The sequence below is a fragment of the Rhinoraja longicauda genome, chromosome 25, assembly GCF_053455715.1.
Source record: "Rhinoraja longicauda isolate Sanriku21f chromosome 25, sRhiLon1.1, whole genome shotgun sequence".
NCBI classification, from domain to species: domain Eukaryota; kingdom Metazoa; phylum Chordata; class Chondrichthyes; order Rajiformes; family Arhynchobatidae; genus Rhinoraja; species Rhinoraja longicauda.
Genome location: NC_135977.1, coordinates 31,884,595 through 31,956,683, shown reverse-complemented (window position 1 = coordinate 31,956,683; position 72,089 = coordinate 31,884,595). Strand labels below are relative to the sequence as shown.

The following is a 72,089-nucleotide window of genomic DNA, read 5'->3' as shown; positions in this document are numbered from 1 at the left end:
CTCGTCTCTGTTACTGCCGTACGTCTTTGGAGTGTAGGAGGAAACTGGAGCTCCTGGCGAAAGCCCACGCAGGTCACAGGGAGAACGTACAAACTCTGTAGCAACAAGTCAGGATGGAACCCGGGTCTCTGGCGCTGTAAGGCAGCAACTCTACCACTGCACCACCTGAGTGTTGAGTGTTTCCAACGTTTCCAGATGTTCACTTCCTATCTCACAGAGCCAACACTGGCTCAGGGAGACAGCCAACAATGAGTTAACACCCTGATCTGACCTAGACTTCCCCTTAGCTTCCACTGAGCCAGTGTCTCAAGGAGCTGCCTGGATATCAAGCTGACAAAATGTAAATCAGTTGCCCGCTGGATAAGATTCAAGAGATTCAAGATTCAAGATAGCTTTATTTGTCATCCAATATTGGACGAAATTCAGTCACCCACAGTCCAACAATAAAAGCATTAAATAAGCATTCAAATTACACAACCCCAAAACCCCCAAAAACACAGTCCAACAATAAAAGCATTAAATAGGCATTCAAATTACCCAACCCCAAAAACACACAAAAAAAGAATCATCCATCAAAGAAACATCCATCACAGTGAGTCTCCTCCAGTCCTCTCCTCACTGTGATGGAAGGCCACAATGTCTTTCCCTTCTCCTGCTGTCCTCTCCCGCGGACAGGTTGTTGTGGTTGCAGGCCGCGCCGGACGGTCCACAGCGGGCCAAGCCCAAGGCGAGTCGCAGCCGCTCCCGCAGCCTCCGAAGACGGCCGGCTCCACCGATGATAAGTCCGATCCGGGGGCGGGCGAACACGCTGTTGCTGCCGCTGTTGTTGCACGTCGGGGCGGTCGTGGTTCCCGACATTGAAGCCCCCGCCCAGCAGAGAAATATCCCGCGGCATATCTTAGGCCGCGCCGGACGGTGAAATGTCCGCGACCCAAGCCCCGCGATCCGGGGCGGGTGAACACACTGCCGCTGCCGGAGCTCCCGATGTCGGCATCCACGCGGCCCGAGCCTAAGGCGAGTCGCAGCCGCACCCGCAGCCTCCGAAGACGGCCGGCTCCGGTGATGGTAAGTCCGATCCGCGGGCTCTGCGAACCAGAGCCCTTGAGGCCGCCAGCTCCAGGAGTTGGGCCGATGGGAGGCCGCCAGCTCCAGGAGTTGGGCCGATGGTAGGCCGCAGCAGGAACGGAGACACGGCCCAGAAAACAAAGGTCGGGTCTCCATTCGGAAGGGACACATATTTACAATGTTACAGTTCCCCCCCTCCCCCCCACATACACACATAGTACACAAACACAAAAACACCACATCACAACTACAATTAAGACAAAAAAAACAACAAAAACACAAAGACAAATGGACCGCAGGTGAGCCGCAGCTGCTAGGGCAGCGCCGCCATTTTGGTCATTAACCACCCACTTATCACTGACATTGTAATCAATGAACATCTATTTACTTGTTTTCATTTATTTTTACCTCTTTTCTTCAAATCAGCCATGCAAAGAGAATCCTGGGAATGAGCAGTTAAATAGCCGGCCTTAAGATTTGAAATATGTGTTAAACGGTGAAAATAAATAAGCTATGAAAATTAAAAATTTAGTATCCATTCACTTTAATGTACTGCAATAAATGCATAATTCATTGTCAGGGAAATAAAATCTCTACACTCAGTCATACAAGATAGATCCAATGGATTCTTTCTGCAAATGACAGACTCCAGACCATGAGGTAATGTCAAAACTCATTTTACAAACTGTAAACCTGGGATATCTCTAATGTACAGTTGCTAACAGTTTCCAAGATTTTTCTAATTTGTTAATGCCATACAACCATGGAATGAATTACATGGGATTTTGTGAGTTCAGGGCTGCAATGGCAACTGGAGTGCCCACTTTGCCAAATGTTAAAGTGCTTTAGTCCTCATCAGACTGGATCAGAGAAGGCAGAGTGGGAGCGTTATGGCAATCTGCATTTGTTGGAACACAGTCAGGTTTCTCACTCAGCTCAAGGCTTTGAGTACAACTAGAAAATGTGCTGCTTAACATGTGTTTATGCCTCTACACAGGCAGGGCACTTGTAAAGTCATCATCAAATGGACCAGGTCAGGCCAAGTGTAACATCATTGGGAAGGAGTTGGCTGCGCCTAACGGCTGCGGCTCTCTGGCAGTCTGTTTGTATTTTTTGTTTGTTTGTGTCGGTGTTGGGATGGTTTTTGTTTCTGTTTTTGGCTGTGTATGTGTGGTGGGGGGTGGGTGTGTTGGGAGGGGGGGTGGGGCGGGGCGGGGGAAACCTTTCTTTTGTTGGGGTCTCTTCCCCGGGGCGCAGCTCGCCCGCGGGGCCTTCCATCGCCCGGCGCGGCTCGGCCGCTGGACTTAACATCGCCGGGTGCGGCTCGGCTGCGGGACGTTTCAGTGCCCGGTGCGGCTCGGCTGCGGGACTTAACATCGCTGGTGCGGCTCGGCTGCGGGACGTTTCAGTGCCCGGTGCGGCTCGGCTGCGGGACTTAACATCGCCGGCGCGGCTTGGCTGCGGGACGTTTCGGTGCCCGGTGCGGCTCGGCCGCTGGACTTAACATCGCCCGGTGCGGCTTGGCTGCGGGACGTTTCGGTGCCCGGGGCGGCTCGGCCGGGGGGCCTTCCATCCCCTTGCGGGGGCTGTGCGTGTCGTTTGCCTCGGTAGGGGTCGAGCTGCCTGTCCGTGGGTGCGGGGGGAGGAGAGGGGAAGTTTTGTTGCCTCCATCACAGTGAGGGGGTGTTTGGAGTCACTGTGATGGATGTTTGTGTTGGGGTCGGGTGTCCTGTGTTCTTTTCTGTGACTGCTGAAATTTCGTTCGGTGTTGTGCCGAGTGACAATAAAGTTTTGTTATGTTATGTTATTGCAAAAATGAAAACATTGTAGGGCTTTTGATGACTTGGCTGTAATTAAATCTGTCAAAGAGTTTCGCAAGGGTCCTGTCGAACAAAAAGTGGGAACATCGCATCAAACCCCATCTTCTGATATCCTCCAGCTCTTCCTCAAACCCGATCCACTGAACCCCATCAGTCCCACCCACTGACCCCCTCATTCAACCCCCCTGACCCCCTCATCACCACCCCTGACACCCCCTCATCACCACCCACTCAACCCCCTCATTCCCCATCCACTGACACCCCCTCAGTCCCAACCCACTGACACCCCCTCATCACCACCCACTGACACCCCCTCATTCATCACCCACTGACACCCCCTCATTCAACCCCCTGACTCCCCTAATCTACATCCACTAAATCCTCTCAATACCTCAATTCCCACCCAGTGAACCTCTAACCCCCACCTACTCAACCCCTTCAGTCCCCATCAACTAAACATTCTCAAAGGTTATCCACAGTTTCCGGGTCTCTGGCGCTGCCAGTGCTATAAGGCAGCAACACTACTGCTGCGCCACCGTGCCGCTCTAGTTTGATAATGAGTTGACAGTGAAACGAGAAGGGCAGATGAATCAGAAGCGGATGGGGAGGTGAGCTCTTGGATGAAATGTGTGGGTAGTAGGCCAATGGAACCAAGAGAAGATGGGGGTAAGGGGAGGGGGGGCAGGGGGTGGGGGTGGGGTGGGGAGAGGCTAGAAGGGGGGGTGAGAAAAGGTACAAAAATCGAGGATCAGTGTGGGATTGGATGGACAGAGAGGAGGAGGGGGGGGGGGGTGAGGAGGAGGAGGGGGGGGGTGAGGAGGAGGAGGGGGGGGGGGTGAGGAGGAGGAGGGGGGGGTGAGGAGGAGGAGGGGGGGGGTGAGGAGGAGGAGGGGGGGGTGAGGAGGGGGGGGGGTGAGGAGGAGGAGGGGGGGGTGAGGAGGAGGAAGGGGGGGGGTGAGGAGGAGGAGGGGGGGGTGAGGAGGAGGAGGGGGGGGTGAGGAGGAGGAGGGGAGGGGGGGTGAGGAGGAGGAGGGGGGGGGTGAGGAGGAGGAGGGGGGGGTGAGGAGGAGGAGGGGGGGGAGTGAGGAGGAGGAGGGGGGGGGTGAGGAGGAGGAGGGGGGGGGTGAGGAGGAGGAGGGGGGGGTGAGGAGGAGGAGGGGGGGGGTGAGGAGGAGGAGGGGGGGGTGAGGAGGAGGAGGGGCGGGGGGTGAGGAGGAGGAGGAGGGGGGGGGGTGAGGAGGAGGAGGGGGGGGGGAGGAGGAGGAGGGGGGGGGTGAGGAGGAGGAGGGGGGGGTGAGGAGGAGGGGGGGGGGTGAGAAAAGGTACAAAAATAGAGGATCAGTGTGGGATTGGATGGACAGAGAGGAGGAGGGGGGGGGGGTGAGGAGGAGGAGGGGGGGGTGAGGAGGAGGAGGGGGGGGGGTGAGGAGGAGGAGGGGGGGGGTGAGGAGGAGGAGGGGGGGGGGTGAGGAGGAGGAGGGGGGGTGAGGAGGAGGAGGGGGGGGGTGAGGAGGAGGAGGGGGGGGTGAGGAGGAGGAGGGGGGGGGGTGAGGAGGAGGGGGGGGGTGAGGAGGAGGAGGGGGGGGGTGAGGAGGAGGAGGGGGGGGTGAGGAGGAGGAGGGGGGGGGGTGAGGAGGAGGTGGGGGGGGTGAGGAGGAGGAGGGGGGGGTGAGGAGGAGGAGGGGGGGGTGAGGAGGAGGAGGGGGGGGGGGTGAGGAGGAGGAGGGGGGGGGTGAGGAGGAGGAGGGGGGGGTGAGGAGGAGGAGGGGGGGGGGGGAGGAGGAGGGGGGGTGAGGAGGAGGAGGGGGGGGGGTGAGGAGGAGGAGGGGGGGGGGTGAGGAGGAGGAGGGGGGGGTGAGGAGGAGGAGGGGGGGGGGGTGAGGAGGAGGAGGGGGGGGGGGGGTGAGGAGGTAAGGATCATCAATGATCAGAATATCATCATCTTTAAAGCACAAAAATGAATGAATGAATGTACTCTCCTGGGCCTGGACAGAGTGGATGTGGAGAGTCCAGGACCACACTGGAGATAAGGATTACTTAAAATTGAAAAAGTTAATGCTGATACCATTGTTGTCCCAGACTACCCAGGCAGACTATCAGCTGTTGTTTCTCCAGTTTTATTTAGGAGTTGCGTATTAAATTGGTTCTGACCCCTCGCACATGTTACTGGATATTTTTACACTCATATTTTCTAACCGCACAATTTGTGAATGTTTCACCTTCACGTGTTGCTCTGACAGGTACTTTCAAGCCACAAAGATGTTTTATTGATTCTGTTACTCCTCTATCGGCCCTGCTCTCCAAAACCATTCTAACTCACTGACTTCACAGGTTACGTAAGAAAATAACTGCAGATGCTGGTACAAATCGAAGGTATTTATTCACAAAATGCTGGAGTAACTCAACAGGTCAGGCAGCATCTCAGGAGAGAAGGAATGAGTGATGTTTCGGGTCAAGACCCTTCTTCAGGTTAGGTATCCGCCTGCTGGAGTCTTTTGTTTATTAATCAACAGCCCATTTAACAAGAGGAGGACATTTTGTTTGTTATTTTTGTCTCAATTTTGTGTGGATTTTATTTTATCTCATTTTATCTCAAATCAATGGATTAGCAAAATGTGAGAAATTGGACTAAATAATCTTTAAATTGAAGTTTATGCTTTTAAAACTGTTTGTCAAAGATATTTTGGATGACCTTCAATGGCATCGTGAGGATCGAAGTCAGTACAAATGCAGTTCATAAGTTCATGAGTGATAGGGGCAGAATCAGGCCATTTGGCCCATCAAGTCTACTCTGCCATTCAATCATGGCTGATCTATCTTTCCCTCTCAACCCCATTTTCCTGCCTTCTCCCCATAACCCCCTGACAACAGAACTAATCAAGAATCTATCTATCTCCCCTAAAAATATCCATTGACTTTGCCTCCACATCCTCTGTGGCAATAAATTCCACAGATTCACCACCCTCTGACTAAAGAAATTCCACCTCATCTCCTTCCTAAAGAAACGCCCTTTAGTTCTGAGGCTATGACCTCTGGTCCTTGACTCTCCCACTAGTGGAAACATCCTCTCCACATCCACTGTCCAAGCCCAGGAGAGTACATTCATTCACTTCCCTACTATCCATTCTTCCATGTTTATTTTTGTGCTTTAAAGATGATGATATTCTGATCTTTGATGTTTTTGTGGGCATGTGTCCCTTGAGTAGATTAATTGGAATAGACTTGGGGATATTTCCAAACTGATTTCTGGAGACGTCGCTAGGAAATAACTTTTCCAAGTAAACTGGTCGACCATGACCTGGGAAATCTATTTCACGTTATCCCACTGAATTTTGATTTGCTGATGTGAAGCAATGATCGAGCTTCAGTCGACAGCCAGCCAAGCGAGGGATTTACTGCAGCACAGTTGTCACTTCGTGTTCAGCGGCTGTTTTCAAGTAAAGATTATTGGAGAAAACATTCAAGGCAGATTTTGGTTCAGCCACAAAGGTCACCACACATGGCACTAGCAGAAAATCAGTTTGTCAAAACTGCAGCCGACTTTCTCCAAAATACCTTAACATCAATATTTTCTGCAAAGGTTCTGGGGAATAACTGTGGTTCAGTCTGCTCGCTCTTTAAAGTTCACGAGATGAGTCAATTGGCAGAATGTTTAGGTCTGAAAAACACATGGCAAATATGACTTAGTTGCCATCATCAGAAAACTACAAATGCTAAAACGCTATTTCCATTCATATTTAATGCTTTTAAGATTAATTTAAAATGTCCTTTTCCAATTTCATTTCATAGTAGTCTGGAAAATCATATTCAAGGCTTAATTTGTTGTTCAGTAAAATCAGACAGCAAAGAACAAATATATGGATAACCACTCATCAGTGAGAGATCTTTCTGCCATGGATTGTTATGAATACTGTTGAAATACAAAATGATGGGGTCTGATGTTTTTTTTTGTTTAACTGCAGTTGGAATTATATTTCACAAGCCATGATCCTGATACTGAAAAATTGCAACAACTCAAATCTGAGTTTGTCAATCGTACATAGACCAAGCAAACCATCACAGTGGCCACAGAGAGTCAACAACAACCATTACCACCACCTCCATCTAATCAGTGGTATCCTGAAAACACAACGAATTGTGGACGCAGCCCAGACTATCACGCAAAGCAACTTGATTCCTTCCAACTTGACTTCCTTGACTCCATTTATACCTCACGCTGCCTCGGCAAGGCCAGCAGCATAATCGAGGATGAGCCACACACCCCGGCCACTCCCTCTTCTCCCCCTCTCCCATCGGGCAAAAAGTACAGAAGGCATAGAAGAAAACACACACCACCAGATTCAGGGGCAGTTTCTTGTCAGCTGTTATCAGGCAACTGAATCATCCCTACCACAACCAAAGGGCAGTGCTGAACTACTATCTGCCCTTTTTGGTGACCCTCGGACTATCATTGATTGGACTTTGTTGGCTTCACCTTACACTGAACCTTATTCCCTTATTATGTCTCCTCTTAATGATAGCGGAGTCAGGGGGTATGGGGGAGAAGGCAGGAACGGGGGTACTGATTGTGAACGATCAGCCATGATCACATTGAATGGCGGTGCTGGCTCAAAGGACCAAAAGGCCTACTCCTGCACCTATTGTCTATTGTCGATGTATCTGTATTACACTGTAAATGGCTCGATTGTAATCATGTGTTGTCATTCTGCTGACTGGTTAGCACGCAACAAAAGCTTTTCACTGTACTTCAGTACACGTGACAATAAACTAAACTGAACTGAATAGTGCGTGAAAATCAGCACAGTTGCTTGCATTAAAGTGCAGGTGCAACAGGACATTCTGTTGGTCAGCTCAATTAAATATTGGCCCAGAATATGCAATGAGAAATAAATTTGATGCATCCTTATAATGGGGGAAGCAGAGAGAGGCACATTCACTTATGGCTATGTGTGCAACATGTGGACTGGTTCAAGGTCAAACTAAATTCAGGGGAAAGTGTCTGTTTTGGGAGTCTGGTGCAAAAAAAAATTGGTCGTGCATAAGAGTGACAGTGAGGCAGATGTGGTCAGGGAAACATTGTCACACGTGTCCTACCAGTGGATATGGAGTATTTTGGCGAGACGGCACCTCTCTGATGCTTTGAAATGCCTGCTGTAAATTCTCCGTTTCTCCGAAGCCTGCAGATATGGGATCAATGCTGCCCAATAGATCACAATAATTGCACTGTGTGGGAGTGGGTGGTGGAGAACGTTATCATTGATAGCTGTCTACCATGAGACATGGCTCCCCAGGATACGGATAATATTGAAAGTCTTTGCAGGATTTCGCTGTGGGCCTTTATTCAGCCACTAAAGATAAAGGCATTTAAGATGTGTAGGAAGGAACAGCAGGTGTTGGTTTACCACCGAAGATGGGACACAAAATGCTGGAGTAACTCAGCGGGACAGGCAGTGGGGGTGACATCAATGCAGCTTTTTTTTTCCTAAAATGTTTTCCTGTCTTACTGCTCTGCCCTTCCTCCCCCCCATCTAGAAAACAAAAAGCAGGTCTTATAGAAACAATTATTACGGGATTGAACACGCTAGATGCAGGAAACATGTCCCTGATGTTGGGGGAGTCCAGAACCAGGGGCCACAGTTTAAGAATAAGGGGTAGGCCATTTACAACTGAGATGAGGAAAACTTTTTCACACAGAGAGTTGTGAATTTGTGAAATTCTCTGCCTCAGAAGGCAGTGGAGGCCGATTCACTGGATGTTTTCAAGAGAGAGTAAGATTTAGCTCTCAGGGCTAGCGGAATCAAGGGTATGGGGAGAAGGCAGGAACGGGGTACTGATTGTAGATGACCAGCCATGATCACATTGAATGGCGGTGCGTACAGGCTCGAAGGCTCAAATTGCCTCCTCCTGCACCTATTGTCAATGTATCTATGCATCTCTGGAGAGAAGGAATGGACGACGTTTCAGGTCGAGACCCTTCTTCAGACCTAAGGCATTTAAGATAGCAGGTTTGATAGCAACTTTCTTGTTGCTATCAAGTAATTTCCTGTCCCATTCCCACTATTATTTACTGAAGTGCTATCCATTTAATTTTTTGGATTGATTGACATTGTTCTCACTGTCCCTAATTGCCTTGAATTCCAGATCCTATCTATTCTCTTGAATATTCTTGCTTCATACACCACTGTTCCTTTTTCTCAATATTTATCAATTGTGCCCCCAACATCCCTTGAAGCATTCATTAACAGGAACAATTCCCCTCCATCTGCTTTATTGAAACTTTCACAATCTTGTGCACCATTATCACATCTATCAGAGTTCATCACTGGCATCTTCCAGCAAGGAGGAAGGATAGTCATGAGAGGAATAGATCGGGTACATGCACAGAGACTCTTGCCCAGAGTAGGTGAATCGAGGACCAGAGGACATAGGTTTAAGGTGAAGGTGTAATAGGAATCTGATGGGTAACTTTTTCACACAAAAGGATGGTGGGTATATGGAACAAGCTGTCAGAGGAGGTAGTTGAGGAAGGGACTATCCCAACTTTTGAGAAACAGATAGACAGGTACATGGATAGGACAGGTTTGGAGGGATATGGACCAAACACGGGCAGGTGGGACTAGTGTAGCTGGGATAAATTGGCCGTCGTGGGTAAATTGGGCTGATGGTCTGTTCCCCACATTGTATCACTCTATGACTCTAGAAGGAAAGCAAAGGAATCTTGGATGACCAAAGAGGCTGTCAATTTGGTCAAAACAAAAAAGGAAGTATATGTAAGGTTTAGACAGAATAAATCGGACAGAAACTTTGTGGAATATAAAGCAAGCAAGAAAGAACACAAGCGGGCAAATAAAAGATCCAAAAGAGGCCAGGAAATATAATTGGTGAATCAGATTAAAGAAAATCCCAATGCTTTATTTACTACATTAAAACCAAGCGGGTAATCAGGTAGAAGATTGAACTGCTCAGGGGTAAAGGAGGGAAGTTATGCTTGGAGTCTGAGGATGCAGGCGGGATACTAAAAGTGTACTTTGTAGGCGTATTTACCAATGAGAAGGACCTGGATGACTATGGGATCACTCTAGGAAATAGGGAACGTTAGTAAGCTGAGGCAGTGTAAGATCAAGTAGGAGGTGGTGTCGAAGCTCCTGGAGAGTATTAAGTTGGATAAACCCCCACGATCTAACCCAGGAGAAGCAAGCGATGAGATTGCAGGGGCTTTGAAGATCTTTGTACCTTCTCTTGTGACAGCAGAGGACCGGAGAATAGCTAATGTTGCTTCTTTGTTTAAAAAGGGAAGCTAACTAATCCAGGAAACTATAGGGGGTGAGCCTTGCATCAGTGGTTGGGAAGCTATTGGAAATAACTCTTCAGGATAGGATTTACTCTCGTTTGGAAGAAAATAGGCTAATTAGGGACAGGCTTTGTCTATGGCAGGTCATGTCTTACGAACTTGATTGAGTTTTTTGAGGAGGTGACAAAGGTGATAGATGAGAGTAGATGTTGTCCACATGCACTCAGGTAAGGCATTTGATAAAGTTCCTCATGGTAGGCTGATTCAGAAGATCAAGATACATGGGATTCACCATGACTTGGTTGTTTGGATTCTGAACTAGCTTACTCACAGAAGGCAGAGGGTTGTGATGAAGGGATGTTATTCTGGCTGGAGTTCCCGCCCCCTCCCCTGACATCAGTCTGAAGAAGGGTCTCGACCCAAAACGTCACCGATTCCTTCTCTCCCGAGATGCTGCCTGTCCTGCTGAGTTACTCCAGCATTTTGTGTTATACCTTCAACCTATGACCTGCCAGGCTCTGTCCTACCTCTCTCATCTTCCAGCTTTATTTCCGACCCTCCTACACAGTCCGACCCAAGATGTCACCTATCCCTATTCTCCAGAGTTATTGCCTGACCCATTGAGTTACTCCAACACCTTGTGTCTTGCCAAGATCACAATGTTTGGTTTAGGCAAAGAAACAGTGCTTCATTTTATATCCTTTAACAACTTGGTGCACAGTACAACTTTGTCTTGAGCGTGCTCCTCCTGCAAGTTCTTCCTACCACCATTTTGGAAGCTGAAGAGATCCTTCAACATATGAGTTGTGATTGTGGTGCAATATTGTTTCCAAGTCATTCATCTTGAAGCAATTACATATTGGAATATTAGTTTGCACTGTATACTGTTCTGTTCTGGCAACTTGCTGGTGTCCTATATTTTCATCCAACTTTCTCCATTCACAGTTAAAAAAATGAAGTATATATTATTTAAATCAAGAAACATTTGTTGACATATATACACGTATTAGAGCGTGTCATGTTGGTGGTGCTGTGGTAGAGTTGCTGCCTTACAGCGCCAGAGTCCTGGGTTCGATCCTGACTACAGGTGCTGTCTGTACGGAGTTTGTACGTTCTTCCCATGACCTGCGTGGGTTTTCTCCGAGATCTTCGGTTTCCTCCAACACTCCAAAGTCGTACAAGTTTGTAGGTTAATTGGCTTGGGATTTTTAATTGTTTAAAATTGTCCCTAGTGGAGGATAGTGTTAATGTGCGGGGATCACTTGTCGGTGTGGACTCGGTGGGCCGAAGGGTCTGTTTCCGTGCTGTATCTCTAAACTAAACTAAACGATATTAACAAATGAGCATGTGTCCCCTTCTTACATAAGTGCAGGAAAGAAATTAGCATGGAAGATGTATAAAGTTCCTTTAGGAAAATAACTGCAGATGCTGGTACAAATTGAAGGTATCACAAAATGCTGGAATAACTCAGCAGGTCACGTCAAGTCAAGTCAAGTCAATTTTATTTGTATAGCATATTTAAAAACAACCCACATTGATCAAAGTGCTGTACATCAGTTCAGGTACTAAGAACGAACATACAATGGCACACAAACATAACAGCACATACATAAACAGTTCACAGCGCCCCCTCAGAGGGCCTCAAACGCTAGGGAGTAGAAATAGGTTTAGAGCCTGGACTTAAAGGAGTCGATGGAGGGGGCAGTTCTGATGGGGAGAGGGATGCTGTTCCACAGTCTAGGTTTCACAAAATGCTGGAGTAACTCAGCAGGTCAGGCAGCATCTAGGAGAGAGGCAATGGGTGATGTTTCAGGTCGAGACCCTTCTTCAGACTGATGAAGGGTCTCGACCCAAAACGTCACCCATTCTTTCTCTTCCAGATGCTGCCTGACCTCCTGAGTTACTCCAGCTTTTTGTGATACCTATACATTTCCTTAGATCTGGCCAAAGGAAACTGACACAGACCAGAAGGTCCATGAAGTTTTAAACTTGTTTACACCAGAATAGAAGGAAGCAATGGTTTGCTCTGAATGTTCTTGATTTTTTTTTAACCAAAATTAATTTAATCAATTATTGACAATAATGTTTACAGTACAAAATAAAACTAAACAAAACCCACCACCATAATAAAAGACAAATAAACTAATTAAACTACTATACAACAATATTACAAACCGTTATTGAGGATGACCTCCACCCCACGTGGAGCCCAGCGGTCCCGGAACTCCTCCAGGGTGCCCGTGGACAGCGCGCGGTCCCTCTCAAGGACCACCCGGGCGCGGACGTGACCCGGGAAAAGGGGCGGGCAGCTGGCTCTGGCAGAGCCCTCTTCCACCTGGCGCCGTGACTCGCGGATGGCCAGTTTGGCCAGGCCCAGGAGCAACTCAACCAGGACATCTTCGGCCCCACCCTCTCCCCTCACGCACAGGGTGTCCAAAGATGAGGATGGTGGGTGAGGAGTGCAGCCAGAAGGCAAGGACAGCCCCTTTAGATATTGGAACAGGGGCTGCAACCTCACACACTCCATGTACACGTGGTACACACACTCACACACTCCATGTACACGTGGTACACAGACTCACGCACTCCATGTACACGTGGTACACAGACTCACACACTCCATGTACACGTGGTACACAGACTCACGCACTCCATGTACACGTGGTACACAGACTCACACACTCCATGTACACGTGGTACACAGACTCACACACTCCATGTACACGTGGTACACAGACTCACACACTCCATGTACACGTGGTATACAGACTCACACACTCCATGTACACGTGGTACACAGACTCACACACTCCATGTACACGTGGAACACAGACTCACACACTCCATGTACACGTGGTACACAGACTCACACACTCCATGTACACGTGGAACACAGACTCTCCCAGCCCGCAAATGCAGCAGGCGGCTGGCGAGTCTGTGAACGGCGTATGATTTGCTCTGATCAACTTCTCCCATGGAACAAGGCGGCCGGCGCCCACCACATTCCTCTTTGGATCCGAGCTCCCAAGGAAGGATGAAACGAGCAACTGCCTTGGGCTGAATAATTTCAAACAGGTTATTTATTTGATCCACTGATAAAGTTCTCTGAACCATAATATTTGAGGAGTATTAATGAAGGAAGGGTTCATGTAAGGGTTTCAAAGAGGAAATTAGCTTCCATTTCTACCGCTGGACAATGTTGCATTCGTCACCTTGAAACCCAAATAGATCTGGATAAACATATTTCTCTTCAACGTTCCTGCTTGGGGTAACGTCCACTTTTCCAGGTTACACGAGCCATCAGCTCGAGTGTAATGAATCTACTCCAGGCTACCAGCAAAAGGGCGGCACGGTAGCGCAGCGGTAGAGTTGCTGCTTTACAGCGAATGCAGCGCCGGAGACTCAGGTTCGATCCTGACTACGGGTGCTGCACTGTAAGGAATTTGTACGTTCTCCCCGTGACCTGCGTGGGTTTTCTCCGAGATCTTCGGTTTCCTCCCACACTCCAAAGACGTACAGGTATGTAGGTTAATTGGTTGGGTAAATGTAAAAATTGTCCCTAGTGGGTGTAGGATAGTGTTAATGTACGGGGATCGCTGGGCGGCACGGACTTGGAGGGCCGAAAAGGCCTGTTTCCGGCTGTATATATATGATATGATATGATATGATAACACGATTTCAATGCCTTTTGGATTCAGTCCGAGTTGATTTGAAAGCAGCGCATGTGGAGTCAAGCACCCTAAAGGGCTCAGACTGAACGGGATCTCCTTAATTGAAAAGTCAGGTTGCTGCCTGAGTCAGGAGACTTCTTCTCTCCTCCACGGTTGTGACTTAGAAGCTTTCTCTCAGGACTGTCAATTCTGCTAATGCAACTTGTCAATCTTTTCCTGGCTTTATCAGAGGGGCATTGAGGGAGGGAGGGAGGGAGGGAGGGAGGGAGGGAGGGAGGGAGGGAGGGTGGGAGGGAGGGAGGGAGGGAGGGAGGGAGGGAGGGAGGGAGGGAGGGAGGGAGGGAGGGAGGGAGGGAGGGAGGGAGGGAGGGAGGGAGGGAGGGAGGGAGGGAGGGAGGGAGGGAGGGAGGGAGGGAGGGAGGGCCGCCTCTCAGCTACTCTCCATGAGTTCTTGGAGGCTTTGAGCAGTGTCTGCAGAGGTGAACTCAGTGTGATGGCATCCATCTCTGACGTTATAATAACGCAATTACCCTGCTGAACAACATCGAGAGGTTAAGCTCACTAAAGCAAAGCTCTTAACAAATATATGGATGCTGTAAAAATAGATGGCATTCTTTCACTGTTGTCCGATTTTGTTGCTCAACAGAAATTAATTCTCCCTTAATCGAAATACATTATACAGGCACCACCAGTTAATATCCCAGACGGAAAACACCACTGGGACAATTTTGTAGGGATGAGAGGAAGGATATTTAGGGAGCTTTTCAAAAGAACATTCAAAATCAAAATTAATTAATTGACCAGACAAAATTGAAAAATGAAGTGGACTTTTTTGGAATAATGGGAGCATCGGGCCACTCAATGGGTCTGGTAATCCCACAGCATCAACACTCTTCAGTGGTGCTTTTAAAAAAAAATTATTCATGAGATGTCGACATCACTGCCAAAGGCTGCCTTTGATTTCCACTGTCGTTTATGCTTGAGACGGTGATGGTAAACCACCTTCTTGAACTGCTGCAGTCAATGTACTTCCTCGGTCCTATGTGGACACAAGGAACTGCAGATGCCGGTTTACAAAAAAAGAAACAAAGTGCTGGAGTAACTCAGCGGGTCAAGAAGTATCTCTGGAGAACAAGGATATGTGATGTGAGGGTGGCACGGTGGCGCAGCGGTAGAGTTGCTGCCTTACAGCGAATGCAGCGCCGGAGACCCGGGTTCGATCCTGACTACGGGCGCCGTCTGTACGGAGTTTGTACGTTCTCCCCGTGACCTGCGTGGGCTTTCTCCGAGATCTTCGCTTTCCTCCCACACTCCAAAGACGTACAGGTATGTAGGTTAATTGACTGGATAAATGTAAAGATTGTCCGTAGTGTGTGTAGGATAGTGTTAATGTGCGGAGATCGCTGGTCGGCGCGGACCCGGTGGGCCGAAGGGCCTGTTTCCACGCTGTATCTCTAAATCTAAATCTAAATGTTTTGGGTCGGAACACTTCTTCAGACTGATTGTAAAGGGGGGGACAGGTGAGGGTGGGACAAAGTCTGGTAAGTGATAAGTGGATCGAGGTGACAGGGGTTGTTGAGGGGGATGACACACAATGCTGGAGTAACTCAGCGGCTCAGGCTCAGGCAGCATCTCTGGCGAGAAGGAAGGGGTGACGTTTCGGGTCGAGAAACCTCTTTTGGATCTGGTCTCAGATTCAGGTCTGAAGAAGGGTCTCGACCCGAAAGGTCATTCATTCCTTTTATCCAGAGATGCTGTCTGTCCTGCTGAGTTACTCCAGCATTTTGTGCCTATCTTCAATGTAAACCAGCATCTACAGTTCCTCCGCACACACGAGTGGTGAAAACATGTTCCGTCAAGCAGATGACAGTGTTAGTAGAGGGAACTAATTGGGTCTCTGTTCAAGGAAGAAACAGGGGGCTTTGAGACCTTCCTGGTGGGGAGTGGAGGTCCATGGGAAAGATGAGCCAAAGGAGGCCTAAGAATTGAAGGTTATGAAGAGCTCAAGGGTGTGTGAGATATCTTGGATGTATGTTGGAAAGGACAGAACAAGGGGGTGCAAGATAGAATCAAAGTATTTGGAGATGAGTTCTGTGAGCCAGGTTAATATTCACTAATCATCTTAACTTAACCTCCCATTCCCACACTGATCTTTCTGTCCTGGTTACTCCAGCATTGCCTGAGTGAGGCCACATGCAAACTGAAGGAACAGCACTTTGTGTTCACAAGGCAAGCTGACACTCGAATGGTATGAACATTGAGTTCTCCAAAGTTAGGTAACTAACCTCCAAACAAAGCCCCTTCCCCCCCCTCTCTCTCCACCCTTTCTCTCCGTGCCCCACCTGGATGTTTAGATAGTTTAGAGATACAGCACTCCACTGTTGGGAAACAGGCCCTTTGGCACACTGGGTCCGCGCCGACCAGCGATCCCCGCACATTAACACTATCCTACACACTAGGGACATTTTTTACATTCACCAAGCCAATTAACCTACATACCTGTACGTCTTTGGAGTGTGGGAGGAAACCGAAGATCTCGGGGAGGTCACGCAGGTCACGGGGAGAGCGTACAAACTCCGTATAGACAGCACCTGTAGTCGGGATCGGTCTCCATCGCCTCTATCTCCTTCCACCACACTCCAGGAAGCCAGGCCGATGAGGCAATGTTGGCATTTCTACATCTTGCGCCCCCCCCTCTCCCCTCTGCACCCCCATCCCCCCTCCACCAGGTGTCCGCCCCTACCTCAGCCCTCCGCAGAGCCCGCGTCTGACCCTAATCCCAAACCCGGTTGGGTTTTCACCATTCTCCCCAACCTCCCCTTCTCCAAGGCTGAATGGTCCATCCTGAGAAGAGACCTCGTCTTTGGGCTCCTAGGCCCACACTTCATTAGTTAAGAGCACGTCATGGTGTCAAACTCTTCTTCCATCACCTCCATCTCCAGCTCTATTTCTCCATCAAAGAGTCCTCACCCCCCTCACCACACCCAACGACAACCCCATCCCCCACCATCCTCCTCCTCCTGGGCACCCCCTGCCGACCCCTACACCCTCTCCCAACCCTTGTACTTCCAACTGCCGGAGCAACATCAACCATCATGGATTCTCCACTCCCCTGACCCACTCCAATTTCATGCCTTCTGAACAGAAAGACCTCCGCTCACTCAGTAACAATCCCAATGGGGTCATCAAGCCCATGGTAGTCTGGTCAGCTGACCTCTGCCATGCAGAGGCCAGGGGTAAGCTCTCAGATACCTTCACTTACCAACCCTTTGTCTTTAAAGCCACGATGAACATCAGGTCGCCATCTTCCAGACTCTTACTGATCTCAGCAGTCTGCCCTCATCAGTTGCCAGCCCCAACTTCCCCAAAAGCCCACGGGCCATTTCCATTTCCATCCCAAAATCCACCAGCAGGATTGCCCTGCCCAGGCCCATTATTTCAGCCAGTTCCTGACCCCCCCACCCCCCCCCCCCCCCCCCCCCCCACAAACTCATGTCCAAATACCTTGATTCCATCTCTTCCAGTCCTTACGATCTACATCCAAGACACTCACCCTGGCCATGTTTCATCTCCACTGACATGAATCCTTTCAGCCCACTCTGCAGGTCCTAACCCTACCCCACCCCAAGCCCCTCCACTCCCCTGGAAACAGCTCTGAACATTGCATCCTTTCAACGCTTGTCTCTTTTGCATTTGCTGGTGGCACTGCCTGCTTCATGTTAATGAGACGTGGTTAATATCAAAGCCTCACAACTCGAGCCCCGTTACTACACACGTCCACGAGCAAAGAACACGGGGGTGTTATGACAGTTACATTACAAACGTTAGCTCGAATACCAGTATAACTGACTAGTCTGACAGCTCCACCAGCAAGTGATCCCGACGATAAAAGCTGCTTCACGTTGCCTGTCTAAACACAGGTGGATGATCAGCATCAACAGCGGAGCTGTGCTACTGGCCCACTAGAGCAGCTTGGTGGAGCATCAATCTGCAGCCTTACATTGATGTGGGGAGACTTTAAACCGCAATGTAGAGACGTAAACATGCAGTGTTCCTCACTCCACTGGGATATCTATCCCCCCCCCCCTGGCTGCATCTACTCCACTCTTTAATTTGGGTTTCAAGAATGATTTTGTTCCTTCTGCTTTAACGTTTCCAATCCATATTTCCCAAATGATTTCAATTATGAGTTGTGTGGAGCAGCACAGTGGCTCAGCGGTAGAGTTACTGCCTTTCAGCCCGAGAGACCCGGGTTCGATCCTGACTACGGGTGCTGTCTGTACGGAGTTTGCACGTTCTCCCCGTGACCTGCGTGGGTTTTCTCCGAGATCTTTGGTTTGCTCCCACGCTCCAAAGACATATAGGTTGGTATAAATAGAAATTGTCCATTCCGTGTGTGGGGTAGTGTTAATGTGCAAGGATCGCTGGTCGGAGTGGAATCGGTGGGTGGAAGGGCCTGATTCTGTGCTGTATCTCTAAACTAAACTAAACTAAAATGTAAAACATAAACATATTTGCACTCCACCTACCTGCATGCGTGCAAGGCATTGCATTTGCTTGGCTTGGAACCATTCCCCAGCAGGATCTGTACACTACCATTTGTTATCCTCTCCACTTCGATACTGGTACAAATTTCTCATGTGATTCTCATTGTGGCACCTTTTTATTATGCAGCTTCATCCTTGGGATTTAATAATCAGGGGGAACTGGATGTCCTTGCATATGAGCCACTGATAGCTAGAATGCAAGTAGAACAGATAATTGGCAAGATGACAGTTTCAGCCCAAAAATACATATGTCTAACTGCAATTATGCATAGATTACATTTAGAACATTGTGTACAATGTTGGTCGCCTTACTTAACTGTGCTTTCTGTGAAGGAAGTGCAGGGATGAATCACGAGGCTTGTTTCTGAGATTGCAGTTTATAATGAGGAGAGACTGAGTCAGCCTGCCAGCCCTCTGTTCTCTCAAGCTGTGTAGAATGAGAGGTGATCTCATTGCAATGCCTGTAATTCTTGGAAGGGCTCCCTTGGGTAGATGCAGAGAAGATGAATCTCCCGGCTGAGGAATCCAGAACTTCTTATCGAGTCCACCTCACAAGATTAGAAATTGTTCATCCAGAGCTGAACACACTTCTCGGCATCGGCATAACATGGTGTCTTGTGCTTCTTGTGCGTGGTGGTGGAACGATTGGCGGAAACAGGGCCACGACGTGAACACTCTTTCCTTGACCCCGATCCAGAACTATCTCAAACTAAAGGCTGTGCTCTTTAGGATTGAAATGAGGGAAAAGTTCTTCACTCAAACAGTGGTAAATCTGTGGCATTTTCTACAGGAAAATTATGGAGGCTTAGTCATTGGTTGTATTCAGAGCAGTGGGCTTTTGTATAGTATAAGAATTAAATGGTTGTGCGTTCAGGAATGGTGTATGAATTCTGAGATGAGCCATTCTGCTGGTGAACAAGGAAGCTGCCTTGTTGGGCCAGATGTGCCTTCATTCTATTTCTTATGTTCTGAAATTCAAGTATTATAAGCACCAAACACTAGTTGAATTGTAGCAGCTCTCAATCAACTCCAATCAGCAAACTGCGTTGATACTGCCTTTGGGCGCACACTTCTGCAGTATTTGCTGCTGCTGCACACATCAGGCTGGTGACACAAGCCAAGCGGTGTCACTGTCTGCCTTTCCTACGTACCCTGTTCAAGGCCAGAGTCACAACTGCGTAGCCTTTTCCTCATATGGCAGCTACTAAGGTGCACTTGACATTGAAGCACTGTGTGGAGGCAAATCATCCAACTCATGGCAAACCCTAACCCAACCATCTCAGTGTGAAGGGCCTGGTTTCCACAAGCTGTATCTGACGGACATGGGAGACTCCCACGTATTCTGGTCCCTTATTACTTCCATGCTTCTTCTGAGATGTGGTCATCGCACATATTTATCGTCGAGTGGTTTTCTTGCCTGTCTTTGAGGACCCCAAGGTCACTTGGACTCAACTACAAACCATTAAGATGCCACACCAAGCAAGTAGGCCCGAGGGACGGGACACATCCGGGAACAAGGCCCAGGGGTTAGGGACCCTGGTTAGTTCTGCAAGTGTGACCAGCACGGAAACAGGCCCTTCAGTCCACCGAGCCCGCACTGTCCAGCAATCCCCGCACATTAACACTATCCCACGCTAGGGACAATTTGTATATTTGTACCAAGCCAACTAACCAACAAACCTGTACGTCTTTGGAGTGTGGGAGGAAACTAGAGTTGCCAACTGTCCATATTAGCCGGGACATCCCGTATTTTGCGGTAAATTGGTTTATCCCGTATGGGACCGCCCTTGTCCCGTATTAGGCCCTGGTGGGTGGGGGCGTTTTAGCCGTAGACCTGGTAGGCCCGGGGGGCGTGTGACATTTTAGCTCCGGACAGTGTAGGTCCAGAGGCCCGGGCGCCGCCTCACGGAGGTTGCATGGCAACCCGCCTCCCGGCCCGGGCGGCCGCCATTGGTGGAGCGGAAGCACACGGCCGCTGGCTGGGTGGGGTCACGTGGGGCACGGACAGGGCAGTGACATCACCTTGTCCCGTATTTGGGAGTGTGATAGTTGGCACCCCTAGAGGAAACCAAAGTTCCCGGAGAAAAGCCGCGCGGTCACGGGAAGAAAGTACAAACTCCGTACAGACACTACCCGTAATCTGGATCAAACCTGGTAGATCAACTCTACCGCTGCACCGTATACAGCCCATGTCCGGCACCTCCACGTGATCGCTTCCACAAGTGTTACTGAGGAGTTTATAACTTTGATTGGGTCTGCCTATAACACATTCCAACACTGTCCCAAGGTCAAAGCTGGACAATCTGTCCTGTTGTGTTTTCTTATACTTTGTTCCAGCAATTTGACACAAATGGAGTGGTTGCTAGGTTACATCTTGTGTTAAATAATACAAAGTTAAAATAACACATCTTTCACTGACACTCTAATTGTAAAAGTTATTCTGCTGGCACATTATTACAAGATGCCCTTTATCTGTCTGTCCTGTATCAAACCATCAGCCCACAATTTCGGTTTATTTTCTCTGAAAGCTAAGTTCTCAAGTGTTGCCTAATCTTGCTTCCTAAGAATTACAGAAACATCCAGGATTGAACCTGTTCTGTATATAGACACTGTGCAACTGTGATACCAAGATTAAACATCGTTTTTGCTTGTATTACTGGTATTGATTGTGTTTTTGCCTTTCGAACCAGAACTTAATTTAGTTCCAGTCCACAGCCTCACTTTTCAGAAGGTCACTATGTTATAAAGTTGAATTACAGGTTTCAAAGGGTTTTCTTTCATTCCCTTTACTGGTTGGCAAAATGACAAATTAAGTCCATTTCTTTATTTCTCCTATCCTTCTAGACCAAGGCATTACTGCCTGCGAATCGGAACAAACATTTTGGGCAGCACTTTGTTCTGAGCAGAGAACAAACACTGCCTTAGAAACATAGAAAGTAGGTGCTGGAGTAGGCTGTTCGGCCCTTTGAGCCATTCAATATGATCATGGCAGATCATCCAAAATCAGTACCCCGTTCCTGCTTTCTCCCCATATCCCTTGGCTCCGTTAGACCCAAGAGCTATATCTACAGTGCATTCAGAAAGTATTCACACCCCTTCACTTTTTCCACATTTTGTTACGTTACAGCCTTATTTTAAAATGGATTTAATTCTTTTTTTAATATCATCAATCTACACACAATACCCCAGAATGAAGAAACAAAAACAGGTGTTTAGAAATTTTTGCGAAGTAATTAAAAAGAAATAACTGAAATATCACGTTTACATAAGTATTCAGACCCTTTGCTATGACACTCAAAATTGATCTTAGGTTCATCCTGTTTCCATTGATTATCCTTGAGATGTTTCAACAACTTGATTGGAGTCAAGCAGTGGTAAATTAAATTGATTGGACATGATTTGGAAAGGCACACACCTGTCTATACAAGGTCCCACAGTTGACAGTGCATGTCAGAGCAAAGACCAAGCCATGAAGATGAAGGAATTGTCCGTAGACCTCCGAGACAGGATTGTGTCGAGACACAGATCTGGGGAAGGGTATAAAACAATTTCTGCAGCATTGCAGGTCCCAAAGAACACAGTGGCCTCCATCATTCTTAAATGGAAGAACTTTGGAACCACCAGGACTCTTCATAGAGCTGTCTGCCTGGCCAAACTGAGCAATCGGGGGAGAAGGGCCTTGGTCAGGGAGGTGACCAAGAACCCTATGGTCACTCTGACAGAGCTCCAGAGTTCCTCTGTGTAGATGGGAGAATCTTCCAGAAGGGCAACTATATCTGCAGCACTCCATCAATCAGGCCTTTATGGTAGAGTGGCCAGATGGAAGCCTCTCCTCAGTAAAAGGCACATGACAGCCAGCTTGGCATTTGCCAAAAGGTACCTAAAGGACTCTCAGACCATGAGAAACAAAATTTTCTGGTCTGATGAAACCAAGATTGAACTCTTTGGCCTGAATGCCAAGCGGCACCACTCATCACCTGGCCAATACCATACCTATGGTGAAGCATGGTGGTGGCAGCATCATGCTGTGGGGATGTTTTTCAGTGGCAGGAACTGGGAGACTAGTCAGGATTGAGGGAAAGATGAACGGAGCAAAGGACAGAGAGATCCTTGATGAAAACCTGCTCCAGAGCCTAAGCACACAGCCAAGACAACGAAGGAGTGGCTTTGTGACAGTCTGTGAATGTCCTTGAGTGGCCCAGCCAAAGCCCAGACTTGAACCAAATCGAACATCTCTGGAGGGACCTGAAAATAGCTGTGAATTAATGCTCCCCATCCAACCTGACAGAGCTTGAAAGGAGAATGGGAGAAATTACCCAAATACAGGTGTGCCAAGCTTGTAGCGTCATACCCAAGAAGACTTGAGGCTGTAATCGCTGCCAAAGGTGCCTCAGCAAAATACTGAGTAAAGGTCTGAATACTTATGTAAATGTGATATTTCAGTTATTTATTTTTAATTACTTTGGAAAAATTTCTAAACACTTGTTTTTGCTTCTTCATTATGGGGTATTGTGCGTAGATTGATGATAACAAAAAAAGAATTTAATCCATTTTAAACTAAGGCAATAACGTAACAAAATGTGGGGAAAGTGAAGGGGTCTGAATACTTTCTGAATGCACTATAACTCTCTCTTGAAAACATCCAGTGAATTGGCCTTCTTACGGGCTTTTCTAATAGAAACTCTCATGAGCACACAGAAGTTGAGCCAAGAAGAATCGATTAGATTACTGAGTCCAATCTCAAATTTGATTGCGATAGAAAAGAGCCAACAAAATTGGATTAAGTAAGAAAGTCAAAGGAGGCAGAAAGAAAATTATAGGATGTATAACTTTTTTCTAACAACATTTAATTCTGGAGGAATAAAACTCCATACTTCCAGAAGTTAATTTTCAGTGCTAGAGAGGTTGTTCTCCATTACAACCAATGGCTGGTTCCTTACACTAAAAGATCGTTCATATTTATATCCAACAGCTATCAAATGATGTCATTATTTATAAGCTTAATGGCAGAAATTTCAGCACAATCTATAGAAGATTAAATATTCAGTAAAACCAGAGGTTTATTAAAGTAAATAAACACTGATTAAGGTTCACCATCAAGCAGACATTTCTATCCAGTGTTCAGCATCATCTTCATGAGGATGACGGCTGTTGTACAAAAATAAGTATCTGCCTTTGGAAAATTGTAAATAATTCATCACCATTTGAATTTCGGTAAGGGAGAGCCCTGCTTATGCCTTTGACTAAGTACAGAAGGAACACATTAATAATTGGCAACACAAATTTCAAGGCAATTTATAATTCTGTTAATGTTTCATTAGACTAAGGGCAGATTTGGAAGTGTATTGATGGGTGTAATAAAGAGGTTCAGTGTCCAATTTACTGGTCATTTCAGGACTATTTTTCTTTGTGTTCTGCTGCCATGAGCATTATCCAGGGCTTTCAACATTGTCCTGTTATTTATTATGTTTTGTATACAGCTCCATTATGGACCACCAATTGGGGTTTTTTCCATGAGAATAGCCTTGTATCTGTCATGACTAAAGAAAGATGATGTGGATCGCCAAAGGTGTTCTGTGCTTTTCTGACACACCATGTTGTCCGTACCTGCAGTCGGAGGCCACCTACCTGCTGTTCTAAGCATTGAAAAAGGTCAAATCAAATCTGTCCCAGCAGCACACTCGCAAACAACTGCAAAGTAATTTAGAGGCTTGATATATCCCCTTATCTTCCATGATTGCAATGCAATGATTCAACATACAGTTTCACACAGTAAAAAAGGGAATCCAGAAACTACAAGAGCTCCTTGTGACCTTCAGCTAGTTAGGCTTTAAGCTTCGTTGAGTTTACTGTCATGTGTATCGAGGTACAGGCAACACCTTTTTGCTGCGTGCTATTCAGTCTGCAGAAAGACTATGGGGCGGGATGGTGGCACAGCAGTAGAGTTGCTATCTTACAGCACTTGCAGCGCCGGAGACCCAGGTTTGATCCAGACCACGGGCACTGTACTGTACGGAGTTTGTACGTTCTCCCCGTGACCTGTGTGGGCTTTCTCCGAGATCTTCGGTTTCCTCCCACACTCACAAGACGTACAGGTATGTAGGTGAATTGGCTTGGTAAATGTAAACATTGTTCCTAGTGTGTGTAGGATAGTGTTAGTGTGCGGGGGATCATTGGTCAGCGCGGGCCCAGTGGGCAGAGGGGCCTTTTTCCGCGCTGTATCTCTAAACTAAGTAAACTAAACTATACATGATTACAATCAAGCTGTCCACAGTATACAGAACAGAAGACGGTTGGTAGTTCAGAATTTCTTGTGAATGTGTGTGATTGCATTGTGCAGTGCGATGATCTTAATGTCCCATTTGCTTGCAGGTATCTGTTTCTTGGTCAGGTTCATTTACACTACTTTCACTATCTTTCTTCACTGATTATAGCAGTTATGGTAATTAAATAACAGTTTATCCACACACCTAAATATTTATTTTAACGGTTCTTCTGCTTGAATGTAAACAATTTAGATGGAGGTGTCCAGAAACTGTCGGAAGAAAATGACTCTCTCAGATCACAATATTTCTTTCCCTCTTAGGCAATATTTCACACAGGGGAGATAACTACAGAAAGCTCGTTAAGAGAAACTGCCTGTTTAAATCTACAGTAATTCTATGATTCCAATTGCTAAAATTAACAATGAAAAATGAAACAAAGCTCAGGAGCTACGTTTAATCTACAATAATACATAATAACATGACCTTTTGTTAAGACGGCAGGGGAAGGGAAAAGACATTCTGGCCTTCCATCACAGTGAGGAGGGGACTGGAGGAGACTCACTGTGATGGATGTTTCTTTTTTTTGTGTGTTGGTTGGGGTTGTGTAATTTGCTTATTTTATTGCTTTTATTGTTGGACTGTGGGTGACTAAATTTCGTCCAAAAAACTTGTTTTTTGGATGACAAATAAAGATATCTTGAATCTTGAATCTTGAATAATGGGTCTGCAAGTCCCATTATAATAGCCCTATTTAAAAGTCATTGTCTTCCATCAAGCTAGTAAACTGCATATTGTGTACACTGATTTGTTTTTAACTTTGTTGCATAATGGTCCAAATGAAAGTGTGCAGACGAGAGGCATAATAAGGATGTTCAGTGTGGACTCTACTGGCAATTGGAGCACTAGGTTTTGTTCTGCTGCCACAAATGTTATCAAGAGCCTTTTCAGCAAGCATTCTGCTCTTCATTTCATTTGTGTACAGCTTCATTGGGGCCACCAATGGCTCTCTCCATGAAAATTATCTTACACCCGCGGTGACCAAAGAATAATAACGTGAATTGCCATTGACATCAGGCAGGGGGAGGACCAACACTCACTTCACCACTCTACAATAGATGACGATAGACACAAAATCTGGAGTAACTCAGCGGGACAGGCGGCACCTCTGGAGAGAAGGAATGGGTGACGTTTCGGGTCAAGACCCTTCAGACTGGTTTGGGATAAGGGAAAAGAGAGAAAAGGATGATGATGTGGAGAGATAAAGAACAATGAATAAAAGATCTGCAAAAAAGTAACAATGATAAAGGAAGCAGGCTGTTTGTGAGCTGTTTGTTGGGTGAAACAAAGAAGCTAGTGCGACTTGGGTGGGGGAGGGTTAGAAAGAGAGGGAATGCCGGGGCTACCTGAAATGAGAAAAATCAATATTCATTCCACTGGGCTGTAAGGTGCCGAAGTGAAATATGAGATGCTGTTCCTCCAATTTGCGTTCTTCCGACTGATCTTTCCTTCTTACACATTAGATGAAGAGGTCCCTATTCTCAAGAATAGCAAACTAACCATAAGGCAGATGCTTTTCAGAAAGTTCATAAGTTTGAGAAGCAGAATTCGGCCATTTGGCCCATCAAGTCTACTCCGCCATTCAATATTGGCTGATCTATCTTTCCCTTTTAACCCCACTCTCCTGCCTTCTCCCCATAAGCCCTGTCAACCATACTGATCAAGAATCTGTCAGCCTCTGACTTAAAAGTATCCATTGATGTGGCCTCCAGAGCCGTCTGTGGCATTGAATTCCACATCATCTTCTAACCACAGAAATTCCTCCTCATCTCCTTCCTAAAGGAACGGCCTTTAATTCTGAGGCAATGACCTCTGGTCCTAGACTCTCCCACTAGTGGGAACATCCTCTCCACATCCACTCTATCCAGGCCTTGGACTATTCTTTTCCAGATTACTTGTGGATATTTGTGTATTCTGGGTATATTGTTGCTGCTACTGGTCAGATAACTCAGAGACCTGGACTAGCAATTCACAGATACAAGTTCAATCCCCAGCTGTAGAATTTAATTTCAGTTAATAATCTGATATAATTTTTTTTTTAATTTTGTCTGAGGAATGAAGTCCACAAAATCTATCAGATAGTCATAAAATTCCACCTGATTCAATCATGCCTTTGAGAAGAGGAAATCTGCTGTACTGATATGGTCTGGCCTCTGTGACCAGTTCCACAGCAACATGGTGGTCTCACAACACTGCTAAGAAAATTAATTCATTCTTCTTAAATGTTCCATTTGAGTTCCGACAACTCAATTTAGCTACAAATTTCATTACAGCCTTTAGTCCAAATGTGGACTAAAGTGCCAAGTTCCAGAGATGAGTTAAGAGTGGTCAGTTTTAATGCTAACATCACATTGATCAAGTCTACTATTAGGAGCCATAAAAAGTTTGATATCAAAAGGAATTAAAGCCATTTTGTTTTCCACTGGCTTGAGTCCCAGCCAGCACAAAGGCCGATTGTTGTAGTTGTTGGAAACCAATGGTATCAGACCAGAACATCCCTCAGCAGTTTCTCAAAGCTAGCTGACTCATCGAGGACTTTCCTTTCGTCATTAAGTCGGATGTAGGAATGTCTGTAATGATTGTACAAAGTTCCACTCTCTTTGCATCTCATTAAATAATGAGGATATGTCTTCATACAGCAAGATGTGAGCAAGATTTAAGGACGGGCTGATAAAATAGCATGCAACAATTGTGCTACATTAGAGACAAGCAAAGTTTATTTTCAACATGTCAGAGCCTATGTCCTCATGGCATTGAACACACTAAGAAATCACTACTGATCAGAAATCGAACAGGAATAAACTAAAATGACTGCAAGATTGCTTTGGGTGCTCGGCACCAGGGATTAATGCCACTTCTCTAACGACCTGAGTCTTTTCCTGAGGCAAAAAACCTAACATAAATGTTATCTTCTCAACCTGCCTGGATGGGTGTCATTTCAACATCATGAAGCTTTATGTGTTCGATGGAAAAGCAACCAACTTGGTTGGTACCACATGGACCACCATGGCTGCAATGCATGTCAACCAGAAGATGATGCACTGCAGTTATTCAAGTTTCCTTGACAGGACAACCCGAATTCATGACCCACTACAACAAGAACAACCAAGGGAACCAGGCATATGGATAAAGTACTTCATGCAAATTTCTGTCCAAAGCCACAAACTATCTCCACCTGGACATTTATTACTGGCCCCTTGTTGTTGCTGAGTCTAAATCATAAAACTTCCTACTCAACAACGCTCTGGAGTGACTCCATCAGAAGGGCTGCATGACTCCAGAAAGCAGCAAACTACCACCTTCAGAGGGATAAACAAAGCCTGGTCGTCTGAGCAATGCCTGTATCCTGCGTATGATTACAATCCAATTGCTAGTCAAGTAGAAGGGTGAGCATAGGCCGGGCAATGGAAACTTTGGGTCTTTGGCTGCGAAAGTAGTGACTTTACTGAATAATTGAAATGTTAGACTCATCTAATCTTAAAGGATCTTTCTTGCCAGTCTGTTGCAATATTTTTTGGTTTATATTCAGTACTTAAACCCCTGTCAGGAAATTCCATTATAGCCTTCAAAATGATGTGTAAATACTGTACACATTTCAAATACCAAAGTAACTATCAAAAAAATAATGGCTGCAAATTGACTATAAAAGTCTGAAAATTGTTCCCCAAAGAGCTTCTTTGTCCATTAGTGTTGTTTTGCTTTCAGCTACAAATTTCTGGTCAGAAATCTCCCACAGATGAGGCAGGGAGCTTGAAACCATGCAATTTGCTTGTGCAACCATTAAGATGCCATTCTGTGAAGCTTGTATTGTTTGAGTTTTCATGGGTGAACAAAATTAACTTCCACAGCTGTCCAAAGCACTAATGTATTTGACATTATTTATGCAGTTCCCCAATATCAAAAGACCAACATTTATCCAAAATAATCATGGAAAGTAATTTTCTAACGTATACACGGGCATTTACTTATCAGATATCCGATTGATATCTGATTTGAAACCTGAATTGAAATCTGATTTGTTCCAATGCAGTATCTCGAACGAACCCAGGCGATAATAAAGCACAATTATCTCACAAAGGACAGATCAGCTCCAGTGGAGGTCAGGAATAAACCCAAAGGCAAGGGATGAAGCCAGGTTTTAAGTTGATAATAAGTGTTAGAAAAACAATTTTGAGACTGAAGGCCTTCACACCAGCATTGGAACAGGAGATACTTCACAAGATTGAATGAGACTCTGTGGGCTGGGGAAAATCAGGAGTTTAGGAACAAATATGGAAGGTGGAATTTAGGGATAAAAGAAGTGTACAGGGAGAAAGAGGACATTTGCAAGATTGGTTCTAATATATTATTTTACCTGCCATGTCTCTTCTTTATAAAGCTATGGTCCACAATAAATGAATTGGAAAGTTAATTAAATTGGGGCTAAGGGACAAGATGTGATAAAGGTGGGGCAACAAGTTTTATTTTCAGTGCTAGGACTGATGGAAGTGGGTTAAAGAAGGCAAAGGAGCATCTGGTGCAGGAAGGGTTGTATCAGTGGGAAGGGTTTGGGGGTGTGGGGAGGGGGTGGGGGAAGAGGTCCTACAGTTTTAGAGCATATGCTTTAGCAGCACAGGATGAATCTTCACACCACGGTGGCAGTCACTGTGGTGCAGCGGTAGAGTTGCTGCCTTACAGCGCTACGGTGCTGTCTGTACGGAGTTTGTACGTTCTCCCCGTGACCTGCGTGGGTTTTCTCCAAGATCTTCGGTTTCCTCCCACACTCCAAAGACGTACAGGTATGCAGGTTAATTGGCTTGGTGTATGTGTAAATTGCCGCTAGTGTGTGTAGGATAGTGTTAAAGTGCAGGGATCGCTGGTCGGTGTGGAGTCGGTGGGCTGAAGGGCCTGTTTCGGCGCTGAATCTCTAGACTAAACCTGCTTTACTGCATTGAAGTATGGTAGATGTGAAGTCACTGCAGGTATTGGAAACAATGGGTATTATTGTGGTAACAATGAAAGTAGACATCATGATTTACTTTTAACTGGCAAGATGGGAGGTAGAATAGAGAGACTAAATAAACTTAACTAAAAATGAGAATGTTTTCAGTGACATCTCAGGCAATTATGTCCATTCCACCAATGAGCCACGACTGCCAGCACCTACGATCTTCACGTAGCAAGATTTTTTAAAGTTTAGAGATACAATGCGGAAACAACCCTTCGGCCCACCGAGTCCGCGCCGAACAGCAATTCCCGCACATTAACATTATCCTACATACACACTGGTCCAATTTACATTTATACCAAGCCACTTAACCTACAAACCTGTAGATCTTTGGAGTGTAGGAGGAAACCTGAGCTTCCTGGAGAAAACCCACGCGGGTCACGGGGAGGATGTACAAACTCCAGACAGCACCCGTAGTCAGGATGGGAGCCGGGTCTCTGGCACTGAACTCTACCGCTGCACCATCATGTCGCCCTTGCTAAGCAGACTATCTTCCCACCTGTTCAATAACCTTTGTAACAGTAGCAACATTGCTGGCAGTTATCCAGACTTGGAGTGCACTTGAGCTGGTGAGCGATGAATGACCTCTAGCTGAATGAGACCACACGAAGGGACAAGGATTCTGCCTCGTGTCTGAGACTCCAGGTGATGGATGATGTGGTGTGTGTATGTGCACGCTTGCCCAGATGTGTATGTGCACGCTTGCCCAGATGTGTATGTGCACGCTTGCCCAGATGTGTATGTGCACGCTTGCCCAGATGTGTATGTGCACGCTTGCCCAGATGTGTATGTGCACGCTTGCCTACATGTGTATGTGCACGCTTGCCCAGATGTGTATGTGCACGCTTGCCCAGATGTGTATGTGCACGCTTGCCTAGATGTGTATGTGCACGCTTGCCCAGATGTGTATGTGCACGCTTGCCTAGATGTGTATGTGCACGCTTGCCTGTGTGTGTGTGGGTGGGTTGGGACAGAAGAAACATTGCCAGAAAGCCTGGTGGATTAAATAACTTAATAGTGATTCCCAAAATTCATGACTTGAGTTGGAAAAATAAATGTTAAAGAAACTTATTTTTGACTTTTTTTTTCTAATTTTCTGAATGCAACCACTCTCTAGGCAAAGAGGGGATTGGTTTCAGCTAACACTAGACTGAATATTACATTTCCCTGACAGAAGTTGGAATGGGTGCAGAAGACATTTGCTAGGATGCTACTGGGGCTTGTAGAATTATAGGGAGAGGTTGGATAGGCTGGGATTTTTCCCTTTGGCGTGTAGCAGGCTGAAGGATGATCTTAATGAGGTGTGTAAAATATTAAGGAGCATGGGCAAAGTGAATGCTCACAGTCCTTCTCACCAGACTCAAACTAGAGACATAGTTTTAAGCTGAGAGGGGGTAGAATTAAGAGAGACGTTTGGGCAACTTTGCCATATGTCTGGAATGAGCTGTCAAAGGAAGGTAAAGAAGTGGATACAAATATATAACTTTTAAAAGGCATTTGTACAGATAAATGTATGGAAGAATTTAGAGGGCCATGGGCTAAATGCAGACAAATGGGGCTAGCCCAGTAATGACAACTTTTTATAAATATAGTGAGAGTATCTGCCTCTACCAGTCTGAAGAAGGGTCTCGACCCAAAACGTCACCCATTCCTTCTCTCCACAGATGCTGCCTGACCCGCTGAGTTACTCCAGCATTTTGTGTCTGTCTTCGATTTAAACCAGCATCTGCAGTTCCTTCCTACACATTTTATTTATTGCACTCATTTGTCAGAGAAATAGGAGGATGTTTTCTTTTAGTTAATTAACAGGTTAAAAATCACTGAAAATTGAATATTTATCACTGATGAATTATTTCAAAAGTGTAATATTCGCATGTAACCATTGAAACACAGAGTAGAAGAGGCTGTGGATCTTTAAAACACTTTGGGTTCTCTCAGATTGTCTTTCAGTGTGTACTGTTATGGCCTTGAATAAACCGACTTGGTTGAGAAACTAACCACTGATATTCTGGATCAGTACCAGATTCAGGTTACAGATTAAACACAAGATTCCCTCCAACAGAAACCATGAAAAGGTTGGGGTCTGGATAGAACTTTCAGATGAGATCAGGAGACGCGGTTGTGTAGATGATCAGGGTGGGGAGTGATGGATGTCCAAGCAGTGAGGAGGGTCAGAGTCAGGCGGCCTTCTTCTCATTCTAGGACTTGGTGTGGTGGAAGGCAGAAGGGGGCACTCACTAATGGATGAAGAGTTTGTTTAAACCTACAACAAAGCAGATAATTTAATTTTTTTTAAAGTATTTTTTCAGTCCAATTTCTGATCCAGGTGCACGTCTGATGACTGCTGACTTTTGAACGAAGTGTGGGTAAACAATGCCCCTTGCCTCTGTATCCCCACAGCCAACATACCTGTCAATGAGACTTGCCTCACTCAACACTATGTACAGACAGTGCTTCAGAATCTCACACTCTCTCAAGAGTCGGAGAGTTGGGATGTTCCGCTGAACTGTTTCAGAGCTGGGATGTTTCACTGACCTTTGCTCAGGCCACCTGATCCTACCCGATCTCCCAGTTGCCAAACACTTTCATTCTCCTTCCCATTCCCACACTGACCTTTCTGCCCTAGGTCTCTTCCATTGTCAGAGTGAGGCTAAACACAAATTGAAGGAAAGGCATCGTGAGTCCCACCGGAAATTGGAGGAACAGCACCTCATATTTTGCTTGGGCAGCTTGCAGCCCAGCGGTATGAACATCGACTTCTCCAACTTTCGATAGTTCCTCTGTCCCTCTCTCGCCCCCCTCCCCCTTCCCAGATCTCCCACTGTCTTCCTGTCTCCACCTATATCCTTCCTTTGTCCCGCCCCCCTGACATCTGTCTGAAGAAGGGTCTCGACCCGAAATGTCACCCATTCCTTCTCTCTTGAGATGCTGCCTGACCTGCTGAGTTACTCCAGCATTGTGTGAATAAATACCTTTGATTTGTACCAGCATCTGCAGTTATTTTCTTACACTATCATATTTCGCTTCAGCAGCTTACAGCCCAGTGGTATTAATATTGATTTCTCATATTTCAGGTAGCCCCGGCATTCCCTCTCCCTATCCCTCCCCCACCCAAGTTGCACTAGCTTCTCTGTTTCACCCAACAAACAGCTAACAATGGCCCGCTTCCTTTATCATCGCTACCTTTTTGCTTACCTTTTACCCATTGTTCTTTATCTCTCCACATCATCCTCTAAATATCTCTCGTTTCCCTTAACAACCAGTCTGAAGAAGGGTCTCGACCCAAAACATCATCCATTCCTTCTCTCCAGACATGCTGCCTGTCTCACTGAGTTAGTCCAGCATTTTGTGTCTATCTTCACTCTCTTAGATCTAAACTGATATTTTGGTCAGAAGCCTGCAATTGCCTGCTGACTAACATTGTATTTAGGTTGGCCTTGCTTTTGGTTGTAGGATTAAGTGCACTGCAATGCCCTGCAGGAATTTGAAACCAGATCCAGTAACAGAGTACACAAAAATAAATATTTGGCTTATTTTATCATTTTGAGGAAGGTCATTTTTGCTGCCTATCAGCAGGACGAGCATTCAAATTGCTATACCAATATTGCAAAGTAAATTGATTTTGTTCAATTTCCGAGACCCTATTCCAGCTCTTGCCTTGCTGAGCGCATTTCTATTGTCACATCCCTTACTATTAAAGGGAATTCAGTCAGATATTTTGTGCAAAGCTTGCAAACTAGTTTTGACGGGGAGCCATTAACTGGGGATATCAGTCTGTGCAATCCTCTTTCATGAACATCGATGAGATGGCCACAGAATTCACCAAAAGGAGGAATTCCCTAACTATGTCACCCATCGTGCAGTATGTCTGGTATTCTTCAGGTAGAAGGCCGCAGAGGGCAGATAAGGCAGTTCAGGTTACTCACCTTCCAGTCTAATTAGACATAGACATAGAAAATAGGTGCAGGAGTAGGCCATTCAATATGATCATGGCTGATCATCCAGCTCAGTAACCTGTACCTGCCTTCTCTCCATACCCCCTGATCCCTTTAGCCACAAGGGCCACATCTAACTCCCTCTTAAATATAGCCAATGAACTGGCCTCAACTACCTTCTGTGGCAGAGAATTCCACAGACTCACCACTAAGCCTAGTCTATCCAATCTTTCTTCATATGAAAGTCCTGCCATCCCAGGGATCAATCTGGTGAACCTTCTCTGTACTCCCTCTATGGCAAGAATGTCTTTCCTCAGATTAGGAGACCAAAACTGATGAATTAAACACTAAGTGTTCTCTAATGGAGACACAAGGAATTGCAGATGCTGGAATCTTGAGCAAAATACAAAGGCAACATTGGCTGAAAAGCGGGAGAGTAGCAGCAGGAATCACAGAGAGGGGAAACACAGTCTGTCTATTCCATCCACAGATGCTGTCAGACCCATTGTGTTACTCCAGCATTTTGTTTTTCAAATGTTCTCTAATGCTGGTTTCTCAAATCCAAGGCAGTCTACTAACATATGATGAGTAGGAAAGAACTGCAGATGCTGGTTTAAATCAAAGGTAGACACAAAATGCTGGAGTAGTGTTTGATGGCACAGGGCCTGTACTCGCTAGTATTTAGAAGGATGAGGGGACCTCATTGAACTCTACCGAACAGTGAAAGGCCTGGATAGTGAATGTAGAATGTTTCCACTAGTGGGAGAATCTAGTAACAGAGGCCATAGCCTCAGAATAAAAGGACGTACCTTTAGTAAGAAGATGAGAAACATAGAAACATTGAAAATAGGGGCAGTAGGCCACTCAGCCCTTCGAGCCAGCACCGCCATTCAATATGATCATTGCTGATCATCCAAAATCAGTATCCCGTTCCTCCTTTTTCTCCATATCCCTTGATTCCTTTAGCCCAAAGAGCTAAATCTAACTTTCGCTTGAAAACACCCAGTGAATTGGCCTCCACTGCCCTCTGTGGCGGAGAATTCCACAGATTCACAACTCTCTGGGTGAAAAGGTTTTTCCTCATCTCAGTCCTAAATGGCCTACCCTTTATTCTTAAACTGTGACCCCTGGTTCTGGACTCCCCCAACATGAGGAATATTTTTCTGCAAGATTAGTCAAGCATGATTTCCCCTTCATAAATCCATGCTGACTTTGACTGATCCTGTCACTGCTTTCCAAATGTGCTGCTATTACATCTTTAATAATTAACTCAAGCATCTTCCCCACTACCAATGTAAGGCTAACTGGTCCATAATTCCCCGTTTTCTCTCTCCCTCCTTTCTTAAAAAGTGGAGTTACATTGGCTACCCTCCAGTCCACAGGAACTGGTTCAGAATCTATAGAACATTGGAAAATGATCACTAATGCATCCACGATTTCTAGGGCCACACCCTTGAGTACTCTGGGATGCAGACCATCAGGCACTGAGGATTTCTCTGCCTTCAGTCCCAACAGTTTACCTAACACCATTTCCTGACTGATGTGGATAGGAATTTCTTTAGTCAGAGGGTGGTGAATCAGTGGAATTCATTGCCACAGAAGGCTGTGGAGTCCAAGTCAATTGATACTTTTAAGGTGGAGATTGATAGGTTCTTGATTAGTATGGGTGTTGAATATGGAGAGAAGGCAGGAAAGTGGGGTCGAGAGGAAAAGATAGAATGTTGAAGTAGACTTGATGGGCTGAGTGGCCTAATTCTGCTCCTATCACTTATTATGCTGTCTGCCCCATGAATCGCACTGAAATGGCAGAGCAGACCAACATTAGTGTGGTGTGCTTTTAATAAGAGACATCAATCTAATGACAAATGTCACATACAATTTATTAAACCATGTCAACATTAGTCATATAATATCCCCACGTACATTTCCTTGTGCTTTTTGCACCAACTCAGTTTCAACTGGCTCCGTAACAGTAATGCCAAAGCTCCTTCTTTAGGATCATTGTGGTAGCATTGGGAGGCAGATCCTTGGCAATAAGAATAAGCACTAAACGATGACCTCCCTGCAATGTTCAATGTACAATATCAAGTCAAGTCAAGTCAATTTTTATTTGTATAGCACATTTAAAAACAACCCACGTTGACCAAAGTGCTGTACATCAGTGCGGGTACTAAGAAAGAACATACAATGGCACACAAACATAACAGCACATACATAAACAGTTCACAGCTCCCCCTCGGAGGGCCTCAAACGATAGGGAGTAGAAATAGGTTTTGAGCTTGGACTTAAAGGAGTCGATGGAGGGGGCAGTTCTGATGGGGAGAGGGATGCTGTTCCACAGTCTAGGAGCTACAACCGTAAAAGCGCGGTCACCCCTGAGCTTAAGCCTAGACCGCGGGATAGTGAGTAGCCCCAAGTCGGCCGACCTGAGGGACCTGGAGATAGAGAGGGGGGTTAGAAGAATTTTGATATGGGGGGGGGGGGGGGGCAAGCCTGTTTAGGGGTTTGTATGTGAATAGGAGGAGCTTGAAGTTGATTCTGTACTGTACTGGGAGCCAGTGGAGAGGCCAGAATCGGGGTGATGTGGTCCCTTTTACGGGTACACGTCAGGAGTCTTGCTGCGGCGTTTTGGACCAATTGCAGGTGGGACAAGGATGATTGGCTGATCCCAGTGTATAGGGAGTTGCAGTAGTCTAGGCGGGAGGAAATGAATGCGTGGAATAAATGTCCAGGAATAACAAAGGAAACTGGATTCTCTGCAGCAGCACAGCTGCTATATTACCATCTCTCTACAACTAGCAGTGCCTTCCACTCTGGACAACTCACTAAACAGGGTGGAGAGGGTGGCGGATTTCCGCTTCCTGGGAATCCATATTGAGGAGGACCTGACGTGGAGCGTGAACACCTCTGCGCTGCTGAAAAAGGTCCAGCAGAGACTGCACTTCCTGAGGGTGCTCAGGAAGAATAACATCACTCAGAGACTGCTGTTGTCCTTTTATCGGTGCTACATTGAGAGCATCCTAACATACTGTGTATGCGTATGGTACACCAGCTGCACAGCGGCTCAGAGGAAAGCGCTCCAGAGGGCCATTGACAACGCCCAGAGGATTGTCGGCTGCCCTCTACTTACCTTGGAGGACTTACACAGTTCCCGCTGCATCAAAAAATCCCAGAGTATTATAAAGGACATTTCCCACCCCGGACACTCCCTGTTTGAACTGTTACCGTCAGGCAGACGGTACAGATCTACAAGGACAAGGACAAACAGATTTAAAAATAGTTTTTACCCCACTGCTATAAAGGCACTAAATGTAGCCGCCAAGGAACGCAGGGGCGATACATAATAAGAGACTGTGAAATCGACAGAAGGATGTAGGGTTGGGTGTTTATGCGTGCTATTTTCATGATATTTATTTTAGTTGTTTATCTGTTTTAAAATATTTTACCTTGTATGTATCGTTAGCTTTTAGAAATGTTTGAATGGTGCACTGACTGGCTGACATTTTACAATTTCGTTGTACATGGCTCATGTTACAATGACAATAAAGGAACTATTCTATTCTAACATCCTAAACATCGTTATACATTCTAACGGGAGCAAAGTCATACAACTGTTGACTAATCATCCTTATTTATTCCCATGGTGCTCACCTTCCATATGCCTTTATTTGCCCTAGGACAGTTGTACTGCAGTTACCCCCTCCTCACGCCAACCGTGATGGAAACTAAGTTGGATCATTGCCGCCTTGGAGTGGAGGTGGTTTCAATCACTGAGAAAGGTGACTGTGTGTCGGTGGTTAGGGAGCCTGGTGTTCGACCATTTCAACGTCACCTATTCCTTTTTTCTAGAGATGCTGCCTGACCCGCTGAGTTACTCCAGCTTTTTGTGTCTATCTTTGTATTCATCTTGTTATATATAGTTGGCAGCATTTGGGCTGTCTGGCTGCTGGGCAACTCGAAGGGCAATGCGTGCGCAAATGCTGTTATGCTGGGGAAAAAAAGGACAGATTCCTTCTTCACCTCCGACACTCCTCCAGACCGGGAGCTTCTGATGGCACAACTCTATGTTGGGGGGTAAATCCCCAGAACGTCATATCATAGGTGGAAAAGAGAAGTTCTGAGTACCACGACAAACGGCATTCAAGGCTGGAGTTGAGCTCTCTCGTCCTGCCATGCACATCACAGAATCTACATATGCTGTTAGGTTAGTTCTGTTTACATATTCTGTTGTGCTGCTGCAAGTAAGAATTTCATTGTTCTATCTGGGACATATATGACAATAAAACAGTCTAGCCTCTCTTGACATCTTGATATTAATTTCTGCTGCAGGAGTTTTGAAGAGCATATTTTAAAAACGGAATTAAAAGCGGCACATATTTTAAAAGTGGAATTTCCAAAAAGGTTTGCTATGTTAGTCACATGCAAATAAGTAAGTTCATATGAATGGCTGAAAAATTAGCTGGAAGGCAGCTTCATGGGATATTGACACCAATAGCATGGAAAGGTGCAATTCAGTTGGAGTACACTGGATAGAGTAAGCTGGGTCTTGTGCCCTGATAACTACCAAAGTGGTGGATTCGATGTTAATGCAATGGGGAAGTTAGAAATAAATAGTGAAACCATGATTGTTTTGGAGAAATAACTTAGGTTAATCTGTATTGAAAGAGTTAACAATAATGAGAATAAATATAGCATCTTATCACATTAGGGATCTGAAATAACCAGACTAGCCCCTCGTCCCCAATTAATTATTGCAGGTAACTGCCAATTTTGCTCATAATGCAGCAAGGCAAAATAACTGGAAATCAAAAAAACCCTGCAGATGCAAAAAATGTGAAATAAAAACAGAAAATACTGGAAAGGCTCAGTAGCATCCACAGGTAGTGAAAGTTAATGCTTCAGGCCCAGGATTCTTCATAATTTAATCACTATCTTTCGTTAAGTTGGCTGATGGAACAATGAAGGTCAGGAAACTCTGCAAACTCATATATACTTCACAAAGTCTCATGGATTTAGGTGCATTGGAAGGAAAGTGAACTATTATATAGCAACAGATTCTAACTTTTCACTGAAGTATCGAAAGCCTGACCATTACAGAAAGGAATAAAACATCCACCTCTGGCCTGCGCCATCTTATTCATGCCAGCACAAATTATAGTCATTCAAACCAAATTGGTACATAAAGTATCAAGTTTTGGAAAGAACTGCAGATGCTGGTTTAAATCGAAGGAAGACACAAAAAGATGGAGCAGCTCAGCGGGACAGGCAGCATCTCTGGAGAGAAGGAATGGGTGACTACTGCTTACAATTTACTACTTACTTCTATCCAACTTCAACTTACAAAGCCTTCGCAAAATAAAAAAATATTAGCTGCATAACTGGTTCAATGTAATTTTGTCCTCTGAAGAAAATGTAATAAATAATTAAAAACAAGGCATTAAAACTATAGAGAAAGACTGTCGTCCATGAACATAAAAGAACCCTCTTCAGTCTGAAGAAGGGTCTCGACCCTGAAACGTCATCCATTCCTTCTCTACATAAAGTATCATGACCATTTTAAACATATCAATATGATTAGCGTGGCCTTAATGTTGGAGCTCTCCCACCAGAGAATCTGCAAGATGCTGAGAAAGTCAACATTGCCAGAGGTGATTCAGTAAACCAAGCATTCATTTGCTTCAGGTGGATGCAAAATGTTTCCATAAATTCCAAATAGTATTATCTTCCTGAGATCTGCACAATATCTTTCCCTGAAGTAACATCACTGAAATATCCATTGTTGCCTGTGGGAGTTTCCTGTGTATAAGTTGGCTACCACATTTCAAACCTTCAATATGGGTTATATTTATTAGTACTTTATTGACTATGAAATGTTTTAATGGTGTCAAGATCATGAAAAGTTTCTTTCTCAGAACTGAGCTGTTCCCTGTTTACGACCTTAATACTTCGCAAATAGCCGATCCATCACTAGAGCAGAAGTTACTTTTCTATACAAACAACCAATATTTTGTTTAATATTTAAAAAAATGTTATATTGTATTTCAAGTGATAGACAATTACAATTTTATATATCTCGCATGACTGAGACATTTTCAGAAAAGATGCATTTAGACTTAAGTGAAAAAAATGCTGGAAACATTCAGGTCAGGACAAATTCTGAAGAAACAAAATTAATATTTCAGCCTGATGACACAACCTCAGGATATTTATTTTCAATTAAAATAGAACACTCAAGCTGCAGCACATTAACGCAAGTATCCGAGAGAAATTACAAGTTTTAAACCGCAGAGTGATTAAACTGGTTCTCAACATTAAAACAAAATGTGGAGCATTAATCCCGAGACCATAAGAACTGCCATAAGAATGCATATGGAACAATGATCAAAGTAATTTGAATACAAAAAGAAGTTTAATAACAACATTTATTTTCATGATTTGACAATGCACAAACAGCATGCCACTAATGTGCACTATTACTAGCTCAATCAGTAGTGGCACTTTTCAAGCAGTAAAACTGGATATCATTGATAATCAAAACCAATTTGATAGTGACAATAGGTGTCACAGAACTGGGATATTTGCAGATTAGCAGATTTTTTTTCCTCTTAACAGTATCTCCTGGCAAAATGCAGAATGGCTCAATTCAATCTCATTCGACTGCACGGTTGCTAGTCATCCTGCACAAACTAGCCAAGACAAGGACTGTTGAAACAATGGATTGAGCACTACACTGGCTGAAAGATGAATGCACATATTACAGAGAGGTATTGAAATAATACATTGCAGATGATTGAACTAATTCATTATACAGGGAGAGACGTGGTCCAACTTGAGGCTTTGACCAAAAATATTTTTAAGATAGCTTTGCAAATTAACAATACATCATTATGAATTTGCATTATGTGCACATCACATTTAAGCAGACTAGATTTGTATATATTTTAACAAAAGGCAAAGCAGTGTATAACAATAGTGCTTTTAGCTATGGAGAAATGTCGAGCTGTAATTGCATCCCACCCCAACCACAAATGATTTTACACTTCCCAGTTTCTTTCAGAAATATTGGGACTTCTTCTTTGCTTCCCAAATTAGTTAAGTGTTTGTACTTACCAGTGATTTAATACATCTAAATAAAACTAATATATGATTCAAGTTCAATTGACTACTTACTTCTATCTAACCTCAACTTACAAAGCCTTCGCAAAATAAAAAAAGTATTAGCTGCATAGCTGGTTCAATGTAATTTTGTCCTCTGAAGAAAATGTAATAAATAATTAAAGAGAAGGCTTTAAAACTCAAAGTTGTAGAGGAAGACTGCCGTCCAAGAATATCAAAGAACCAATTGAAGGCTAGAACTTAAGTATTTCTCAGCATAATTTAAGATAAAAGAAATGTCCTTCTGAAATAACAGTCAGAATTTCTTTATGACGAAGAAACACATCACACACTGAGGAATTAAGGCAGACAAAGAAATATATTTTGTCTCCACATCCCACAGATAAAACCATATGAATTACATATATTCACAATACACTTTGAAAAGCAGAAAATAACCATATTGCACATTGACTTTCCACTATGTTTATAGATTATCAGTTATGATCTGTCTGTATTTCATCTGTTTAACATAATGCACCAAGTTCCAAGCAGAATTTTAAATGCCCTATTTTGAATCAAACGATGTAATATCTGACTGAATTAGTGAATATTGTTTTCAAATATATATTTGCATAGTAAAGATATTTTTGTCCTTCCTCCAGCCAATTTGTTGTTTTTGAATGGAGAATTTTATTTGATATATTATACTTTTGAACTAAAAGACAATTAACTGCATAACTGATTCAATGTATTTTTTTTCTCCGCTGAAGAAAATCTAATAAATAATTAAAGGCAAAAACATATCAGGTACAGCAGACAGTTAAAAAAGGTAATGGCATGTTGACCTTCATTGCAAGAGGATTTGAGTTTAGGAGCAAGGAGGTCCTACTGCAGTTGTACAGGGCCCTGGTGAGACCACACCTGGAGTATTGTGTGCAGTTTTGATCTCCTAATTTGAGGAAGGACATTATTGTAATTGAGGGAGTGCAGCGTAGGTTCACCAGGTTAATTCCCGGGATGGCGGGACTGACACATGATGAAAGAATGGGTCGACTGAGCTTGTATTCACAGGAATTTAGGATAAGAGGGAATCTTATAGAAACATATAAAATTCTTAAAGGATTGGACAGGCTAGATGCAAGAAAAATATTCCCGATGTTGAGGGAGTCCAAAACCAGGGATCACAGTTTAAGAATAAGGAGTGGGCCATTTAGGATTGAGATGAGGAAAAACTTTTTCAGCCAGAGAGTTGTGAATCTGTGGAATTTTCTGCCACAGAAGGCAGTGGAGGGCAATTCACTGGATGTTTTCAAGAGAGTTAGATTTAGCTCTTAGGGCAAAAGGAATCAAGGGATATGGGGGAAAAAGCAGGAACGGGATACTGATTTTAGAGGATCAGCTTTGATCATATTGAATGGCGGTGCTGGCTCAAAAAGCCAAATGGCCCACTCCTGTACCTATTTTTCTAAGTTTCTATCACAGACAAAATATTTTTGGCCGTTCTCCAACATTCTATATGGTTTTGCACATTTTCAGCAAGTTGTTAGCAAATTAGATTAATTATTTGGTAGAAAATATTATAGCAAATAATATACATCAAAAGCATTACAGATGGTGACATATGCATGCCATATTATCCCAATCAATATGGAATGCCATTAAACCTTACAAAGCAGGGATGCCATCACACTTAGGCTCTCTATCTATCCACTTCATCCCAATTACACTTACCTTTTGAATTTATTCATGTTAAATATTTATCCATGCCTACTAAAAAAAATCAGTTTAGGCCAACTTCCACGGCAGTCTTTGGGAGTGGCATTTTGTGTTTTAACATCCTCAATGCAATAAAAATATACAAACAACTTATTCTTTGGTATTCAAATCTTAAATTTGTGCATGGTACGTAGACTTTGAAGACCACAAGAAAGGTTCTTCCCATTTACTTGATCAAAATCCTTCATGATTTTCAAAACCCTTCATCTCTCTGCTTCGCCTCTGCTTAGATAAGAGCCCAAGTTCCAGATGTTTCTGGACATGGTTGGCCATTCATTTTTTAGCATGGATGGGAAGGAATAACTTGAGTGGAGTGTAATTATGCACATAATCAATATGGACCATGTGTCATTTGGTAAGCTTTGCGTCCAAAGGCAGCATTCTTCTTTCTGAAATTCTAACTTTGCAAGTAAAAGAAACGTAAACCTGCATTTATTTCGCATCTTTGACATAAGAATTGTTTCCAATGCACATCAACAGAATAATCAACCCAAAAAATATCAACAGTGAGCTAAAGGAAATATTAGGATTGGTAATTAATAGCATAGTTAAAACAGCAACTTTCAGAATAAATCTTAAAAGAATGAATGACAGATTTCAACAGGGAAATCCAAAAAGCAAAGCATAAATAGCTGAAAATATTATTTACTGGGCAAGAAAATTCTCAATTACCACAGAGGCAGAATAATGAGTGCTGCTGCCATGCAGCTTCAGCGACCCAATTGCAATCCTGGCCTCAGATGTTGTCTGTGTGAAGTTTGCACCTTCTCCCTATTACCACGTGGGCTTCCAAGTGCTCTAATCTCCTCACACTTTCCAAAAGATTTGTTGGTATTAACCAGCTGCTGTAAATTACACTTCGAGATGGGTAGCAGGAAAAATAGGTAGAAACTGACAGGCATGCAAGAGAATAGTTTGCAGCAAAATGAGAGAATGGGAATGCTGAGAGCTAGCACAGATAGGCTGAAAGAGCTCTTCCAATGAGTAATTTCAACCTTTTGAGAAAAGGTTAATAAATTTAAGCTCTTTTTGCCATTACATTTCAGTGTATGTTCGGAGCACAAGAGTATAATGCTACACTGTACCAAATAACCACCCATACATCCATATGTTTAAGACTGCATTAAGTTAGGTGTAAAAATAGACCTTTAAGTGGCACCCTTCCATATATTGCGTAAATCCTTTTGAAGTACAAGCAATTATTTTAATTTTCAGAGAATTAACGCATTTTTCTGATTCATTTACAGGATAACTCTGCAGTTAAAAATATTGTATTACATTATGAATTACTTGGAATTTAGGATACTTTAAAATAGCTGCAGCTGGAAAATATTCAAAGGTCTCATTTAGAGATGTTGGTTACAGCTTCAACTCAGTGTCATGTTTAATGTACCATTTCAGTTCATAAGATAGATTACTTGTGTCTCACAATCAAGACTGAAGAATAACAGAACGGAAAACATTTAAATTTAAAAAGAATAAAATATTTTTGGAGCCTCAATTGTGTTATTCATAATGTTGATATTCCTCAAATATCTAAGTAATTGGATTTCCACCTCAAAAGATTACCTTTCTGATTTAATATCTCACAATATTATTTCCATAGAAGCAAAATGCTATTTAACCATTTCAAAAATTGCCAGAGAGTGAGGTCAAATGCAGGGGGTTTTGAATCAATGAGTCACTGACCATTAGCATTTTTAAGACGTACCCTAAAACATTGTTGTAACTTAGCAATCAAACTACTAATAAAAACCTAGAGCGAAATTATTTGCTTTAATTTTGTTCCAATACCTTGAGTTACGAACCATTATTTAAGGAAAAACAGCAGAAGTTTATAGATATAAATCAACACAGCATTAATCATAATTGTAGGCTACCAATATTTTCCGTTTTATTTAAGGATACAGCATAATATAAACCATGAACTTGAGTTGATTTGTTCAAAGAAACCATGTTATTTAACATACTTGTAAAAACAATCAAATGCATGTTTTTGGCTTGTGCCCAAGAGTGACTATGATAAAGCACTTAATACAAAATAAAGAGCCTGTACAAAACATTGTCCCCTCAAAAAACAAGGGCAATAATTGTTCAGGTAAAAATGTTCCAGGTTGTCCAGCACTGAAGCAAACTGGTTTTCACTCTGTTGTCTGGAATAAATGAAACAATCCACATATTGGCAGCTTCCAGCCACAAAGAATGGGCAGCTCAATCTTGGAAGATGAAAGCAAAGAGAAATCCTTGAAAAAGTGAACGTTAATCTTAAAAATATGCACAACCATCAAAACTGAGATGGCATTGGAAAGCATCTTCAAAGCTTATGTTCTTCAGTCTGTCAAGAAGCTTATTTGCTTTAATACAGGTTTCCATATAAAAATCATGAAGTTCACCTCTGAGAGCAGGGAGATAAGGAGATGCCGGCTTCCAACACAAATTGGTAAGAGTTCTAGGCAGCCGATCGCCGCCGTATAATGAAGGCTCCTCTATGTAGCTGTCCTAGATATATACGCATCTTCGTGCTATCACTGGTCTTCCGTACCCATATCTGTGAGAAACAAAAAAATAAATGAGCATTAAATTTCCTCCATTTAAATTATTACATATTAGCTATTCAGAGCAACCCCAAATGTCTGCAAAGATCGAATAGTTATTTTTTCCGTAAAAACCTATGTTAGGTGGACGATGATTGTGCGTGCAATTGTTTTCCCTGAGAAGTGTGATGAATTGATATAACTAATTGCTAACTGGCATTTCACTCAAGTGCAGTAGAAGTTCCCCTTCATTCACAATCAACCACGTTTCCGTGCTTTCTAAGTTAAATTTTCTTCCATTTCTGGAACTATGTGATCGATATGTGACTTTGTTTTAGGGGAGCAATTTAATCACTGATCATGAATGCCAAAATTTGAGCACAAAGATACCAGTTGAACACACCTTGCAACATTCGGTTCCACTGCTTTCAATGCACTTCAATACACAGGAGGCAATGGCCAACTCTTCCCAATCATTTAGCACTGGCGACCAATTGACAAATTTCTCTCCTCATTGCATCGCACCAGAGAACTGCTTGAAATAGCAACCAACTGTTTAGAAATAAATCATCTCCTACTTAATTTTTTTAATTTCACCATTACCTTGCAGTGGCCAACACCAGGCGAAAACTGTACATCCAATAAAGAATTCACTTCATTAAAATGACAAAGCGCTTGAGTAACTCAGCAGGCCAGGCAGTACCTCTGGAAAATGTGCATAGGCGATGTTTCAGGTTGTGACCCTTCTTCAGACTGATTGTGGTGGGGAGGGGGGGCAGAGGAGGAGGGGAAATTGGTAGGGACAGGGCAGGCCTGGCATGTAATAGGCAATATACAAGTGAAGGGGTGTTTAGATAGACAGATGGCTGGGCAAAGGCCAGGGATGAAAAGAAAGTAGGTGTGAGATAAAAGGACTGTGTCTTTTCGTGTAAACCGGCGTCTACAGTTCCTTGTTTCTATGTTTATTAATTTCATAAATTTGGCCTGTTTAAACAATTAGCACTGAATGTTTTGCTACACTACAAATTCTTGTTACTCAGGTATTGACAGGATTTTTACATTTGTGGGCAATAGAGGTTGGTTTGATATTGTAAATTATTCAATGCAACAAATTCTTTGGCTAGTCATGGAGAGAAGGATACAAAATAAAGAATTGACATTGATACTGCACCTTTAGTCGCCCATCACCAAAGATGTCTAAGAATGCTTTAGAACTAATGAAGGGCTGGAGAGTGGGCAATGTTGTTCCTTTGTTTAAAAAAGGAAGTAGAGAGAATCCAGGGAACTATAGGCCAGTGAGCCTCATGTCACTGGTAGGGAAACTATTGGAGAGAATTCTTCACGATAGGATTTACTCCCATTTGGAAGAGAACGGGCTGATTAGGGACACCCAGCATGGCTTTGTTTGCGGTAGGTCCTGCCTCACTAACTTGATTGAGCTTTTTGAGGAAGTGATAAAGGAGATTGATGAAAGTAGGGCGGTGGATGTTGTATACATGGATTTTAGTACGGCTTTTGATAAGGACCCTTATGGTAGGTTGATCCATAAGGTTAAGATATACGCGATTCACGATGACTTGGTCTATGGATTCTGTACTGGCTCATTCATAGGAGACAGAGGGCTGTGGTAGAAGGTAAATATTCTTGCTGGAGGTCTGCGACCAGTGCAGTTCCACAGCGATCTGTACAGCGACAACACCAACATTGGAGGAGTTGCAGATAGTGAGGAATGCTGTCAGAAGATGCAGCAGGATAGAGATCAGCTGCAGAAATGAGCAGAAAAATGGCAGCTGGAGTTTACCCCAAGCAAGCGTGAGGTGTTGCACTTTGGGAGGTTAAATGTAAGGAGAGAGTATACAGTTAATGGCAAGACCCTTAATAGCAATGATGTGCAGAGGGATCTTGTGGTCCAAGTTCATATCTCATTAAAGGTAGCAGCACTTAGATAGGGTGGTAAAGAAGGCATATATATGGTATGGTTGCCTTCATCGCTTGGGGCATTGAATACGAGTCAGAAAGTCTTGATGCAGCTCACTTGGACTTTGGTTAGGTTCCCTTTGGAGCACTACGTGCAGTTCTGGTGGCCCCATTACAGGAAAGGTGGAAGTGTTAGAGAGGGTGTAAAGGAGGTTTACCAGAATGCTGCCTAGATTAGAGGATATCAACTATAGGGAAAGGTTGGATAGACTTGGATTATTTTCTCTGGAACTTGAGGTTGAGGGGAGACTTGATAGAACAATATAAAATGATGAGAGGTATAGATAGTATAGACAGTCAGAACTTGTTTCCCAGGGTGGAAATGTCCAACAGTGGAGGGCAGTGCAATAAGGTGAGAGGGAGAGAATATAGTGGAAAGAGGGCAATTTTGTAATTTTATTTTTTTTTACACAGAGGGTGTAACCTGGAACGCATTACTAGAGGCGGAGGAAGATATGATTGTGGCATTTAAGCAGCTTTTGGACAGGCACATGGATTTGCAGGCAATGGAGGGATATAGATTACTTGCAAGCAGATCGACTAGTCATCATATTCAGCAAACACTGTGGGCTGGCTTTTCTGTGTGCTAAGCACTTCTCAACAGCAGTTACTGCTGTAGTCCATTTGTACCCAACAAAATTCCATCAACAATAACAAGTTCATGGCTCAGACATAATATTGGATAAGCAGCAGGTAGCACTGCCTTTTAATATTGCCACTATTTTGTTTTTTTGGTTAATACACAACTGAGATGATGGTTTGTTGAAACATCTTTTCTAAATGGCCACTTCTATATCAATGCAGCAATGCCCAAGTACTGGACTGAGGTCTAGACTTGTGCGTTCAAATTTGAACTTTTAGTCTTCTATACGCAACTTTCTAATTCAAAAGCTTTCAAAACTTCCAACAAGATGCATTAAAATGAAAAATATATTAGATAGGGATATTCTGTGCTCAGTTATCTTCAATTTCCTTTCACTTTAATGGCTGGCAGGCACAGGAGTGATAGATTATGGCTATTATGTCCAAATAATCCCCGTGCATAGAAAAGCAAAGCTCTGAAATGTACTGAACTAATGTCTCAAAGTGTTTCTTCAAAATAATCAACAAGAATTATGTTATTGCATCAATATTTTTGTTCCATAAAATAAGATTTCTGTAAAAAAAGGTTGCTCTGGATACCAGAAGTTCCAAGATAGGTTGCTGAATAACTGAAAGCAGTGAAATTAAAATGGGAAGACATGCAAATCTGAAGGACACTTATATAAGAATTGAACTGTAGAACAGTTTCCCCCCCTAAAATTGCCATTTAAAATTGCTTCAAAATTCCTTAGTATTAAATGATGAAATAAAGTACAATTTTTAGTAACAGGAGACAAAAGGGGACTACACCAAACACCTAAGAAATAAATCTACTAATAACAATCACAATTTCAAAATAGGTTTGCTGCATGGGTTATGTCACAAAAAGCAAATACTACTAATAAACCTTGGCATTAAAACTACCAAGTTCTTATCTTGCAAACATATCACAGGTGCAGAAGTAGTTTAATAATCTATTGTTTTATATCGTAAGTGTAAGAAAATAACTGCAGATGCTGGCACAAATCGAAGGTATTTATTCACAAAGTGCTGGAGTAACTCAGCAGGTCAGGCAGCATCGCAGGAGAGAAGGAATGGGTGACGTTTCGGGTCGAGACCCTTCTTCAGACTGATGTCAGAGGGGCGGGACAAAGGAAGGATATAGGTGGAGACAGGAAGATAGTGGGAGATCTGAGAAGGGGGGGGGGGGGGGGGGGGGGGGAAGAGAGGGACAGAGGAACTATCTAAAGTTTGAGAAGTCAATGTTCATACCGCTGGGCTGCAAGCTGCCCAGGCGAAATATGAGGTGCTGTTCCTTACCCTTCACATGATTGGGCTGTCTGACCCTGGTGTGCTCGATTTTGATCCGCCAGCCAAACAATTATCCCCCCCCCCCCCCACTGCATTCACGACCTATGGTTCAAGCTTTTTTTTAAAGAAGATATCAAAATTAATTTATCGATCAGGACGCTGGTACATTAGAGCACACTGGTCAAAAAAAATTGTACCTCAGTTAAAATTAAGAAAAAGTACCTCATTTGTTCCAACAGAGCTAATTACGCAGCCAATCTTCGTATTCTCCTTGGATTCCAGATAGATAGCCTGACTTTTATGATACCTAAAGAACAAAAAAAATCCAATATTTATAAAGACATTTCAAATCATTGCTTGTGATTCATGCGTCACATTTCATGCTTTGCCTTTAGGTCAGAGTTCAGTATCCAGATTGGCACTCCAATTCACCGCTGAGCATGTTCTGATAGAATTCGTGTAAAACATCAATTTGGTTTATTATTGTCATGTGTATTATATAACACAAACACAGGAAGTAGAGTTTTATATGTAATGGCAAGTATTGTCTCTTAGCCACCAAAATAAACTACTTCCTCTATCTCCAGTCTGAATGATTCCGACCAGAATCGTTGTCAGTCCATTCCCTCCACAGATGCTGCCTGACCTATCGAGTTGTTTCAGCTAATTGTTTTTTTGATTTTCTCTCTTTAGCAAAACTGATCTTCTCTAAACTGTCACTCAAAGCTACTTTACCACTCCCAAACTTCAACATGTATTTTCATAAGGAGATTGGCAAGTTTCTGAATTGGGCTCCTTTCAAACTTGGGCTAGATTCCACAATGCATTTAAGTGCTAGCCAGAATTACAAACCAGTTTTATTCCTTACAAGCAATATAATCAAAGTTATAAATTTATGGTTTTGAACACGTTTGGCTACTAGATAGAAGCTGCTCCTGAACTTGGACACTACAGCTTTCATGCTCCTGTACCTTCTTCCCGATGGCAGGAGTGAAATGAGCGTGTGGCCCATGTGGTGCGGGTCTCTGATGATGCTGGCTGCTGTTTTGAGACAGCAACTCCTGTAAATCCCTTCGATGGTGGGAAGGTCGGTACCTATGATTCATTGGACAGTAGTCACCACTTTATGCATTTTGTTCGCTCCTGGGTGTTTGAGTTGCAGAGTCAAGCCATGATGCAACCAGTCAATATGCTCTCTACTGTATACCTGTAGAAGTTCAAGGGAGTATTTGTCAACATAGCAAATCTCCTCAGTCTTCTTATGAAGTAGAGGCATTGGTGGCTTTCATTATGACTGCATCAAAGTGCAGGGTCCAGGACAGATTATATGCATGCCCAGGAATTGGGGGTAGGGTGTTGACATGGATAGAAAATTGGTTGGCAGACAGGAAGTAAAGAGTAGGAGTAAACGGGTCCTTTTCAGAATGGCAGGCAGTGGCGAGTGGAGTGCCGCAAGGCTCGGTGTTGGGGCCGCAACTGTTTACCATATATATTAATGATTTGGGAATTAGAAGCAACATTAGCAAGTTTGCGGACGACACAAAGCTGGGTGGCAGTGTAAACTGTGAAGAGGATGTTAGGAGGTTGCAGGGTGACCTGGACAGGGTGAGTGAATGGGCAGATACTTGGCAGATGCAGTATAATATAGATAAATGGGAGGTTATCCACTTTGGCGGCAAAAACAAGGAGGCAGAATATTATCTCAATGGTGTTTGGTTAGGTAAGGGGGAGGTGCAGCGAGACCTGGGTATCCTTGTACACCAGTCACTGAAAGTTGGCATGCAGGTACAGCAGGCAGTGAAGAAAGCTAATGGCATGTTCGCCTTCATAACAAGAGGATTTAAGTATAGGAGTAAAGAGGTTCTTCTGCAGTTGTATAGAGCCCTGGTAAGACCACATATGGAGTATTGTGTACAGTTTTGGTCTCCTAATTTGAGGAAGGACATTCTTGTAATTAAGGCAGTGCAGTATAGGTTCACGAGATTGATCCCTGGGATGGCGGGACTGTCATATGAGGAAAGATTGAAAAGACTAGGCGTGTATTCACTGGAGTTTAGAAGGATGAGAGGGGATCTTATAGAAACATATAAAATTATAAAAGGACTGGACAAGCTAGATGCAGGAAAAATGTTCCCAATGTTGGGTGAGTCCAGAACCAGGGGCCACAGTCTTAGAATAAAGGGGAGGCCATTTAAAACTAAGGTGAGACAAAACTTTTTCGCCCAGAGAGTTGTGAATTTGTGGAATTCTCTGCCACAGATGGCAGTGGAGGCCAAATCACTGGATGGATTTAAGAGAGAGTTAGATAGAGCTCTAGGGGCTAGTGGAATCAAGGGGTATGGGGAGAAGGCAGGCACGGGTTATTGATTGTGGATGATCAACCATGATCACAATGAATGGCGGTACTGGCTCAAAGGGCCGAATGGCCTCCTTCTGCACCTATTTTCTATGTTTTCTCTGAATTTGAGGTTTTTGACTCTCTCCACCACCGTTCTATTGATGAAGCCAGGTCTGTAGACCCTTGGCCTTCCTCTTCTAAAGTTAACAATCAGTTCTTTGGTTTTACTGACATTGAGAGCAAAGTTGTTGTTCTAGCACTGAAAGTTGTTGTTTGGTCAGCCGATCGATTTCCCTCCTATACTCTGATGAATTCGTCCAACAACAGTGGTGTTGTATGTGAATTTGAAGATGGATTTAGAACTGTGTCTGGCTACACAATCATGGGTAGAGTGAGCAGGGGACTGAGCACACAGCCTTGTGGTGCTCCTGTGCTGATGGTTATCGAGGAAGTGTTGCTGCCAATTCGTACCGATTATGTTCTGTTGACGAGGAAGTCGAGGATCCTGTTGCAGAAGGGTGCGCAGAGACCCAGTTCTGTGAGCATGGTAACCAGTTTAGATGCTGGTATTGAACTTCGAGATGTATATGAATAACGGCCTGACATATGTGTTTTTATGGTTCAAGTTGTCCAGTGCAGTGTGGAGAGCCAGCGACTTCACATCCTCCATTGGCCTATTGTGGCTGTAGGCAAATTGTAGTGGGTCCAGGTTCTTATTGAGGTAGCAGTTGATATGCTCCATAATCAACCTCTCAAAGCACTTCACCATCAACTTCACCAAACTTTGGTCCATGTTGTTATACTTCAAAAAATCCACAACATTTCTGAATCATAACAGAGATGAGAAAATGTCCTATTTTTATGTTCTTGAAATTGACAGGAAATGGGACAGTTAACGTTTTGGGTCCCAACCCAAAACAGAGTCTGACGCAGAGTACTGACCCACAACAGAGTCTGACGCAGAGTACTGACCCAAAACAGAGTCTGACGCAGAGTACTGACCCAAAACAGAGTCTGACGCAGAGTACTGACCCAAAACAGAGTCTGACGCAGAGTACTGACCCAAAACAGAGTCTGACGCAGAGTACTGACCCAAAACAGCACCTGTCCATTCCCTCCAGAGATGCTGTCTTGAGCCGCCGCTCAGTTCCTTCTGCACTCTGTGTTATGCTCAAGATTCCAGTAGCTGCAGTTCCTGGAGTCGAGTATGCTTTCCAGTTTGTTCAGTATTGCAAGCTGTTAATTTGTGAGGGAGATGAAGTTATGCTTCATTTATACAGACGCTTGATCAAACAAGATCTGAACTTTTGCATTTAGTCACAAGCATTTGACAGCTGGAAGGACATATTATCCTTGAAGAAGGTACCAAAACAATACAAAACCTAAGTGGTTAAATTTAGGATGGCTGCATAATCTAGATTGAATTCCTTTGAAGGTTAATTTAACGGAGGCACTTAGAGTAACGCAGCAAATAGGTCAGGAGCACGCCATTCGGCTCATCGAGCCAGCACCGCCATTCAATATGATCATGGCTGATCATCCAAAATCAGTACCCCTTCCTGCTTTTTCCCCCGTATCCCTTGATTTCGTTAGCCCCAAGAGCTAAATTTGACTCTCTCTCTCTCTCTCTCTCGTACATGGCTACATAGAGTTACAATCTAGCAGACTGGGCTTCAGGCACTGAATGGCCTACTCGGGGTTTACCACCAACTGCAAAAAATCTTCCGTGATTAAGAGAATATATTATAGTATTTGTATTGCCAGTGTAACAGGGAAAACTATCTTCCTGGATGAATGGGCTGGTGAATTTTCAACTGATTAGTGTCACACCAAAAATAATAATTCTGGTGAACTAAACTACCTGAAGGCAGGTGATAATTAATTCTCATAACGTCAATCAGATTGCATCATTGTCCGTTTTTATTTCAATGTCTACATCGTTACTTGTTCAATTAGATTCGTTGACTGCAGCTGTTGCATCGATTGAGAGCAATGACTGGATGTGTTGTTTATTTGACAAAGAAAAATCTGGTACGTCAAAAAAGTTAAAAAAAACTACAGATGTTGGAAATCTGAAATAAACAGAATCATATTGGAAAAACTTAGCAGGTCAAGCAGCCACCTGTGGACAGATTAAAAAAAGTTTACGTTTTCAGGTTATTAACTTTTCATCAAAATTCAAAGCAAATTTAACACTTTGAAAATGCTTTTACCAAAACTAAGTGCCCATGGGAGGTCAGAGACCTGAAATGTTATATTTCTCTCCCAATATACTCCCAGATACTTGTTGACAAGAGTATTTCTACCATTATCTATTTTAGATCATTTTCAACTAATCCTCATCCATTTCACTACCATTGTTTTGAATTGTGTTGCATGCTTTAACATTTATCACTCAAGATAAAATAAAAGATTCGATAAATAATATTAATGGCCCCAGGGAGGAGATTAATCAGTCAACAACATAGGAGTGGTTTGGATATCAAGACATTTCACGAAAGATTTACCCAATTGCTAATAACTACATGTAGATTGAAAGCCTGAGGATAGCAGGCACAAGTAAAGTTGGCAAAGGAAATCAGTAAAATATCTTGAGCTGATGTTTATCATGTGGGGAAAATGTTCCCTGAGCATGGAGAAACATATTTGGAGAGAATGGATTACTTGGTTAGAGTAAATCAATGCCTTATAATATAACCAATTTGCTCAAAGCACCACTGAGAAATGAAGCTTCAATCTTGAAACGGCCATCTGGCTTAAATTGCGGAAACTGCAAAACATAATTAAGAATTAAAAAGCCATCTGATGCCCCCAACTGGGGTAGGAAGGAATTTACTTCAAGATGAGCAAACCAACAACCCAGGTAAAGATCCAAAACAAAAGGTTTTCAATCAGATGTGCACATGGAAATTTGACCACTTAAAAGCCAAATTAATCAGTTAATTTATCAGCTCAAACTATTATTCAGGGGGATTTAAAGGTTGTTCAGCTTTGATCAAGATGACAGCATTAACGTATCATAATCACAAGGATTTTTAGATTGGTGTGTATTAGTTTAATTGAACAATTAGCCTGACAAACATGATGGTTCCTTTTCAAGGCAGCTCCCTGCTATAATTTGAATTCAAGGCCAGTTTAACACTGAAGAAGCAGATTTTCCAATGATAATAGACTAACTCCTTATGGACCCCCAACCTCAGGCTGTTTAAACAACATGGAATCCGGGGAAGCAGTTTATGTGTATGGATCAGCCACCATGCAAAGTTGCCCCTCAAGTTCCTATTAGATTTGTCCCCTCTCACCTGAAGCCTATAGAATTTACAACAGTACAGCACAGGAACTGGCCCTTCAGCCCACAATGTTTGTGCCAAACATGATGCCTAGTTAAACTGATCTCATCTGCCTGTACGTGATCTATCTCCCTCTGTTCCCTGCACTTCCATGTGCCTATCTAAAAGCCTCTTAAACACCACTATCGTATTTGCCTCCATCTTCACCCCGGCAATGTGTTCCAATATGCTCCTATCCATCACCTATCTATGTCCTCAAGGGATGCTGTCTGACCTGCTGAATTACTCCAGCACTTTGTGTTCCAAAGGATTCCAGCATCTGCAGCTTCTTGTGTCTCTCTCTATTCATCAACCTTTATCTTTAGAGGTTTGCATTGCTTTACCTCCAAACTCCCGATGTTGATATAAAACGCTCAGTTCCATTATTCATTTGAAAGATGAAGTAAATGCTCACTTAAAATATATTTTCCTCTGACATTTGATTTTTTTTGGTTCAGATTTGTTCTTTCATAAAAATCTAGAATGGCCAACTTAAACCTTTAAAATCACTATAGATCACACTCATAGCATGCTGTGTGCATCGACTACGCCCCAAGGGAAGTAATCAGTATAATCAGGTAATTGGTCTGACAATCTTAACTACAATAGCAGCTAGCAATGCTTCAAATGAAGGTTTGGAAATAGTGGACTTGCATCACCATCTAGTGGCCTTTTGATTTTACATCCAGAGGGGAGCAAATGGATATTTTTTCAATCCCAAGTCACACAAATTAAAGAAAAGTATTTTTTTTTAAATAGAAATTCATACAACTACAGCTAAACAATGGTGTTATCTTTTATGGTTTTAATAATACAGTTGCGTTACTTTAATAATGTAGAATAAAAAGTAATTACTAGCTGTTTGACTTTATATTTTATAATTCAAAATGTAATGATCAAAATAAACCAAGTTTGTGCTGTAGTATCATCATTATGCTGAAATATAGTAAAATGAAATAGAGAAAAATAGCTAATTTCTAACTCACCATCGCTTATCATAATATAATTTTCCATCTTCTATTCGTGCTTCGTACCTTTGTACAGGTGCTTCAGCAGGTGCGCTGGGGACATGCTCAGGAGAAGGCGGCGATGCTAATAATAAAAAAAACAATGGGCGAAGGAACAGACTGGAGCAACAAAAAACATGTTTCGCCAGTGTTTGCTTTTACTGTGCAATATTAGTTTTTAAACCATTTTTACAATCACGCAAATGTATATAGCAAGCATAGCTACCTGGCCTTTTTGGAGATTTGAGCTGAAAATTAACAGACAGAGTATTAGTTTCTTTGAGAATTAAACTTCTTCAGATCACTGACCAATGAGCACAAACTAAGAAAAAACTATGTCATTGTTTTGGTTGATATTTACGTTAATCATCAATTAACAATTCACAAACTAAGCTGCTGGATTTTAAATCCTTTTTAAATCAAATCTTCCTTTCAGGCAGAATCTGGCACATTCCGAATGTTAGACTAATATGCTGCTAATATAAACTGCTCTTTTGGATGTCCATTTTGCCAACAGTAGTTTAGAAGTTCAAAATCGGAGAAACCTACAACTATCAATGGGATGAAATTATTGACATTTTAGCTTGTTCTGAAGCAGCTGATCTCCAGCCAAATCTTCATCAAACTATGCAAAGTATTGAAAAACTAATGATCCATCACCAGTAAAAGGTATACAATTATGCCCAGCAATCGAGACCGGACATTGGGTCTTTGTGCAAAAATATTTATTTGCTGGAAGAAAAGAGGAATGTTTCATGTATTGATTACCTTGTGAGCAAAATATCCAGACTTATGAACATTTAAAAAAATTAAGGTAGCATTGTTAATATTTTCCACTTTGCAATGACAGTGTAAATGGTTACAATTTTCTTATCTCCAGTTTTATCCTGGTAGCAGCTCAATTTATATGATGCTTGCCTAGGAATCAACGTTTTGTCAGCAAAAACGTAGCACATAATCATTTAATTATCCCATTTTTAGAGTAGCAAGTAAATCACCTTATTAAGAGTTCGCAGATCCTCCATTATCTGTTCTTCTGTTAACAAGTAATTTAACTGCGGTATTTATTGTTAAGCACAACACGCCAAAATGGTTTCTAGGATTCTGATTAATATATCAGACGGTAGTAAAAATGTATCTTCCTTGAAGTAATCCAACTTGTTTATTTCCTCTTCTATGCAGGGCATAACTTTAAGAGAGTGGGTAAGTTGAAAGGACATTTACGTGACACGATTATTTTTAAAGCTAAGTGCCTGGAACGTGCTGCCAGGGCAAGTGGTAGAAACAGATATGTTAGCAATGTTTAACAGGCAATTAGACAAACATGAACAGGCAGGGAATTGAGGGATATAGTAGACATGCAGGCAGATGTGCAGTTTAAACTGGCATCATGGTTGGCACAAACACTGTGGGCCAAAGGGCCAATTCCTACGCCGATCTGTTCATTACATTGTCAACCATCAGTCCCAAGCCTCATGCTCTGGTCTATCAGAAATCTCCATCCACTTGAAATAAGGCCCTTTTCATACATAGGATTAGTATGGATAATTGGATTAATGAGTCCAAAATGAAGCTTGCCACGTAATAAATTCCAATAGTTACTCTGCCCAGCCTGTTGCGGTGATGTTATGGGTCTCACTGGCAAATAAGATCTGGTAATTCCCCGCTACCTTCATGCTTTCATTTCAAACATTTCAACCTGCTTCAATTCTATCACCACACTTAAAAAGCAAATACATTCTATCTTCAAAAGTCATTGAATACCCAGCCTCCCTTGAACTGCCTTCCAAATAAATTCAATTTTTTATTCCTGCTTATCCACTTGATTTTGTTGCTACTCCGTGTGGCCTGACTACTCTCACCATCTCAACCAGAAATGAAGCCATCCGAATCATTCTTCACGTGCTTTTCCCATGCCCCTTCCAGCTATACTTCCTCACATCTACACTTCCCAAGTCTCATCTACCTAACTTTGAATCTTCATTTACAACATTTCTACAGCTACTAACTCCTTGCCCACAATCTCAAACCACATTAAACTCAATACCCTTCCCCACTCTGGTAATTCCAACTCAAGGTAATTTGGATTTTTCTATGGATCAAGCACACAATTTTTTTTAAAAGATGTGTCATTAATGAAGCCCACACGTTTCCAATACCAATTGCCATCCAAAAGGTGGCTGCTTTAGTCCAGTGGAACCATTCCAGTATCATCCTGGAGATACTGGATAACCCACAGCCTCTTACATTTTTCTCCTTTTCAAACCTCTCTGTAAATAACAACTGAGGTGACCTTACGGACTATGTCACCCAGACCAAGACCATCTGGTTTGTTGTTTCATTCCTTTTCTGTAGATCTTTAGATCAAACTTCGAGTGGTCTCCTCCTCCAGAGCTCCACACTTGTATCTTGCTCTAGTTTCATATCTTCCTTGTGCTCTGCAAACTCGCCTTATCATCAGACTCAACCTCTGCTTCCTTGACTCTAATTGTACTCAACTACTGACCAACCATCTTCATTAACAGTCCTCTCTGGTGTGCCCTTCCCTCAAATCTATCTTCATTATCAACTACCTCATAAACAGCCCTCGAATCTTCCATAACAATACCTTTGAACATACGGTTACAATATATCGTCCCCTCTAAAATTTGTGCCCAACCTAACTAAAATTCTTTGGTACAATTCCGTAAATTTTATTTTTCATAAGTATCCCTGACCAAAGAAAATCAATGCTGTCTTTGTATTAGCTTTCTCTGTACTTTTAGACCCACCATCACCTGCCTCCAGCACGTTGGCCACACCATCACCTGCCTCCAACATATTTTCCCTGTCATCAAGTTGGACTCCTATATCCATGCTCCAATTATATCTCATGTTGCCTTGGTAAGGCCAGCAGCATAATCAAGGACAAATTGCAGCTGGCCCCTCCCTCTTCTCCCCTCTCCTCCCCTCTCCTATTGGGCAAAAAGTATAAAAATGTGAAAACACACACCTCCAGATTCAGGGACAGTTTCTTCCCAGCTGTTATCAGGCAACTGAATCATCCTACCACAACTAGAGAGCAGTCCTGAACTACTGTTTATCTCATTGGTGACCATGGAACGATCTTTGATCGGACTTTACTGGCTTTACCTTGCACTAAACATTATTCCCTTACCATGTATCTACACAACGTAAATTACTCAATTACAATCTGTAATGTCTTTCCACTGATTGGAAAGAGCTTATCATGTACCTCGCTCGGTACATGTGGCAATAAACTAAACTGAACCTGATCTATCTAACTGTCTGCTGAAACCATCATCACAGTATTTTTGTAGAGATGGTTTCAACATTCCAAACACTCCTGGCCTGCCAGGTCTTCTACTTAGGCTCATCCAAAACTTAACTTACAATGTCTCATTCACCCATCACATGAGGTTTCTGACTTACTGAGGCTTCCGATTAAATGATACGATTCAAAAAGTATGACTGCATTTTCAAATCCTTTCTCGTCAATGGAATCTTCTTCAGTTCTCGAATCCTCTGAGATATGTACATGGCTTGTTCATCCCCAAATAACCAATTCACCACTGCTGCAGCTTCAGCACTTGCTTTTAAGCCTAAAATATTCCTCAAAATAATTTAATCTCCTATTCCACCTTTAAAAATTCCATAACTTGGCCCTTAACTGGTAAAAAACAGCCACCAATGGCAGAGCAATTCAATTCATAATTGTGACACAGATTAATAATTAAAACACATTACATCAATGGTTTACTACAGATTATTAGTATCTGAATTATCTGAAAAGCAGATATTCAATTTAACAAAAGGATATCAGGTGCAGGTTTTCGTCTTTTGTCTGGAATTGGAACAGGATCATTAGGTCTCCTCCTCAGCTTTCTGGTCATTATTGGCTTCACCTCCATAGAATCTGCAATATGTAAATATAGTTAACAGCATTGAAGGCAAAATCCCAAGCAATGTTATATTCTCCGTGCATATGTAATACCATTCACTCAGTTTACAAATACTGAAAATGAGCATGACTTCAGAAAATTTAATAAAGTGCATTTTTATTTTCGTATAATTCTCTCCCCTTCAGATTGTATCACATTCTACCATTTAAACTACAGCTAAATTCAATGATTAATAATTTCCAATTAAACAGTTCTTAGAATACATTTTGCTACCACAATACTGTGCTACCACAATTCAATTTGTCAAAACCCAAGTCAACTTGTTAACATCAATTTTCCATGCAATACTTCAAGGGACGTTAAATCTTAGTTCCACACACCTCCTGTGAGTTCCATTGTTAGTCTCTCATTCTCAATCATCTTTTTCTTTTCTTCTAATTCAGCAATAAGATTCTCTTTCAACTCAATCTTTTTATCTTCAAATTCCTTCACTGCTGCTTTCTTCTCTTTAATATAATTCCTTTCCACTTGCTCGGTCTGCAATAAGAAACGCATTTGATGGCTCATAATAATAGCTTTAAAAAGAAAAGTAGCTTAGAATAGAACCAATCATAACCTTTAGTGTTACTGACTTCAGACTGTACGGATCAAATAAGAGAAAAAGTAGAAAAATATATTGACAAGTTCAATCTGGTAGAGGCCAATATAAAACTTTTTAAAAATGCATCACCTCATAACTTGCCTGCCCCTCTTCTACAATGTTAAAAATTAATCACTTAATCACAGATCTTTGAATAAATGTAACCATCTTATACCAAAAAGTACAATTCTGCTATTGTCACTTAAGAGCATAATCAGTGAGATTATCCTGAACAATTGTTGGTGTTAACAAAAGGAGCCTCCACCTGGGCTGCAAATTTCTGCTTTTCTACAATTGTTCCCACCACTCCATTTATATTTGAGATGAGTAATTTAAATTGCAGTGCTAGAGAAAAAACCCCAACTGCAACTATTACGTAAGCACTAATGAACTCTTTCACGACTTTTTCTAAAATCCACGGACCTCACAATTGGCTGGTGAGGGAAAACGGGAGGATTAGATAAAGCATTAACATGTCCATTTTGTCAACCCTGCTGTACCTTGTGGAAGGACGACTTGCATGGATGGTGCTCCTCCCAGAATAATAAATCGGAGCATGGCTCCTTGATGACTGGGTGAACAAGGTATTTGGTGCTGAGCCCTTCTGTTCTGCAGAATGGCTCCCCACGTATGCTGGAAAGCATTTTATGATTTGCATGTTACTTCAAAGTGGAGCATGAGGTCTTTCAAAACGAAAATGGCCATTGTGAGTCACTTATGCTTGTGACAAAGTGTTTGAAGTGGCAAATAGTGACAGTCTTGAAAGCAAGCAGTTTGCTCTGAGCATGTTGAGTGAGGTTCAGCAGTTTACACAGATAAGGTGTGATTCATCCCTTGAATAAAGCTTTTTGTTAGCTTTCAGCATTTATTAAAATGGATCCCACTGTAAAGGAGCAGTGTCCCATCTTTTTAGACCTGTGTAGTAACATTGAAGAATTTTATTTGTTGACTTATTGTTGATATCATTTCACTGATTTGTGGCTGGAAAAGCAGCACTGTCAACAAACTTGCACCGAAATGAGCATAGAATGCTAACAATTAGTACTAAGGCACCGAGATCTGTACAGAATTGTTTAATGCCCGGTCATTGTGATTTTCAACACCATAACTCCCCAGTTTTTGGCATTGCTCAGACTGATTTCTAGGCCTTAATTTATGCAAGTGGCAAAAAATAAAAGACCCTAATTCTGTCAAGCATTGCTGAGATTTTAGCAATACCTTAAACTAAAAATGGTAGGCTTTATTTCAGCATTCAAAAGATATGATTTCATTTTGCCAACCTTTGGGCAGAAATATGGGAGGTTCTATCTCCAGCACAAGCTTCAATCTTAAAAACCCAAATGAGAAGAACAAAAAAAACATTTTGCCCCTTTCCTTACGAAATATGCTGTACCCCCTCTAATTAAACAGGACAACGTTATTTCCCACATGCCTGCAATTTATATCTTGATCTACTATATTAGAAAATTGTTTTCTCTTCCAACATCATATGCTTGGAACTGTGGAAATTGAACACCCAGTCTTCAAGTGGGCAAGAGAAGAATCCCACATTTGTTTTGTAGGTTCATCTATTGAATATTTTGGACAGCATTTAACCATAAAGGTCAGATACCTTCAATTATATAGACTTATTGTTTTTAAATCTACTATGCCAACTCTCATTGGCAGCAATCTGTTCGGAGACCTCTAACAGCTAGGTACGAGGTGAAGCAGAAATACAATACATTTATTTTCCTCCACATAGAGTTAAAACCACGTAGAAGCAATGTAAATAATTGTCTAAAAAAACAGAAGTTCCATTCCATCATCATATAGCACCACAATGTTTCTGAGTACAGCACATAGTGCCATGGCATAGAATTATAACACTTTCATTTTTATTAAGATAGTCATGTTTTAACTGAATTGCTAAGGAAATATTTAATTTGTAAAAAAACTCACCTCCAGTTGCAGAAAGAGCTCTGGAGGAAAAAAACAAATGTTCACATCAATAACATGCACTTTTAAGTTGTTAACTGGTGTATCTAAATCATGCAATGTGAAATTCTAATGTTTTACAACTTAAAAAAAAAAATCTTACAACAGAATATTTAAAAATAACAGCTACATTTATTCCTCAATTCACTGTTAATGCAAAAGAACATAAAATAAGAAAACAGTTAAATGTGAAATCAGAGGAAAAACTATAGGTTGAAGGGGACAACTTGCATTTCTAGGTTTTGTCCAACTTTCTGCCAATAAAAAAATCCCCCACTTGGATCCACCTGCACTTGCCGTGCTTTGTCCTGCCCCACCTCTTTTCCAGATTTCTTCTCCCTACTACAATCAGATGAATAAAGGTCCTAATCCAAAACGTTGCCTAACCATGTCCTCCAGGGATGCTGCCTGACCCTCTGGGTTACTTCAGAACTTTGTGGGTTTTTAAAAAATAAACCAGCATCTGCAGTTGGCATCATTATTAACCATGCATTTCCATTAACTAATCACTCAACATTTTATTTTCTAAATCTACCATGCCACAATAAATTAATGGCAGACTTTTTGTTAGTATGATTAAAGTACATAAAACACACCTTGTCTTTTGAGCCAAAGCCATTTCTTTATAGACAATAGCAATATAAAATATAAATTTAACCAAAAAAGTCAAAAATGTTTGCGTGTGGCCAAAATTAAGCGTAGCCATGACAAGATCAAGCTCATTTCTTATATCTTTAAACCAACTGGCTGAGATCCAATGTTGTGGAACATTACTGGATTCTGTGATCTGTCGCTGCTGGAGATATTGTGGAAACAATCTAACAAAGAGTTTTCACCTTAAAAACATTAGAAAATAAAATTAACCTGCATTTCGTATTCTTTCTTTGTACTGCTGATCTAATTTCTTCATCCTTTTCTGATATTCTTGCAAGGTACCTACAATACGAAGATATATTACTTCAAACAAATGGTTGCAATTGGAATGATATTTTCATTCAAATGGAGGATGTAGAAATCCTTTGTAAATCATTAGCTAAATGAATACAGATGCAATGTAATTTGCCATTTTAGGCCACCACTCAATGACATACGTTCTGTAATTTTTTTTGCCATTCACTACAAGATTTGAAAACATGATACTTACCTTCCTGCAACTGCTGTAGCTGTCTCTTAAGAGATGTTAATTTCTCCTGGTACATCCTAGGAATAAAATTAAGGGGAAAATTGAATTTCTATACAATTAAAACAACTGGTGTAACCTTGTTCTGGATCAAAACGTGTATTTGCAACAAATATAATTATGTTAATGCTGACCATTTTTAGAATGCCATTGTATTATCTCTGAAAGGCACAGTAATATACAAATTTATATAGACAGGACTGATTTTTCTTTTAATTAATCATCAAGATGCCAATGTCAAGGCTATATATTAACCTCTACCTGGTTGGAGAGATACCTTAGAATGGCTGGCAAGGATATAGAGATAAATCACTATGGTGTGGAACAGGAGTTCCAGTCAGATGAACTTGTACAATTCATGCCACATGTTCATGTATTATAATGTTCAAACCATCAAAGTCTGAAGATGGGCCTCAACCCGATACATCACCTATCCATGTTCTCCAGAGATGCTGCCTGACCCGCTGAATTACCCCCCTGCACGAAGTGTCTTTTTTGGTAAGCCAGCATCTGCAGTTCCGAGTGTCTAAAGTTCTCAAATTGTTTGGATAGGAATTGAACCTAAACTCAGGAATATTAGGCCAGTTCACTGGCGTATTAGTCTAGTGCAAATATGAAGATTATCATTATCTTACATCATCATGAAAACTTTCATCCTCGCAACACTTTTTCTAATTGTGCTCAGAGATTCTACACAGTCTTAAAGTGAAGTGAAGAGACTCACTTCAAATCAAGTTCCAAAATATTCGTAACTCAAGTTGGCAAACAGGTGGTACACATTTCAGATATTAATCTCTTGAACTAGTTCATATCTAAAAGTCAATTTATTTTAAACCAATGGTTTACGTATATTGTATGCAACCTACAGATTAGCCTGTGTGCAACACAAGCTAATTTAGAAGTAGTCAGAAATTTATACGCCAAACTTTGTTTGTACTTTTCACCCTGGATTTAAAAACTCAATTAAGTTTCCCATTCCATTTAAAACAAAAAGTTGAAAAGTTCAATGAATCACAGGGAAAACTCCTTTCATTGGTTCATTTTATAATCCTATAAAACTATACTTTTCTTCTCTTTTAGATATATGAAAGAGTTCCAGATGAGAAGGCTTGATGAATGCCCACAGCATACAAAGTGTATGTAATTTTATATCATATATATATTAACAATCGGCAGCATACAATCTTAAAATAAATGCTCAAGCAAAAGAAAGGCTTTTCTGAGGTTGAAATTGAAATCGACATTGGAAGTATTGAAGGATTTACCCATTTTTGGTCGGACTGGTCTTGGAAATGCTTATTTATACTTGATTCCCCAAATCAGAGATCTTCAGTTCTGGCTTAGTCTGTAATACTCTCAACCAACTCCAAGGGCCTTGGGTGAACTCCATTCCTGTGATATGAACACAAAAATCTTGAATATGCTTCAGAACAGCACTGATGGATTGTTGCAATGACAAACAGTTGCATCCAAGTAGCTGCAATGTTGACAGTGCAACATTACCTCACTGCTGCATTGGAACATCAGCCAAGATTGCGGTGCTCAAATCACTAATGCTATTTAAACCCACTACGTTCAGACTCAGAGAGAGGCTTCCTGGTTTCTATTGACTGGAATGTTAAACCAGGTTGATTAAAAATAACACATGGGCGCTATTGAGGTGAGTGAAGATGACCTGCCAAACATTTAACAATAAATAAAATTGTTTGGTCATTGGTACAAAGAGTACATAAGAGCAACATTGTGTACAGGAGTATAACAAGCTCCCACATACAGTCGTAAGATATATACATGTGCACATGTATTGTACAATAATAATGATGATGACACTTAAAAGCATCCCATCTTCTGTAAAATATTTTGTAAGATCTGTTGAAAAGACTATGTAAATTAATTTCCTAATTCTCTCTTCCACTTATTTTTTTAAAAACTGCATTGGAAACCAGTTTTTAAAAAAATGGTTATCAAGATATATGTTGAGGAATAAGCAGGAAAGAACTCAAGCGGCAAATTGGAAAGGCCAAAAGGGGCCATGACATGTCCTAGGTGAGTCAGATTCATGAACATCCTGAGGCTTTTCACATATATATAAAAACTAGACCAAGTGGACCTGTTGGGCCCACAACTCATTGTGTTGCCATTGTGATGTGGGGAAAATCACACTTTTTTCTTTAAAATAAATGGCTTTTAAAAATAAATTAAATAAATCTCAATGAAAAAAATCGCAATTTCTCTTTAAAATGGTGTTTTTTTTCTGCATTGGTCTAGCACCCTCTCCTCCCCTCCCTCACCCAATCACCTCAACCCCCCTTCTTCCCCACCCACTCCCCCCTTCCCCTCCCACCCCCCAGTCACCCACTCCATCCCCCCTTATCCCCCCCTCCATTCTTAGGGGCTCTCCAGCGGCGCCGCCATTCCCGCCCGTCGGGTTTCCATGGTGACGTGGAACATGGAGGTATTACTGCGCATGGGCTGCTGACGGGCACAGCAAGTGGAAAAGGGATTTATTAAAGTTTAAAATGTGAATAACAAAATATAACAATCTGAACGTTAATAGGATTTCTTGATGCAGGAATTTTCAACATCAGCATCATTTCCCCTTTTCACAACAGGAAGGAGTTGTCGAAAATCACCACAACAAAAGGTAAGAATGCCGCCAAAAGGCTCATCGTTGTTTTTGCATAGATCTCAAAGAGTTCTGTCCACCGCTTCAAAGCTCTCCCTCCTAATCATCGGGCACTCATCCCAAACAATCAGTCTCACACTCCTGATCAAATGAACCATGTTGGAGTTCTTCTCAATGTTGCACATTGTATTATCCGTCACTTCGATGGGTATCTTGAATCGAGAATGTGCAGTTCTTCCACCAGGCATCAATGTAGCTGCTATACCAGAGGATGCTACAGCAAAAGCAACATCAACTTGACCTCGAACTTTGGAGAGGATCAAATTGGTGAGAATTGTTTTGCCCATTCCTGCTGGTGTATCAATGAAAAACATTGAAGGAACATTCCTTTCCAAGCAGCTGCACACATGGTCATACACAGCTCTTTGCTCAGCATTCAGCAGAGGCTCCTTCTCTTCAACAAATCACTGGTGTTCACGTCTATTGTACTGCAATTCACTCAGCAATTCTGGATTGTCACCATCAAGGTTCATCCTTCCATGTCTTGGTAGTGGCACATGAAAGTATCCCAGTGTCTTGTTGTAATTCACAAGCTTGTCTTGAATATACAACAGAACCTGATCATGATGCCTCTCATCAATCATGATATTTGGATCATTGATTGTTCTCCGTTCTCTTTGAAGGTAATCTTCAGACATTCTTGAAGCGATCCCATAATTGTCAAGAAGTGTTGATCTCAGCAATCGTCAGCAAAACAAACAAATCTCTCATTGCTTCGTGGAGTCTTGTCCGCTCAGGATCTTCCATCGTCTGTTGCCAATGGTCATCAGTTTGCAACAAACCTCTTTCTATGCAGACGTCTATGAAGGAGGAAGAATATGTCCGTCATGTGTCCTCGATGAATCGAAGGATTATGGCCCTTTTACGTGTTGGAGAAGCAGTCTCAAGTAGTAGAGGTCACATCTTGGAGAAACAGTATACACTCGTCCAAGAACGTTGGCTTCAAAAATACCTGGAAGATCTTCCACTATCTTCCCAACCTTCCTTCTTTGCCATTTCTTATTGTTCCATGTGTAAAATTGGGGTACATCAGCGTAGTACAGTGTTCTTGCAAATTGATCTTGAGAACACAATTCCATGAATTCAGTTAAAGTTGTTCTTGTGATATCCTCATTTCTCACCAGCCGACCAGCATCGACTCTGATGACGACTTGTTGTTCATGTGGTAGATGTACCTGGAGTCGAATGACAGCGGGGCGTCTCTCATGAGTTGGAAGTCCAAGGATTGATCTCACTACTTCCGACAGATCAATGTATCTGCCAGTAAAGTACTGTGCAATTTCGTCATCCCTGTTAACTCCACAAACTGCTTGATTATTCTCCTTCAAGGTGTACTTGAACACGTATTTGACCAACTTTACAGAGGAGCATATCTCAACGTTGATGTGACATTTGAACAACTTCAAGAGTTGAGCACTACAGGGCACCACCCATTCAGAAGTAATAGGTCGATTCCGGCGTCCTTCTTGATGTCCCAGAAATCCTCCCATATCCGGAGATCGTCTCCTGTACAGAGAGTGTGACTCATCTCCACACCTTGTGCTTTCGATAAACGGCTTTGGGAATCTCTTTCTGCATCTTCCATTCTTCCAACATGGAGAGGTGAGGTCACAGTCTGGTTCATGAACAGACCTCCCAACATTTGGTTTTACAAATTCAGCATTTTGATGTCCAAAATTCAAAATTTTACTTCAAATTCATAATTTGAACTTTTTAGCAATGCAACTTTTCAGCAAAAAAAAGTATGCACGCCAAATGCACATACGCGTTGCGCTACATTAATGTGTGAAAAACGACTATCATTTCCAACAGTCTGTAGTTCTTGGACTACATGTACAATGTCAGGCCTATCATGAGTATATTCTGGTATTTATAGAAAGGTTATTGAACAGAAATACTTTTTACAACAAAGAAAAATTTGTTTTGTTTTGGTTTTTCTATTTTGGTTTTTCCGTACACATCCCAATTCTCTTGATATTGAATAAAAGAACAATGGTCATAAAATGTATGACTAAGTTATGAAGAAAGAGTTTCATTTAAAACTGCACATCCCTAATTTCATTGAAGACATATTTGCTCCAGTGGTCTTCAACAGCAAATCACAACGGCCCGGCGGGCAGCGAGGCTAGGCTAGGCGAGGCCCGGGGAGGCAGGGGCCCGGCGAGCGGAGAGGCGAGGCCCGGGGAGGCCCGGGGAGGCAGGGGCCCGGCGAGCGGAGAGGCGAGGCCCGGCCCAGGCGAGCCGCGAGTCCCAGCGGGCAGCGAGGCGAGGCGAGTCCCGGCGAGCAGAGGTGAGGCGCGCTGAGCGGAGAGGCCTGGAGCGTGGCGAGGCCAGGCCCGGCAAGCGGCGAGGCCCGGGGAGGCAGGGGCCCGGCGAGCACAGAGGCGAGGCCCGGCCCAGGCGAGCCGCGAGTCGCAGCGGGCGGCGAGGCGAGGCGAGGCGAGGCGAGGCGAGTCCCGGCGAGCAGAGGTGAGGCGCGCTGAGCGGAGAGGCCTGGAGAGTGGCGAGGCCCGGCCCGGCAAGCGGCGAGGAGAGGCCCGGTGAACGGCGAGGCCCGGACTGGCGACGCTGGGCGAGCGGTGGGGTCAGGCAAGAGGCGCGGCGAGGCGGGGTGGGGTGGGGCGAATGGAGGGGCAAGTGTCAAGGCGTGTGTTTTCCGGAAAAATGTGAGGCGAAATCGGAATGGTGGAAATGAAATAAGAAGGCTGAAGCTTTCTGCCAAATTCGGAAGAGTTGGCAGGTCTGCGTGACCTCAGAGGTCTTCCTCCCTCTTGGTATGATGTTAAAAAGAGATCGGTATTGATCAGGTGAGTGCAAGGGAGATAAAAGGGGTGGAGGGGGGATGGAGTGGGTGAGTGGGGTTCTTTAAAACAACCTTAACTCAATTTCAGTTAATGTAGGGGAGGTTTGGGGGAGTGTTTAAGGGAGGGTATCTTTAGCAGCTCAGCAGCAAATAAAATCTTTACACAAAAACTCTTGTTTGTTTGTTTGTTCCTGAACTACAGCCACAACGGTGCACGATAGCGCGACAATGTTAGCTCCACCTCACCGTCGTCCCATGGTCTTATTGGAAGAGGTTTCATTGAAATAGGTGGTATATTTTTTTAAGTTATTCACATTTTAAAGTTTAAATCTATCTCCTAGGGAGGAGGGAGGGGGGAGAGAGGAGGGAGGGGGGAGAGAGGAGGGAGGGGGGAGAGAGGAGGGGGAGAGAGGAGGGAGGGGGAGAGAGGAGGGAGGGGGAGACGAGGGAGGGGGGAGAGAGGAGGAGAGAGGAGGAGAGGGGGGAGGAGAGGGGGGAGGAGAGGAGGGGAGGAGAGGAGGAGGAGAGGAGGGAGGGGAGGAGAGGGGGAGGAGAGGGGGGGAGGAGAGGGGGAAGAGGAGAGGAGGGAGAGGAGAGGGGGGGAGAGGAGAGGGGGGAGAGGAGAGGGGGTGAGGAGAGGGGGGGTGAGGAGAGGGGGGGGTGAGGAGAGGGGGGGTGAGGAGAGGGGGGGTGAGGAGAGGGGGGGTGAGGAGAGGGGGGTGAGGAGAGGGGGGGTGAGGAGAGGGGGGGTGAGGAGAGGGGGGGTGAGGAGAGGGGGGGTGAGGAGAGGGGGGGTGAGGAGAGGGGGGGTGAGGAGAGGGGGGGTGAGGAGAGGGGGGGTGAGGAGAGGGGAGAGGAGAGGGGGGTGAGGAGAGGGGGGAGAGGAGAGGGGGAGAGGAGAGGGGGGAGAGGAGAGGGGGAGAGGAGAGGGGGAGAGGAGAGGGGGGAAAGGAGAGGGGGGAGAGGAGAGGGGGGAGAGGAGATGGGGGAGAGAGGAGGGAGGGGGAGAGAGGAGGGAGGGGGGAGAGAGGAGGGAGGGGGGAGAGAGGAGGGAGGGGGGAGAGAGGAGGGAGGGGGGAGAGAGGAGGGAGGGGGGAGAGAGGAGGGAGGGAGGAGGGAGGGGGAGAGAGGGGGGAGGAGAGAGGGGGGAGGAGAGAGGGGGGAGGAGAGAGGGGGGAGGAGAGAGGGGGAGGAGAGAGGGGGGAGGAGAGAGGGGGAAGAGGAGAGGGGGAAGAGGAGAGGGGGGAGAGGAGAGGGGGGAGAGGAGAGGGGGAGAGGAGAGGGGGAGAGGAGAGGGGGAGAGGAGAGGGGGAGAGGAGAGGGGGAGAGGAGAGGGGGAGAGGAGAAGGGGAGAGGAGAGGGGGAGGAGAGGGGGAGAGGAGAGGGGGAGAGGAGAGGGGGAGAGGAGAGGGGGAGAGGAGAGGGGGAGAGGAGAGGGGGAGAGGAGAGGGGGGAGAGGAGAGGGGGGGAGAGGAGAGGGGGGGAGAGGAGAGGGGGGAGAGGAGAGGGGGGGGAGAGGAGAGGGGGGAGAGGAGAGGGGGGAGAGGAGAGGGGGGGAGGAGAGGGGGGAGGAGAGGGGGAGAGAGGAGGGAGGGGGGAGAGAGGAGGGAGGGGGCGAGAGAGGAGGGAGGGGGAGAGAGAGGAGGAAGGGGGGGAGAGAGGAGGGAGGGGGGAGAGGAGGGAGGGGGGAGAGAGGAGGGAGGGGGGAGAGAGAGGGAGGGGGGAGAGAGAGGAGGGGGGAGAGAGGAGGGAGGAGAGAGGGGGGAGGAGAGAGGGGGGAGAGAGAGGGGGAGGAGAGAGGGGGGAGGAGAGAGGGGGGAGGAGAGAGGGGGGGAGGAGAGAGGGGGGAGAGAGAGGGGGGAGGAGAGAGGGGGGGGAGAGAGGGGGGGAGGAGGAGGGAGAGGGGGGAGGAGAGAGGGGGGAGAGGGGAGAGGGGGGGAGAGGAGAGGGGGGAGAGGAGAGGGGGTAGAGGAGAGGGGGGAGAGGAGAGGGTGGAGAGGAGAGGGGGGGAGAGAGGAGGGAGGGGGGAGAGAGGAGGGAGGGGGGAGAGAGGAGGGAGCCGGAGAGAGGAGAGAGGGGGAGAGAGAGAGAGGGGAGAGAGAGGACGGAGGGGGGGAGAGAGGAGGGAGGGGGGAGAGAGGAGGGAGGGGGGAGAGAGGAGGAAGGGGGGAGAGAGGAGGGAGGGGGGAGAGAGGAGGGAGCCGGAGAGAGGAGAGAGGGGGAGAGAGGAGAGAGGAGGAGAGAGGAGGGAGGGGGAGAGAGGAGGGGGGGGGGGGGAGAGAGGAGGGAGGGGGGGAGAGAGGAGGGAGGGGGGGGAGAGAGGAGGGAGGGGGAGAGAGAGGAGGGGGAGAGAGAGGAGGGAGGGGGAGAGAGAGGAGGGAGGGGGAGAGAGAGGAGGGAGGGGGAGAGAGAAGAGGGAGGGGGAGAGAGAGGAGGGAGGGGGAGAGAGAGGAGGGAGGGGGGGGGAGAGGAGGGAGGGGGGAGAGAGGAGGGAGGGGGGGAGAGAGGAGGGAGGGAGGGGAGAGAGGAGAGAGGGGGAGGAGAGGGGGAGGAGAGAGGGGGCGAGGAGAGAGGGGGGAGGAGAGAGGGGGAGAGAGAGGGGAGGAGAGAGGGGAGGAGAGGGGGGAGGAGAGAGGGGGAGGAGAGAGGGGGAGGAGAGAGGGGGGAGGAGAGAGGGGGGAGGAGAGTGGGGGAGGAGAGAGGGGGGAGGAGAGAGGGGGGAGGAGAGAGGGGGGAGAGAGAGGGGGGAGGAGAGGGGGGGGAGAGAGAGGGGGGAGGAGAGGGGGGAGAGGAGAGGGGGAGAGGAGAGGGGGGGAGAGGAGGGAGGGGGGGAGAGAGGACGGAGGGGGGGAGAGAGGAGGGAGGGGGGAGAGAGGAGGGAGGGGGGAGAGAGGAGGGAGCCGGAGAGAGGAGAGAGGGGGAGAGAGGAGAGAGGAGGAGAGGGAGAGAGGAGGGGAGGGGGAGAGGAGGGAGGGGGGGAGAGGAGGGAGGGGGGGAGAGAGGGAGGGGGGAGAGAGGAGGGAGGGGGAGAGGAGGGAGGGGGGGAGAGAGGAGGGAGGGGGGGAGAGAGAGGGAGGGAGGGGGAGAGAGGAGGGAGGGGGGGAGAGAGGAGGGAGGGGGGTGAGTGGAGGAGGGGGGAGAGAGGAGGGGGGGGAGAGAGGAGGGAGGGGGGGAGAGAGGAGGGAGGGGGGGAGAGAGGTGAGGGGAGGGAGGGGGGAGAGAGAGGGGGGAGGGAGAGAGGGGCGGGAGAGAGGGGCGAGGAGAGAGGGGGAGGAGAGAGGGGGAGGAGAGAGGGGGGAGGAGAGAGGGG

General features: G+C 44.1%; 1 protein-coding gene across 2 annotated transcripts; it reads right to left on the bottom strand.

Moving 5' to 3' along the window:
* Nucleotides 1-39,829: 39,829 nt before the first annotated feature.
* LOC144606012 (sin3 histone deacetylase corepressor complex component SDS3) lies at nucleotides 39,830-69,089 on the bottom strand. 2 transcript variants are annotated; one of them, XM_078421760.1, is made up of 11 exons: nucleotides 69,026-69,072; nucleotides 63,255-63,310; nucleotides 62,975-63,046; nucleotides 62,075-62,094; nucleotides 59,874-60,030; nucleotides 59,412-59,507; nucleotides 56,590-56,651; nucleotides 55,818-55,839; nucleotides 55,571-55,676; nucleotides 49,140-49,224; nucleotides 39,830-45,061 (listed from the first exon to the last, which is right to left on the bottom strand). In XM_078421760.1, exons 1-11 carry the CDS (start codon nucleotides 69,034-69,036, stop codon nucleotides 44,963-44,965), a joined length of 786 nt encoding a protein of 261 aa, XP_078277886.1. In that variant the 5' UTR covers nucleotides 69,037-69,072; the 3' UTR covers nucleotides 39,830-44,962. The 2 variants fall into 2 exon arrangements, with proteins under 2 accessions (XP_078277886.1, XP_078277887.1); XM_078421761.1 differs by lacking the exon at nucleotides 39,830-45,061 and adding an exon at nucleotides 45,452-45,582 and having other exon boundaries at nucleotides 69,026-69,089.
* Nucleotides 69,090-72,089: the final 3,000 nt, after the last annotated feature.

Excerpts from the sequence above, each read along its gene's own strand:
- LOC144606012 (XM_078421760.1), bottom strand. Across the intron at positions 59,508-59,873 it reads AACAATGGAACTCACAGGAG|ATTCTATGGAGGTGAAGCCA; the intron begins GTGTGTGGAACT and ends TACATATTGCAG. Across the intron at positions 56,652-59,411 it reads AAGACGAAAACCTGCACCTG|CGCAGTTAAATTACTTGTTA; the intron begins ATATCCTTTTGT and ends AACAATAAATAC.